Here is a 72,089-nt window from a genome sequence, read left to right as displayed (position 1 = left end):
AGATTGTCATTTCACAGGCCACATTTTCTTGAAAAAAAAAAAAAAAGTTATTTCCAATCCCTTTCAAATCCCTACTGCTCTCTGTGCTGTTTACACACAGTGCCCCACCACTGAGGAGTCCAAACTGACAAACCCATTCCAAGGAAGCTATCTAGGTTATTATAATCTTAGCATTTCTAATATATACATCTGATTTCTCAGAGTAAATTCCTTATCTTCTTGGCCTGTTTTCTTTCAATTTTTAGAGTAAATGAACCTCTTAAAATCAAAGCTATTTATTTACCTGTGAGACAGGCTCATCACAGGGAGCTTTAAGACATGAATGACTTTTACTGCATTGCTAATGTCTCTTAAGTCTGAGCAGCAAGAAATGTCTTAGCAAGAGAGAGATTCACACTCCAGGCCACTTGATTCTGATTCAGCTTAAAATATTAACAAATCCTTTAGCTGTGACAATGATTTGGGCACTGTGCACTCCCAGGTCCCACTCAGAGGATGTCCAGAAGCACTTGTACTCATTTAGAAATTGTACACTTTCTTTTACATTAGTTTCAGTGGATTTATTCACATAGTTAAAATTATGCATGTGCTGAAGCGCATCGTTAGATGGAGGCTAAAGAGACAACCTACTCATTCCTTGTCAACATGATCAAACAACTGTCATGTAAGACCTCTGCTCCCACTGAGTTTCAAAGCAAGAATTTAGTGCTGACTGACTCTGCTTCACAGAACCACCAAATCACCAAAAGACATAATGGCTGAAGTTGGAAGGGACCTCTGGAGGTCATGTGGGACAAGCTCCTGATCAAGCAAGGATAGAGCAGGATGCCCAGGACTGTGTTATCCTCTCTGTGCAGCCTGTTCCAGTGCTCAGTCACCTGCACAGTAGTTTTTCCTGATGTACAAACAGAACCTCCTGTGTTTCAGTTTGTTCCAGTTGCCTCTTCTCCTGGTGCTGGGCACCACAGATAACAGCATGGCTCCACCCTCTTTGCACCCTCCCTTCAGGTATTTATACACACTGATAAAATCCTCCCTGAGCCTCCTCTTCTTCAGATACCCATCTCCATAACCAGACAAGACATACATTAATATTTACAGTCTCTGCTCAAAGAAGTGAAGGGTTTCCAGACTGCTTTTCTGTCATTGTTCATCCATGGTTGAATTGCCATTGAATGGAAGGCAATGGTAAAGGTCCCATCAACTTCCATTAAAAAAGGACTGGGACCCCAACTTAGTCAATATGTATAAAATCCATACCTCCTTAGTTTCTTCCTTGCTCTCTCAGTCTCTCAGTATGAAATTAGGAGAAATATTTCCTCGTATTTCTCATGTCTGAATGTTATATCACTTGAGTCTTCTGCGCAATAAAGTTCTGGAAGTGGCTGGTTAACAACTGGCACAGCACAAGCAAGTAGCTTTGATCAATCTTAAATCCTCATCCCCTGACACTTTAATCAAAATAATTTAAAATTCTATTAAGCACAATATGCAGAGCATTAGCACTCTGAGCCAGTGAGTGGTTGGAGTGTGGATGCTGCCTAATATGTCTCAGTAACAGCCTTGTTAGAAAGGCTATCATGTTTTGCTCCTTGCTGAATCATCAGGGAAGATGGTGACAATATCACTCTTTCATTGCTAATGTGTGGCTCAAAGAATCTGACAAGGAGCTAAATGTCTGATTACCTGGGAGAAGCTGCTTTACTGAAGTGTAAGTAAAATCTTCCGTCTCTGAAGGCAGTGCATTCTGGAGCTGCCCATCACCCACCAGTCAGGGCAGCAACCAGGCAGTGTCTCAACATCATTCCTGCCACTGTGCAATTCTCCAGACCATCCAGCCTAGCTGCTACCATCTCATTTAATTCAGATCTGCATACTCTGTCTTGATTCTTCTTCTCTTTCTTGTTATTCATTTCTCCACTGTTTTTCTTAACACCACAAAACCATATCCAGTATCCCAAAGGAAAGCACCAAGAAGCTCTTCTAGCAGTCACTGGGCGGCTGCCATCTCCCACTGCAGTTGACATTCAAGAATTGAAACCGCTAGATTAGTTTTCAAAGCCTTGTATTGACTAAATATACCCATAAAGACCCTATTTTTTTCCCCAGTGGTAACACAGATGTCTGTCTGGATAATGACAAAGGGTGGCAAATGTTTTGCGTTGATTTTGGTTGTGCCTCTGGCCAAGCCCATCATGAGAGCTGCACGCAGAAATCACAAATATCCTCACAACACCCTTTGCTTTGGGCTAGAGCTCTGTTTTCATTTGTGCAGTGCTTCAGTATGCAGATATGAAATAAAGGCCATGCTTCAGGAAATAGATTTAAATAAAACCTCATTTTTGACTCCTTGTTTAAAATAGAATGGGGTAAGCTTAAGTGACCCCTCCATGCCCTTTCAGCCCAATTTTCTATCATTCTATGAAACCAGATAAACATGACACCTATCCAAAAAACACACATGCTTTTCCTTCTATGTTATAAATAGGCCAATCTATAAATCACATCATGGCATATAAATCAAGTTATGAAGGTTGATAGAATGGAATTTAGGCTTAAAAAAATGAAAGCAAAAAGAAAATTACAATGATTACATAGTTGGGAGAGAACTTAGAGTCACTCCTGAATGCTGTTTCTGTAACACAAAGAATCACTTCAAACAGCCAGAATACTATTATTTTTACCGTCACATGTCATACTTGGGAAAGGTAGTTATTACAGTCCTGCATATAGAAAAATAAATTTTAAAATGACAAAAAAAAAAAAAAAAAAAGCTTCAAAACCTCTTCTCTGAAAAAAAATCACAGGAAAAGCCAAATTAGTTGCTAAACTATCTCAGCTATTACAGTGCAGTTTTGTCACCAGAGTATATGCCAACAGTCACCCGCAAATTCTTTTAGTTGCAAAGGGTTAGATCACGAATCACAATTATAAAAATCCAAACCTGTGAACACAGTGAGCTTTTAGCTTAGCAAGTGAAATCATTACCAATTCCCCACTGTCAAAACACATACCTCAGAGTGCATGTGAGCGTGGCCTCTCATTCATTTTTTTCTTTCCCAGCAGGATCTGGTAAAAAACTGCTTCACTAGGTTTTAAAGCCCACTGGAGGTGCTGTACATTAACTGAGAAGACTGATCAACCCATGCAGTATTAAAAAGACATTTGTAGACTCATTTAATCAATAATGTACAGTATTAGTGTGCAATTTAGATCACGAGAAGACAGCTGTAAGACTATGATACATCAACTAATGAAAAAGCAAAGAGAGTGCAATTCAGTCATCTAGAGAGGCCAAGAAGCATCTCCTCAGCTGGTGGAAACAGCAACAAGAGCACCCCTGGGTGCACCTCTGAGGCTGTACCTCAGCAGAGGAATTGTCCCAGAGCAAAACACTGGGTAAACTCTCTCACAGAGCATCCTTTCCACAGCATAAGCCAGAAGTTCTATGAGCCACAAAAGCTCCATGATGCTAAAAGAAGTCAGATGATGATAAAATGTCTCTATTTGACCTCAAAATAGTTCAGAAGTTGATAGCCACCCAGGAAATGTCTACATACACATGTACAAGCCCAATCTGAAATCCTCTCTGATTTCAAAGCTTTCTCAAGCAAGATTTCTGTGGGAAAAGGAGCAAGAAGAGGAAACTGTGGACTGTTCATTTGAATTACCCTAACACTGGACAGCAAACCCGTATGCTAGTTTTCAAAGCCATTCTACAGAAATAGTTATCCAGTCAGAAGAGCTGAACTGATCTTTAAGATTTGCCCCTTTCCTACTTCAAAAAAAAAAAAAACTCAGCTCCCTTTAGGTGTGAATTTCACCCAGTAAGAGCATCCCAGTGGACAGAGCTGGCTTTATGCTTTTGTTCCTGTACCACTTTGACACATCAAGCAAGCCTCCCCACGAGGACTGGTAAAGTGCAGAGAAGCAGAACTTACCTGGGTCACCAGCCCTAAAACACTGTGCCTTCGGTCAAAATCAGCTTTGAGCTGCCCAAGAGTTTCTGCCATGATTGGGATCAACCAAAGAATTAGGATTAGATACCTATAGCTGATCCTTCTTCCGATCCTCTTCCCATCTTTTTTACATCCCAGATAAAAACTTCACAGCCTGTTTACAACTTATCCATGATCACATATAGATGTCCATAGACATTCACTACCCAAGTGCCTGCTACATTAACGAGGCAGACACATTTCAGCCTGCAGAACGCTCCAGGCTCTTGGCGGTTGCAATTGTTTCATGGATGCACCATCTGCTGCTCTCTCGGTGTGACTGGTTACCTACTTTTCATGGCACATTTCTTCTTCCTAGCTAAATGACTCCCAAATCCATGAGGTGCTCTTTGAAAAAGCTGTGTGCAGTCTCCCAGTGTCAATACTTTTGCAAACACGTATTTCCATGAAAATAGCCCTGCTCATCTTTGTTTTCTTATGGAATTGTGAACATTTTCCTGCTTGCAATTTTTGTTAGCAGAAATCTGTTCCTTCCATTTGTAGGAAGGCACAGGTGAAAGACAATATTCTACCACGGTGCTTAAGAAAGTAGCTGTGATTACAACATATGGACTGACAGAGATGTGTTATTTTGAAAAAAATGGAAGACTTTCCAGATTTTCTTACTTTTCTCCTGCGTATATGACTGCATGTATCCCTGTTGTGCCAAACATCACAACTCTATGAAGCATACCTTAAGGAGATGTGGTGGGGTAGAGGGAGTCACCTACAATAAATGTTTGAAATGCCCAGGCTTTGCTGTAGACAATAAAGATTTTTCCTTATGATAAAAGGAGGGATTTAGACAGCTATTAATACATGCTAAAATCATTGGGAGAAAAACAAAATCAGGTTTTCTGACATTTTCTGTAATCACTAGTTCTTGGTAATGTTCACTGCTTTACTTTACATAAAATCACCACTGATACAAGTTTAGTTTTATGTAATACTCCATATGGTGGATTCATAAAAAAACTTCTACTGGGAATACCACCATAAACTACTATTTTCTGCTATAAAAAATAACCATTAAAGACCAGACATGCAGAAACAAGGTAATCTGCCATAAATTTTGAAATGGTAAAATACTACAAATGTAAATGTATTCAACTCCCATTGCAATGCATGTAATTTCCATAGCTTTATTAGAAATCTTGCAGTTGCAGTGGTTTGGCAATTGGTAATAAATATAGTAGGAATGAGTCAGCATGCAAATCCCTTCTGGGGAAAACAATTTGAGAGATTTTATAGCCCAAAGCTGTTTATTATTTTGTAAGAATAGTAATGCAAGTTCATGTTCAAAACCTGCTGAGAGAAGAATTTGCAAAACATCCTATTACGGAGGAGGCAGGAAAAAAAAAAGCATAAGAACTGCGTAATAGCACTGGGCTAGAACATTTTCAGTTCCCTCATTTAGTTGATGCTTTTTCTACTCATGTACTCATTAGGGTCCCTGTGAGTTTATCACAATATCACACAAATAAAATGGGAGTACAGCTAAAGCTTGAGATATAATTTCTCAGTTAATGCAACAGTCCTCCAAACCTGAGACACAAAGAAGAAAAAAGTGCTCCTGGAAGCTTGGTTTATATAAAAGAATTGTAATTCTTTCTGAAAGATTTTGATTTGGGGTTTGTTTGTTTTTTGTTTTTTTTTTGGTTTTTTTTGTTGTTGTTTTTTTGTTTGTTTGTTTTTTTCTTGTTGCTGTTGTTGCTTGTTTTTTCAAAACTGTTTTCTGTTTCCATGAGTAATAATGAGGAGACAAAATATTTCTGACAATTCCAAACCTTTCTGCACCTAGTTAACTCAAACATTCCTCTTTTTTACATAACAGATTGAAATGAAAAAAATCTATAAATATGATCTAATGATGTTGCCTAGGTATACAAGCAATTGAGGAAAGCTATTTGCTTTTAATGCTGTCTCCATTGTTTCACACTGCAGAGAAACACTTTAGATGCTACTGAATAAATAATATTGAAGGTTCTGGAACTGGGCTATAGTTGGCAGTAGAGGCAGAAGGGCATTTTCCAGGCCCCAGTGCCTTAGGCCAGGCAAACACCTTCTCTGGTGTGAGATCTTTCTTCTGTATGCATAACTTTAAAAGACATTTAGATGTAGAGCTTAGTGATATGGTTTAGTGGAGGACTGGTTAGTGTTAGGTCAGAGGTTGGACTGGGTGATCTTGGAGGTCTCTTCCAACCTAGATGGTTCTGTGGAATTCTGCAAAATTAACTCTGCAAGTGCTGCAGTGCTGCTTACACCTTCCCCAGGGGTAGGAAGCCGAGAAAGACACGCGAGGCTTGAGAAGGTGTTATGGTCCAGAGTTTGCAGTTTTTGATTTGGTGTTTTTCTCACCCTTCCTTTGCTATAGCCTCATCTGCAACATCTATCTTTGAATGTCCTAGGGTTCACTAAGGAACTGTGTTGAAAGTAAGAGTCAAGGTTGCTCAGAGGTGGTGTGATTCAGTACTGGGGCTGGCCTTTAAAATGATCCTCTATCCCTTTCACGCTTCATCTGCTGGCTCTTCTCCTTCTCCTGGACCTGCTCAGGCAGTGCCTATACTGGCCAGTGCTGGCCCAAGACCACATAGAAACCAGCAATGCTGCATTACACCACTTACACCACTCAAAACCACAGAAATCTTAGCTACGTGGGGCTTTCTGACCTTTCACAAATCTAGGCAGAGCATATGTGTGCACTAACATTTGGGGATTAAATACATCTGTCAGTATAGCTCTAATTGTTTTTTAACCAGGACCATCAGATCAGGGCAATAAAGTTGCTACTAGAAGTGAATGAGATTTATCTGTTTGCTTGGAATCTGGGAGAAGAAAGCAAGCAATTGGATCCAATAAGAATTTTTAAGCTTTCACCAACATTTTGATAGGAAAATGCAAGCAAGTACGTAGCATGATCAAGGGCGGTTTGCATGGAAAGTTGGTGCATGTTGTTTCTTTTTTTATTTTTTTTTTTTTATTTTTTTTTTTCATATCAGCAGAAAATAGATTATTAACAGGGGCTCAGCTGATTGCTGCAATGCTTGATTGGAGTCAGTTGGATTTGGTTTTCCATATTTCTGCTTTTTTCTGCTGTCTTGACTCCTTTGCTAGATTACACCTCCTGTACAACTTCCCCACTGAATGATTGTCATCAGGGGAGTCAGATGCTCCCAGGATATAAAGTCAGGTATGGCCCCACCTGTGGCCCTCCATACTACAGCCCTAATGAAATGCTAAATAGCATTTGGAAGATGTTGTTCAAGTGGAGCCAGAAAAACAAACAAACAAACAAAAAGGATCCAATTTGATTTAAAAGAAAACTCAAAATGTTGTGGCTCAGGAATGCCCGTGTTCTGTTTTCAACAAATACAGTCTGACTTTTACATGCTAAGGTTACTTTCAACATTTTCTTTTTTCTAATTATCAGTCCAATTTTTTGCACAACAATCAATCTAAAACACCTTTATTCACTAAGTTGAATTAAGGAATACAATCTAGGTCAGCTAGGTAACTACCAGATATAAGAAATGTGTATGTAGATGAAGACACTGATTTGGAGCTTATCTATGCACAAATCATAGTTATAAAAAGGAACTTAGCCAACACTGGAAAACAGTCTTATTTATGACATATTTAATTTCCATTTAATTTCACAATTTTTATTTAAGACCTAGTAAGAAATGACTTTTTAAGAACGTTTTGTTCTGATTTTTTTACTGTCTCAGAAGTATCATAACCATAAATCAAATCTAAATAATAATATTTGAGACTAAAATCAACAAGCAGCACATCTGTAAAATGTATCCAAAATGAAAGAGGCAGGAAGCATCCATTTTCTATAAGCAGCTAACATTTCCCTGTCTAAACAACCAACATCATCACTGCCATTTCCTTCTCCAGTTTAAAAGAAAGAGGTTTTGGACTATTCCAGTTGAACTCTGACCCCATATTTAATTATATTATTTTTTTAAGGAACATTCCCAACAGTAGGCAAAATTGCCTGAAATTCCATTCTCCCTGATGGCAGTATGAATGTGAACTAGCCCCACCACTACTAAGGGGACAGTAGCAGAAATTTACACAAAGAGCTAAAAGTCACTAAAATTATTGTCACTCATTTTTCTACTTAAGACCTGGTTACCAAATTCAGAAACAATTTTGCCCAGTTTTAGTTCCATTATGCACTTCTCTACTTTGCTTACCAGAGCTCTGGAATAAATATTCCTGTTCTCAGACAGTAAAAGACATGAGAATACAGAGAACTGTAGGCTAAAATGGTTCACAGATGACATTCCCCTCCACTTCTATATTTTTTACACATAGCCAAACCCACAACAGCTGTATGTAACCCATAGCTGTTAGGTTTTCTGAATAAAGTCATGGCACGTTATTGCTGACACCCAAAACTACAATTTACTGAGGTAATTTTCTCCAGCATCAGTAGCAGATTAATAGGTTATCAGGAAGAAGCAAGAAGCCCCAAAATTCAGTTATCCCCTTCATCAGACATAAAGCCACAAAAAAAAATCCTTTATTATCTTTCTAGGGCCTTTTGAGGGTGAACTATGTAAAACATATTGAAAATATAAGACTTGAGGCCAAACCTTCAGTTGCATGGAATTCAGCCTTAGAGCAGCTCAGGGGGAGAGGAAAGAAGGCAGCTTTGTGCCAATTTCCACCTATATTTTCCTACAACGTCCTGGACTGTTTTGTATTACCCTGTTGGCGGAGCTCCTCACAGGGACTGCCAACCTGGTGGAGCACCAGGGGATGTTTTATGCTCCAGTCATGCCTCTGTCCTTGAAAGCCACACTTCTCACGCACCTCCTTTAACCTCTGCTCTGCCTCTCTGTGGGAAGGCAGGGAGCAGAGAGCAGACAAGTGCCACTGCTGGCCTTCTGCCACCTACACATGATTCTACACTGGGACCCAGGGGCTGAGCTCTTCTTGAAAACTCTGTCCCTTAGGGGTAACCTGTAGATGTAGGAATATCAATGCACTCTCAGAAAAGTGTTAGTGGATCTTCTAGCATTGGAAAGGCTCCTGAGAAGTCTTCTTTTAGGCTTTGCTATCAGCCTGCTGTCTTTTAATGCTGCATCTTTCCATAGCAGGGGACTTCAGCTGCAAGAAAGTAAAGACATGAACCTGGATTTTTTAAATTTCACTTCAGTTCTCCCTCCAAGCTGGGCTCCATGAGCCACAATACCATGGTGCAGTGAACCAGCCTCTGAAGTTGGCAGGCTTCCACCACCAGCCCACATATGTGCAAGTGTTTTTTCAGGCTTGTTTAACAAAAGTTGCAATTTCTCATTTCTTTCCTCTTCCACTGGATCATAATTTAAGATCTATCATTCAGGACTGCCTGATCTTGAGCCATGTGCATATATCACACAGAACATTAAAACCTGACCTTTATACACAGGATAATAAATACCTGTGAGTCACTTACAAGGTAGTAACTCACTCTCACAGTTCAGAAGAGAGTAAAGGCCGAATCTCAACATGAAAACCTTCAGTTGTTGCCATATACGAAAGGGGCTTATAACGCTCACTACTTTTCATGGGGAAGCCAATAAAGAAGGCTAAATGTATTTCAAAAGTGTGGTGATACAATAGCAAATAGAAATGGAGCCGTGTAGTTGCCAAAACAACTGGAAAATCCAAGCTGCTCTAATCTCCACCTGCATAATGCAAGGAATTGCTGGATTTGTGCTGGAAGCCAGGAGCATCTCCAGCCAGCTGGGTTGGTCTGACTTCAGCACAACAGGCAGTATGTCAGCCAACATAGTCATCTGCCAGCTGCTTTGTTTTTACCGTCTGATTCAGCAGCCTACGCAGTGACATTGCTGCTGCTAGATGGAGAGGGGGGTTACAGGGCTTCTTGTCTCTCACGATCTGCTCTTTGACACCTGAGCCACTCCAGCTCTCCTGAGGGGATGGCTGATCCAAAGCTTGTGAGCAGCCAGTGGGAGTAACGGGCAGGCTTAGCATCTGCACATGCAGCCATCAGACCAAAAGGAATAGCAGGACTTGCATTTTTTAGGCTTCCATCAGACAACACTCTCCGTGTGGGGTGAGAACAGGCATAACCTTTAGAACACAGGGCAAGAAGAAATATTAGCATGATTTAAAGGGACAATATCCGATGGCCTGGTCTCCTGAAACTTCCTCCACCTCTTGATGGCTATAGTTAATATTTACACAGAGAGATCCTGAATCAATGAAGAGGAAGGAAAAAAGAAGCCCCAGTGATGTAAAATCAGTAACCAGAAAAACCCAGAAGAATATTTTGTGCACTCATCAGCACACAAATTCTATACAACATTAATATTCCTCACTTCACATGTTAAAATGGACTGAGAAGCAAAAGAGCACAGCCAGTGCTTCTTTGCTCTCCCATGCATTTTTCCCTGTTGGAAGCAAGGCAGTGGCAACAATGGGTGCTGGTCCTTTGTGCCACCTGAGCCATCATTCTTCTGTCTTGCTCTTATTCATGCCGTGCAAATATGAGCTGAGATCACCAGCTATTCTCCCATAATTTTGGCAGGAAAGTGGTAGAGGGGGAGTTACTGCTGCTCGCTTAGCAGTGAATTACAGGCTTTTGCCTCATAATTTATGCTATCCTGAGAGGAGACTCAAGAAAAATTAATTTACACGGCCTAGAGAAAAGACTGATAAGGAGCCCCTGTCATGGGTCATGTGTTGATTTCATTTATACTGGTGTAAATCCTACAAACCTTGACTGAAATCAGGGGCATTATGAAAGGCCTATAAGGAAAAGGAGATTTTGGTTCACAGTGCCTAAATACTAGCATCAAACAAATTTGGAAGTCCAGGAGATCAGTATTTTCAGCATTCAGGATGGGAGTGAGGAAAAGGAATAGCACAAAGTGAACAGAAGAAACCTTGAAGTGAAATAAAGGAATCCTCCTTTGAGAAGGGTCAAGGAGATGTTAAAATCACCTGCTAAGACAGGACACAAAACCACTTCTATTTTGTTCACACCATTACTGGCCAGGAGACCTAGGAGGGTTTTGGAGAATTCAGTGTTGACTAAGCCCTGTGAGGCAGGCCATAACACCAGCCTCCCCTGTGATTCACAACGAATCCCTTCCACCTGCCCACAGCGCACTCGAGGTACTTGCTCATAGATGCTACTTGATTGCTGAGCCATAGGTGGCACTTGTCAGGGATGGCATGCTGGCTGTTCTCATCTATTTTGCCAGGGGTGTCAGGACTGAGAATGAGTGCATGAGCCATCTCCTCTCAGACTGTTAACCTGCACTGCCTTTGTGCACAGCACAATGGGCAGAGTACCTCCACAAAGAGCTATACGGTTTGTTTTCCACATCAAGGTACAAAATGTACCTTTTCTTCCTGGAGGCTTGAGCTGTTTGTTTCCTTCTGTGAGTGCCTTGCCCTCACCTATCAACAGAATGAGATCCTTTGGTCCAGGCAAGCATCAGTTTGAAAAGACAGCCCTTGGCATTAAGAGGTAAAGACATTTTAAAAACTAATGGGGAATTTTGCTTCGTTAAGTAGCCCATAAAATTAAGAATCATTGAGCACCAGGGAAAGAAGACACCAGAATTAGTCAACATTATAAATGCCTGGTTTCACAGAGGAGCACATAAAGGTTTTATACAGCTCTACCTGCTGATCTGCTGGCAGATATTGCTGGATGCAAACTACTCTCTCTGGTCTCTGGAAAGACTTTTCATTCCTTTCAACACCACTGTAGCCAGCCTCTTTGTATTAGGACGGCTTATTCTGCATCTCAGTGATAGTGCTGAACTTATTAAACAGTTATATAAGAAAGCTTTGTACTCTACCAAGCTGGTGTCTTGTGAGGTACAGAGGATTTTACATGAATATGTGCTTATAACCTCCTTTCTTAAGAAATTATATAAAATCCACAAATGTATACAGTACAACTTGTTTGTTTCAGACTGAAAATAGAAGCACCATGAAACAGAATCAAACCATTAGCAAGACTATTACGCACATCTTTTTCAGACTGCAAAAATCAACTCTTTTGGTGGTCCCGTAGGTAGCTCTGCATGATGCTTTCAGCAACAATGCTGAGGGAGGAAAAAATATTTAATTAGGAATATTTATTTATTTATAAGGACTTTCCTGTACTCAAGTAATTTCACCCAGAGGGCATATGGGTCCTACTCTGCCCTGCTGGAACATATGTATATGTACAAGTTCCAACCATTGCAACACAAAACAGCTTTTCTGAAACAACTGCAATACCTATTATTCTTTTATGGCATGCACTCAGTACTTAAATAAACAACCCCCCAAAAAAATCATTACCATTCATAATTCATTCTCTATTTATTCAAACTCTGTTGTAGTCTTGCTGGGCTACCATTTCTTTAAAATGACTCTTCTGTAAGCTGGAATGCACTATCTGCTGGCACCCCTGCTTTCTTTTAAGCATCTAATGCAAAATAATAATGATCTTGTGAGCACAAATAACATTTACAGCATCCGAGAAATAGTTATAAAGCAGTTAAGAGAAAATGCAGACATTCCTTTTCTAACCATGTTAGTCCTTTCCTATTCTTCTCTTCATTCTGTAAATTAACATTTTTTGGAGATAAAAAAGACAAATTCATAAATTACTGCATTTGGCAGTGGAATCTAGCAATGGTGGCAAGGCACAGCTGGAGAGTTTGAAATGTGGCAGCTTTCTTCTAGGCCATCATTTTTGTGCTCCTTTGGGAATCACTGCTAAATGTGGCTACTGCTAATGTAATGAATATGAATCCATGTAAATCTCAGATGCAGACCTGGGATCTGTCCCCCTGTGGGCAAAAAGGAAAATTTATTTTTTTCCTATGCAGATTTTTGAGTGTGTATATGTGCACAACTCAGACCTCACCTCGGCAGCTCACCTGCTCTTAGGTATCCAGGTACTATCGAACTTCCCATTTTTCATTCTGCAGCAAACTAACAATGCACACTCCCTCTCTTTTGAAGATCCCTGGCAGAATAATACACCACCTGTTCAGCCCCCCTTCCTACCCCCCTCCTTACTAATTAAGCTCTGAAACTGTTTCCAAACAAAATTGGATTTCTTTTCTTCTGCTCCCTCTGCCTTCATTCCCTGACTGCACCTTTGTAAACATTTTTGATCGGGTGTGAAAGGCAAAGAAACAGCCACAAAGAAGAGGACCTGTCACTGCAGCCAAAGCCATTAGTGCTGCCTGGTCAAAGCTGTCTGGGCTCATACTGAGTGACTATGTGACATACCCAAGGGTGGAGAGCAACAGAGAGGATCCCTTACTGGTGTCCCAAGGGGTCTCAAAAATAACGGGGTGGACAGGACAGAGCTTCTTGGCCCTTCTTTTGACCTGTGAGGGCTACTGGTTGACTTGCTTTGAAAGTAGGACATCTGAATAGCTGACAGACATTTTCCAAAGAGGGGGTGGCCGTGTTAAGTGTGTGTATTCTGAGTTTGTTTCCACCAAGGAAAAGGCAGTTGGAATTTTAATCCACACAACTTTCTTCTCTGTAGTCATACAGTGCCTTGCACAATGGGTCTTTGTCCGTTGCCAGGGTACTACTGCAATACATACCATAAATAATCATTGTAATAACAGTTATAAAGCTAAGATTCTTTTAATGGTCTCTAGAGCTGGAAGCCTTTCTGGGTAATTGGCATTTTTGAAAATCAGGTCACCTAGTTAGGTGTCTAATTCTGAATGCAGAGTCTTATTTTACCATTCATTTTCTTTAAAGCATAAGCCTCCAACTTGGCTCATGTAGATAAATATTAAGTGAAGGGGAAGCAATGGAAACACTTGTCAAAATAAACCAAGAATAATTATTGGATTCCATTCACAAGTTTTTGGAGAGGAAAGACTAAGCGAGCCATCAAATAAGAACAGCTTCAGCCAAGATCTACAAGTGGAGGGACATTGTTCTGCTTGACAGTTCTTCACTGAGGTGATTAGCAAGCCTGAATGATGACCCTTTGGGCTCAGATATACAGTTAGGGTATTGCACATCAGCTGAGCTATCAGCACACTTCCTGTGTGCGTGGCCTTGCAAATACAAAATAATGTGACTTGGCTTCACTGCCTTCACTGGGGCTAATCAAAGTCAGGTTGTCTTGTATTTGCTGTCACTAAAATCATACATGTAGATACCAAAGGGCTTAGACACACAATACTGGCAACTACTGAAAGCAACAGACTGATTGCAGTTGGGATGCATATAACCAAAAGCAGAGCTATTCCTGAGACAACTTGGGTGACGTCCACCTTCTCATAAAGTACGAGTCTCAAAGTCAGAGGAATTGCACCTGAAAAGTGCCATTTTTCTCTCCTGTTTATGAAGGGAGTCAACTCATTCACCTCAGAAGGATACATGGACTCAAAAAAAAAGAACTGTACTTGGTCTGAGTCCTATTGTGTGCGTCTTAAGCTCTCAGACAATCACTTATCCTCTAACTTGAAAGTTCAAGTTTGGACTCCTACATCCAAGTTCATCCAAGCAGAGCAGAATATAAAAGGATGCAATTAAACTGAACTTTGGTTCAGTCCAAAAAGAAAGTGCTTTCTGGGTTCAGACTCCTTCAGGCAACCCCAGCTCATATTTCTTTTCTGGGGTACCTCCAGGGCAGAATTGAATTAGTGACCAAAGGAAAGTCCACGCAAAGGGAGCTTGCATTTGTCTGTCGAATGTATTTCACAAAAATGTTTATTAACCTAGCTAAGCTCTTGCTCTGCTGAACTTCCAAGCACACTAAATCACAGTTCTGTCACATCCTGATTCAGGAGCCAATGCAATCAATTGCAGCTAATTATACATCCAACTTGTGAGTTTTTAAAAGAGTTGTATGGAGCTGGTCACAATGTATAGCGGGAACCTTGCTGGAAAGCAGGGTTTTGGCAGGGCTTTTGTGTGAAGACATGGTTTCAAATGAAGAAGTGCAAATATCATTTCAAAGCAGAATTTGGTTTTAATATTTGTGGTTCTACTCCTACTTCTACTGAAATTAATAGCAAACCTGCCACCATCTTCAGCAGAACAGCCAAGCTCTTTGTTCCGTTGAAACTCCAGCAGCAAAATACAAGAAATTCATTTTAGCTATTATATTTTGGAAGGCTGACAACAGCCTCATGAAGAACTGAACCTACATCTCCCAGGGAGACACATAACACTTAAATCACTAAGCCATTCCCTTTGATATCCATGCAGTATTATAAAATTAATCTTTTGTAGCAATTAATTAGAGTAGTTATGAGGAAAGTCATGCAGTCTGAGACTCGCATTTATTGCTCAGTGTGGCCTTGTTTGTTTAGTCAGATTCCCTTAAGCCATTAATAGAGCTTTATGTTAATTTCCTTAATGCTTCCGATCAGCATGTTCAGAGTTACAGCTCCACTAGGGCTTCACAGATTATCCCAACATATAGCACAAATTAACAATAGATAATATTTCTCCATGCATGTCAATCTTCCCTGATACCCTAATGAGATTACATCTATGCCAGTCAAAAATGGTGGCAATGTGTAACTGAAACTTCTCAGATTGTGACTGAGCTTTCTTAGAAGTTCAGCCCTGAAGAGGTTAAAAATCAAGAGCTGCCTGGTTTTGTTGCTGAAACTGCAAATAAGTAAAGAAAGCAAGTACATTCTTCAGCCAGATTTCTTTTCTCCGACGGTATTTCTCAGGAAATGCTTGAAAAGCTGGGTAAAGCACAGTCCCAATTTTGCTGAAAGGAAGTGAGCTAAGAGTAGATCCTGAAAACGCCAGACCTAAATACTGAACTGGAATTTATTCAAATGCCTTTCATGTCTAATGCATAAAGCCTGGTTATTCCATCAAAGTTGCTCTGAATCAATCCTAGGTGCTTAAATAAGAAAAACCCTAAGCTCATGTAGGAGATTTTGAGCTTATGTATGTAACTCAACAACTGCCCCAAATCTCCACTGGTCTCACATTCCAGTATTGATACAGAAACAGCCTGTCATTTCTCTCAGGATGCCAGGATATGATAACTACAATTGTTACACCTTCCTAAAAAAGTCAGCTAATGGAAAATTAATGTGCCAAAAATAAATGACTGCACTCCTAAAAAAAAAACAATCCAACAAACAAAAATCTCTGATCCCAAACAGTGGGAATCATTACACAGCAGCTGCTTAGTGCACTTTGTATTGCCTGTTTTCTTCCTCACACTCCAGAGTGGCAACTAACAGCTGCAGAGCTGGAGCAGTGACCCTCAAGCCCTTCATTTCTTCAGCCTTTACTGGCAAAAACAGGAGTTTGAGGCTTTTTCAAAAAGCCAGGAAGCCCTTGGAACAGCATGTAAATGGCAGACTGAAAGCTGTAAATCTCACGTACAAAGAGACGAGACGCTCCATCCCATGGGAGGGAGAAGCTCCTGCATGCAAACAGGTCTGACCAGAGGAAGCAAACCCTCCAAGCTGCTTCAGGCACCAGGAGCATGGACCCCAGCATGGGGTATCTGACCTTACAACCCAAACATTTAGCCACTGGATCTGTATGTCTCTCCCCATCTCCTCAAAACTTGCTAATCACCCACCATTGAGCAATCTCAATGTCCACTGAAGTATTTGGCACTGAGAGTTTAAACTTGGACATGTCAGCATTACTTGTAAGAAGAGGTTTGATCCTTAAATCTCTCTTCTTTGCTGAGTAGAGAACAGATTTTTATCTTGGCCCTGAATAGCAAAAGCAATCAGCAGTCAGTCAGTACCTACATTTACATCCTGGCTTCTCTTATTATTTACAATATTTCTCCCCCCCCCCTTCAATCTTGAAAAAATAGTTTTACAGCCTCTTTTCATTTTTCTTCCTACTCAACTACCTACTTGTAACAAAACCTTATACACTGCAGATATGCTCACTGCAGTTCAAAGGCACTGCCTTTCCATCAACTTTTTGGAAGAAGCTGTGCTAAAGAAAAGCTGTGGGATACAGAACCTACCATTGAGTAGCTCATTGAACTCTGAGATCTTTGCTCCAGAGATGAACCTAGAGAAAAAAGATGAGACATATATTCTGAGAGAAATAGATATGTGAATGTCAGTGGTATATCAGTTTCTAATCAATATTAAACCTCTAACTGCCAAGATCAATAACAGCTGCAGGGTTATTGCTGTCGTATAGTTTCTCAAACATATCAGCTAATAATGACTTTTGCTGTGTGTTTTTATGTCTAGTGGATGAGGAATCTCTACTTTCATCTTTGATATTTTCAATATTGAAATTCAAATATTCTTTCATGATCAGATGTCAGGGCCATGAGTAAGCTTACCCCCTAGCTGCACAGACAATAAACACGCCACAAAAATCCTACACTCTTTCCTAAGTGTAATTCTGCAATGTTGAGTTTATGTGGTGTCAGACGCTCTTTTCAGTAATGTAAGTGGTCAAGAGCTGTTGGTTTGGGGAAATGTCTGCCAGCAACCAAAGCAATACCACAACAGTTCAGCATGATACCTAATGAGAAGAGTTGTTCTGTATCATATTGCTTCCTGTACCTTAAAGAGTAGCTGGAAAATTGCCAGTGCCTACAGATCCTCAAAAATATGAGAGCTGTATCTGTCTGATTGAATCAATTACTTAAGCATGCTGTTCTCCTGTGTTTTTCCATAGGGAGATGCTGACTTTGTCCATCTCACAGATATATAAAACAATTGCATTGTCTAGTGAAGTTGTATCTTAGTAGTAGTTGGAATGGTATTGAAGTGGGCAGGGTTTAAGCAAAAGCGCAATATATTTTATAAGACTAAACACTGCTGTAGGAAAAAAAAAAAAAAAAAAAAAGAAAATATACACTTCTAGGCACATGATTTTTTCTTTAGCTCTGAATAAAAGCAGATGTGTTTTTTTGTTGTTGTTGGGTTTTTTTGTTTGTTTGTTTGTTTTTTTTTTTTAGCTAAATGCATATTGAGAATAACTAGCTTTAACTGGTTAATTGCAATTGTTAGGCTGTCTGAGAGAAAGAGCAATTAGTTCCATTGAAAAAGGGATGGATCATGAAGCTTCCAGTTTTTCAGCTGTAGAAACTCAGTAGAGGAAATTTTAAGTGTTGCATGGTTTTGCTTCTTTGGTGTACCATTCCTTGCAGTCTAGGTAAGTATAGGAATGTGGAGTTGCAGTGTGCCCTGGCTGAGAAGTGACAAGGGTTTGTGTAGTTCTCCCAAAGCATAAAAGGAAATTAATTTTATGTATTTCTTTCCTGTCTCATCTCTCATTCTGATAATGGTGCAGCTGAATGTGGGCTCTGTTCATCCACTGTGTATGGTCTCCATTGTCACAGGAGTTGGAGAAAAAGCCCCACAGAGTAAGCTCTCTTTACCTAACTATTACCCACAGTGCCAACTGCTACAATGTGGAGAAGGTAAAATTTCCTTTATTCCCCTGTGTCCTGTCATGAGGGAAGAGCAAAGATTTTGTTTAAATTAATCACATTAAAAATTGGATTAAGAAATTAGAAATTTCTTTTTTTTTAGAATTAGATTTTTTTTTCTAGAAATTAGAATTTTTTTTTTTTTTTCAGAGAACAATATGTTCATATATACAGTCTATAGCTGATGTACACATGGTGGGAGCAAAGACACTTTCTTTTATTGTTTCATTTAATAAATGTATAACAGGAAAACAGACATGACCACAATAAAAAGTGGGCAAGATCTTTAAAAATGAACTGAATTTATAATGCAATCCCCTTTTCCTTCTCACTTATTATATGTGAGTTTTTGTGACAATCAAAGCCTGTAAGTGATTGGGTTTTCCTCTGTTTGGAAAGTGTTTTCCTTTGTTGGCATTCAATGGTTTTACAAGAGAAAATAATGAAAGCAAATAAAACCTGTAACCATCCCCAGCGGGGCAGAAGTCAAACAAAGAGAAAGCTGATGTCTTTGAGCTGACTGAGCCACAAAAGACAGGTCTTAACAGAGTAAGGCATTCCAGAGACTGCGTTAGGGACTGTCAAACCTACCTCACTAACACCAATTAACTGGGAGATAGGGGGATCTTAGAGTTTGGATCAAAGCCTTTCTTGTCCAGATGAAAGATCACATCAGCTTTGAAAGAAAGCTCCAGATGTCTATGGAAAAAAATAAAATTAAAAAAAAAAATCTCTTCCATTCAGCTTGTTTTTCAGTGAATTTTGAATCACTTTGTCAAGAGGAAGAAAATAACACCCCAGCTGGAGAATGTGTCAGATGTTTCATTTAAAAACAATATGAAGTCAGGAAGGTGGTAGCCAATTTAAGGGGACTGTTTGATCCTTTCCCAAGATTCCATTGCTTTTGAGGCAAAGCAGTATTAAATCATTCTCCCTAATCAGTTCTCTATTTATGAACAAGAAATCATATTAAAAAAAAAAAACAAACACCACCCCCAAATCACCAAACTGCATTCTCCCCTTCCATACAGGGATGTCATGGTAAAAGTGTGTGGTATAAGATACAGCAAACCACATCCAGGAATAATGACCTCACTGTGCTGTAACTTACTAAAAAGGTTACAGTGGTTATCAAGCAAATTGGCTTAATAGTGTTCCATAAAAAGTTATGTGAATAGTAAATTCAAATATATTTGATGCATTAGTGGATCAGAAAAACTTACGGGAAAACAGTATCTGACACCATGTTCATTGCCTCATCCATTCCAGGGAGCATATAGATGAACTGATAGCTTCAGAGATTAAAACACGCCAGGACTTCATTGCTAGCAGTGAACAGACATACTAGGGAAAATAAAAGAAACACAATCAAACATACTACATGACTTTATTTTGGGGACAGAAATTGCATGCTTGGTATCAGTGGGCATTTCGCCAGAGTAAGGCTCATCCTCTGCTTACTGGTTGTAATTCCCCACATAAAATTCTAAGTCTGAGGAAGAACATGGCAAGGAGACACATGAATTTCGTTGTTATGCAAAAGGAGCAGCAGTCTCAGGTTATTTTAAAGCTTGTTAGGAGGGATTTTCCCGCAAGCTTTCACAGAGCACTTATAAAAGGCAAGACGTCAAGAAGAAATAGTTGGAGCAATCAAATTGGATCTATAGGTATTGAAATAAGAAGGTTTTGTAGCTTTGGAAAAAGTATCCAACAGTTGTTTTCTGCTAGTTCAGGAGTTAGTTTCACTGTGCTATACCAGCTACATTATGCTCGGAAATAATTTTGCCTCTGCCTGCTACGAATCTGGGCATTATTTTGACTCCTTGCAAAAAATATATTTACAACAAAGATGGGTTTATACCAAAGCCAAAGAACAAAGTACTCCAGGTTTTGGTGATGTCCAGGTTGAATTCAGAAACGCCTTTCTCAACTTATTCTCTCTGAGAGGAACAGGAAGACAGTGCTCCTTGTTAGAATTCACCTGTGTGCAGTAATCTTGCTTGGATAGAGATTGGTATGTCAGAGGCACATGCTAGAAACTGCAGAGTGGAAAGCATACAATAGCTCAAAATAAAAGACCTAAATTTATGTCTCCTTTGAGCTGGGTGAGCATTAAATATTTGGATCAGAAATGTGCAGCACAAAATCCTGATTTTCAGCTTATTTTGACCAGAAACAAACTTTCAGGTACAATGGTTTGTATGGTGCTACTGCTGCTCATTTTGCTTTGATTTAAGATTGCAGAAGCAGAAGTAAAAATATTCCACACTCTTAAATACCAATAAAATGCAAGAATTATCTTATAAATAAAAAAGTGTGTAAAATAACAGACTTGGAAATATTCATATAAATATTCAGCTTTAAACAAAACAAGTTGACTGAGCAAAATAAATTTATAAATTTGGGGAAGAATAACAGCAGAAAACAATGAGCATTCATTCCCTTTGGAAACCAAAGTGGATAAATAGGTTTAGTCATCTCTGTCCCAGGAGAATCCCATAGTATGCATTGTTTTCAATGTAAAGTGCAAAGAATTGCATTGCATTTTGAATTCCATTTTAAAACTAATTAAAGGTTTGATTGTGCCACTTTCTCTGTGCTGGAATGCACTTCAATATGTACTCAGTTTAAGGCATGTGCTCAAGGAGAACTATTCCAGTATTTAATATCATTAACTATGATTTTATGTGCTTTGCTGGATCTGGGCCTAAATGTATAGAGCATATTACTCATCCTGCAAGTGAATGACAAAAATTAATGTCATCTAAGCAATTAATGAAATGAATTTACTCCAGATTGAGGTCATTATATCTCAGAGCTGCCATCTTTTCATTTAATTTAAATGTTCAAGTTATTTAAGTCAGATATGTAGGGTTATATGGAGGATTTCAGAATTTGTTTACAGAGCCACCAGAATTCAAAATAGTGTCATAAAAATATATTTAAAGGCCAAGTTAACTAATGGGGATGTTTAAAATCTGTTTTCATATTCTCTCCTGTCCACATTGTATTTTTGGTTTTTATTATATTTTATCTTATTGCCATTTGCAATAATTATTTGCTAAGTATTTCTGAAGGCAAGCAAAAAAGCTAACAAGCAAGTGACAGTTCTGACTCTTTTATCAGTAAGGCTTCCTATCTTCATATATTTCCCAATGCCGAAAAAGGTCTCTTAAATAAATATCTCATGCCCCCGTGTGGTTAAATTGAGAGAATGCTGAATAAATCCTTTAAAGTTGCTTTTATATTTCTTTTTATTTGCATACAGCTCTTCTTTTGCATACCAAAAGAAGAATGATAACCAAACTGCATAATAGCCTAATTTAGATATTTTACCAACAAAGTCTGCACATAAGTAAAATCTAGAAAATACAGTACTGTTTTAGGCACTACCATGACCTAGCCTGGGAGAGAGTGCACAAAAATCTGATAAAAAATGACTCACTTGAAACTGCAATGTGTATTGTATTGACCAGTGATTGGGAAGGCTTTAGCTAAAATCCTTCTGTTAATGACTAGTCACCTTAGGCTTTTAGGTATTATTTAATTAAAAATACAGCCTAAATATATCAAATCATGATCAAAATTCGTAGATTTAATATTAAGGAGGGAAATATTTGTTGTTGTGTTTTTCTAAACCAAAGTCTGGCCTCTGATGTCCTGGCAAAGCAGAGATATATCAAGAGGGATTTGTTATCATATTTCTTCACATCCCACACTGAAAAAAAAGAGACTGAAATGAAACAAAAGACTTCCCACATGTGACAAATCTTATCACACTGCAGTGGTAATTTTCTGGATTAGAACTGAAAATAACTCAGTCCATTCTGATAATTTGTGTTCATCTAGAATCACAGGCCTGCAGACATGTCCATTATACAGCCATTAGTCTGCATGTGGAGACAGAGGTTCCATTCCTTTTGGCCGCAGACATACTTTTTGACCTGCAGTAAAATCACTGCAGGTTTTACTGAAAGATGTAAGTAGGGTCACCATGAGTTTTTCTAAATGCCAAGGTCAGTTACTTCCATCAAAATCAAAGGCTTCTGGGCATCCCCTACCTCTCCATTCAAATCCTTTTAACTCTCATAACTAGCTCCTCAGATTTGCTGCCAAATTTGTGCTGTCCCCTCTCCCATTGCTCAAGGTACAGTGGGATGTCCAATTGAGTTTATTGTTAGACACAACTTATTTATTTATTTGCACTAAATAATTGGTGAAATTACCTGCAGAGCAGAATATGGCTGTGACGCTGCAGCAGGCTACAGCATGACACTTAAATTAGCTACCTGCCGTACTCTTCCCCTTTTGCTGTGATTACCTCCCTGCCATACTCGTAACTAATCAAATTAACTGTACATCCATCTGTTCTGAACCAAAATCCATGGGACTGCTTCAGCGTGGGGTCAAGCCTGAGCCCTGTTTCTGCACACGATGTACCATGCTGACCTCCCCTCAGCCTTCTCTTATGGCCCCATCCTGTGCAGCAGACTGGTGAGATGGACCTTAATTGAGAAATTAATATATGGCAGGGGGCAAGAAAGAGAAAAGAAAATATGTGAAAGTGGGAGTCATACAGCTGTTTGTCATACTGCAATGTGAAATTGGTCATCATTATGCCCTCCTGCATCTGGACAAATAGTTGCTAAATTAAACAGTCTTTAAAGAGACAAAGATAGGCAGATGATGTAGATGTAGCGCCCTCCTCCCTTCCTTCCCTTCCCCCTCCCAGTTCCTAAAGAATGGCTTTAATTTTTTCTACAAAAACAAATGCGAGAGTATAGAGAACTACATGACAGAACTAGGTGACTGTTATCAGTATCTCCAGTGATGTACTGTTGTAAATAGAAAAACAAACAGCTCACTATTGTAAAAAATTACAGTGCTGTAAATCCACCCAGGGATTGTGGTGCTATCATAAACTATAAGAGCAAAGCTCAAGTGGCCTTATACAGTCACCACAATCCAGTGATGGAATTATAGCCCTATAACTCTAAATTTACTTAGTTCTTACACTTTATAGAGAGAGGATCTGTGCTTAGGATTGACACCCTGCACAGACTTTCCTGGTTTGCTGTTCTCCTTCTGCTCTTTCTGCAGCTATCTCTTGCTCTAATTCCTTCATGGGCCCCACACACAGCTCTCACTGCTCCTAGTGCTTCCCCTACCATGCAACACCTGCCATCACGGCTCCTTTCCTACCAGGACTAAAACTCCTTGATTTTTGTCTCTGAGAAAGTCAGCACAAGGTTCAGGGAACTGAGTGGCAAACATGATGAACACAAATTATCAGAATCAGTGGCTTGGCATCTGATGAGGATTTTGAGGGATGGTTTGGTATTAAACCTTCCTTCAGTACTTGCTTATCTACTGCCCAAGCCAATACATCAAGAATTAGAACATGACTCTTCAGGACATTGTCAGACCATCACAAAAATTTTGGGGATTACTGGTAACTCCAAGCAGGACTGACAAATGTTCTTTACTCATAAATTTGGGACACATTGTGCCATGGTTTTGAAATGCTACAGAATAGACAGTGAATGAGCTCCAGTACTCACTTGCACCTTACCACTTGCAGTTTTCCCATTAGAAACCTATTGATCCACAAAGACCAGTGGATCAGACCTTCACAAAGATCTCTCCTCTGGATTTCAGATGAACAGGGATGCACAGACCGTTAAATAATAAGTAAATAAATAAATAAGGAAGTAGTGGAGAATCACAGAATCACAGAATTTCTAGGTTGGAAGAGACCTCAAGATCACCGAGTCCAACCTCTGACCTAATGCTAGCAGTCCAAAGAGTGACTCTTTTTTTCACAAGAACATAAAAGTGTTGGTGCTAAAGTAGCCAAACTCTCCAGCTAACCTACCATGCTATCTCAAGCAGTATCCAGCAGCACATTTCAAAGAAGGTTGCACAAAATCTGCGATAATTGAACAACTTTCTGCATTGTTAACCTTGTCTGTTTTCAAATAGTTGGTACCTCTCTCCTCAGGCCTCACTTAGTCAGGCCTTGACCCTCTTCTTGGGAGGGGGCCCTGGCAGGATGCTTGCTTGATGGCTTTCTGGTTCCTAGCAGGTTTCATTTCTTTCCCAGGTGAGAAAGAAAAGAAGAGTAGTCTGTCCAGAAGACTTTTTCTGGTTCCATCTTATTTGATTATCAGCAGAAGGAGCTGGCAGGCCTCTAGAGCATCAGACGGCCTCTTGGTGTCCTGGTTTGTCAGAGGTGAGCCCAGCCCTGCCCTGAGGCAGGGAGATGTATGCTTGAAATGAAGCTTGAGTGCATCCCACCTCTCTTCACGTTCAAAGTGGTGGCATGGAGACTTCTTGCCCTTCTGAGCTAAGTTTGTAAATGAATATTTCTATGTAAACAACAAAAATAACTCCCAGTCATGGACCATGACCCCAGTGTGATGGCTGTGCTGCTTCACCTTCCCTGTCATTTTTTCACAATGTAAAGAGATGTTACAGACCTCACAGCTAACACTCAACTCAAGGTTAAGTAATGACACAGTCATCTCCTTCACCACGACATGCAGAGCTCAGTACTTCCCAGTGAGATGCTACTTCCCATCTGAGGACACTGTCTGACATAACTGTCATAAAACAGCGAGGATGAAAAGAACAGATTTTTCTCTCCTCCTTTCCCTTTGAAAAGCTACATTAAGAAAATGAAAGAAAGAGAAGCTTTATTTCAAATAAGCTGGACTTTCTTATTCACCAGCTTTGTCAGCAAAATGCTTGCAGCCTGTGTCTCACTCCAGGAAACTGGATGTTTTCCTTTAACTTTTTTTCTCTCCTAAATTGCCTACATTTTTTCCTAAAGTGAAAATCAGACATTGCAACCACAATTCAGATAATATATAGTATAATCTTCATGCTCCTCAGTGCTTATGTACAAGGCATAGGGGAACCATTAAATGAGCACCATATTTCTGGGGGAGGTGGGGAGGGAAGTCATTCTGAAAAAGGGAAGAATACGGAGTAAGGGCATCTATATCTGTAACTAACACAGGTTCCAAACTGCAATAGGAAAGGGGGAACTTGTAATAATAAATCTATTAAAAGTCTCTTGGTTAATAGTTAACTTGAATAAAAGCTATTAATTATTTTTTAAAGTCTTGAAAGAGTTTTTAAGACATAGTTTAATTTTTTCTCATGTACTTTCCATTGCTGCCTGTGGACCATAGACTTAATCAGATTTCTCTTTCTTCTAAGACTTTATGAAGTCTTTCTTGATTTGCAGCCAACCAAAGCACTTTTAATAATGTATGGTAAAAGAGTTTAATTTTTAATAGACAAGAATGGGCTCGAGCTGCTACACACTGTAGTAGATTGGTAAGTACAGTATTATACTCTGCAGAGTAGTTAGTAAAAAAAGAAGAATGCATTTATATCCCAAATGCTATTTGAATACATGTTTATTTTATTACTAACACCAATGTATAATTGAAGAACCTGTCTAACCTTAAATTATCGTTCACACCTTTTTTTTTAACAAGAAGATAAAGTCGTTTTCAGCTTGTTACCCTAATAACTCAAGTCTTTTATTGTTTTCTCTCTCCCATGCTGTTCTGCTGCTCCAAAAGTTCAAGGAAAATAAAAACATTAAAATGTGAAGTTACACATTCATATTCCAGATTTAGCTAATCAAAGTGCGAAATATCTTCTGACACTGTAGAATGATTCATAAGGGTTTACCTTAAAATAAGATTATTTGTACCATGATGTTTGCGTGCATTTGCCTTTTGTCTACTACTACCCAGCTAACAGGAAAGCTCAGAACAACATGAAGTTGAACATCTAGTTTAAAATCAAAGGTCTGATTCTGCAAATCAGGGAGAGCAGGTTCACAAAGGATTTTTTTTTCTTGCCAAGTCATACTTCACAAAGAAGGGGGCTTTCATAGAAGAGTAAATTCCCCTATTTTCCTGCAAAATCCCCAAACCTAAACTAATGCCTCATTAACAAAGATAGAAACTATCATTGTGCCCACAGTAATTGTACAGATTTTGAGTCTTTACATCTGTGGTATTTCACCAGAGTCATTTCTGATTTAGTACTGGTTTCCTAATGAAATGAGGCAAATCTGTTTCTCTGTGCAGAAGTGTGTGTCTGTCAGTGACCCTTGATAACTTCCAAATCTGAAGCCAAGTTCAATTTGGCAGGGCAGAAGTCTCACTGAAATTCTGCTTCATGATAACATGCAAGGCAAGAGAGGACAGACATGCAGCTCATGCAGGGATCCTGAAGTAAAACTAATCCTTACTGCACCTTGGAGAATTCACACTAGCGTTTACTCTTCAGTCACAAAGTTAAGGGAAACCAAGTTTCGCTGGTTACACTTATCAGTGAAATATTTATTCTCAGTATGAGGGAGAAACCAGGCCTGTATACATATACAACGTCAGGATACTGACTGCAGTGCAGGTATGACTACCTGCTTAGATCCATAAATATTATGGGCAAATACACCTCCTATTGCATGCCAGAACGGAAGCATAACACAGCAACACCAGCACAAACCCATCATTGCATCCCATAGGAATGGGTGAAAAACGAATTGAATTGTTTGCCAATTAAAAAATGTATATATTTTTAAATCTTCTTAATTCAAAATGAGCCATAGAATAGGTCACATAATACATAATGGCAAAATGAATATATTATGAATGATTTATCATTATGGAAATGTGCAGATGCATATTGGTGGCATGAGTCATATAACATGCAATTTTCACACAATATGTTGTTAATAATAGATAAGGATTTATCAGTATATTATTACACGAAACAGAAGGAGCAATATTAAAACTTGTTCTTTCACTGGAATCAAATAACTTACAGTACATTGAGCTGCTTATGACGTTGAGCTACTCATACCATTACTACTAATTACATTTTAATGTCAAATTTTTAAAGTAGATGTACATCAAGCCACTGTAGCAACTCATCACAGACCAGATCAAAATTACTGTTGTACCACTAAGCCAAAATAAATGCTCTTTCCCGTGCCTACCTACACTAAACAGAGAGAAGAAAAGAAGCAAGCACTACCTTGTCCTAGTTTGTAACATGAACCTGTAGGAAAACTCTTTAAATTAGCCCTGTGACGCTTATTTCACATGCAAGTGGGAGGGCTCATTCCTATTTAACTGTCTGGGGAATTTTCAGAAGTTCAGTTATGGTCAAGTCCTCTGAACAGCTTGGCTGATGAGTGACAAAAGATAGCAAGACAAAACAAGTCTGGGACAAGAGGCTAGGAACACTAAAGTTGTTTTCAACAGTACTAGAGATTCCCATATGCTTTAACCAGACGTTTTTGTGGATCAAGCTGGAACAATTTGAGTATAGACAGACCTCTTCCTCAACATCATTTGTTACCACCAACAAATGTGTCTTTCCTCCCAAAATAAATCATTTTAATAGGTCGTGCCAGGATGCTTCAGCTGCCTCTGCTCCAAGTCAGCTTGGTCAGTTTGTGCCACTACTGCAGGTGGTCTAAACATAGCAGAATTTGTAGTCACAATGATGAGGAGTGCTCCTATTGCCTTTTCCAGTACTTGAGCTCTAGGGCCTGATAATCCCTACCTCAGGAAAGATAATGACCAATCATCATAGCTGCTTGACGTGAAATTTCCAAAGAGTTCCTGTCATAGTGCCATCAAAGGCAAATTAACCCATGAGAAAGTACAGGGGATATACAACTCTTTGACTGCCTGGCATGCAAAATACCTGAAAAACTTCACTTTACATTGTCTTAGAAAATCAATATACATAGAAGACAATGTCATGAAAGCCCGATACAGCTTAGACAACAGCAATAAATTTTTCTATTCTGTCTAGGGAAAACAGAATTTGTATTTGTGCCAAACAATGCAGAAGAGTTTTTGGATCATGCCAATTCCATTTATTTTAGAGATCAAATATTCCCACACAGTTAATTGAAAAACCATTGATCAAGAGAGGTTCATAATCCAGTAGCAAATTAAAGGAAAACCCAATGGTAAATGACCACATGTTCAATAGATATTAGCACAGGAATTGCATGCATTATTGTTTTTATTGTTACCATTAAAAAAAGGAATTTGGAAAATCCATCTGTTCCCACAGATGGAAGCCCCATAACATGAGGCTCCAGAGAGTCAGAAACCCACCACACTCAGCCTTGGTGAAAAGAGACAACTGCTGCACCTGACCTGCCAGAGCACTAAGAGGACATGGGCTCCTTTTAAGGTATTATCCATTAAAATCTTCCTTTTATTTCCTCTGTTTTCCAATGAATTTGGCCTGGATTTGGAAATAATTCAGGCACCCCCAAAACTCCATTTCCCCACCCATAGAATATATGTGATTTTCCAAACAGAAGAGGTCGCTTACTCTGAGAGAGAGGGCTATCACCAAGGAACTCTGAGGGCATATGATGCTTTCTTACTTCCTATATAATTTTTTTTATGTACCCACATACAACTACACTTAATGAATCATTACTGGTCCAGTATCCTTTTCCCTCCATCTACCACACCACACTCCAAAACATCTTGTACAATAGGTTTGGAGAATGCAAGGGGAAGCATTGCCCCTGTGCAGAACTGTGTTTAGTTTCTCATCATACTCCGTTTTTTCCAAGTTTTCTGAAGGAAGTCCCAGATCTTTCAACCCAACATTTTCTGCTGTCAGCCAGGGCCAGAAGGATTACATACAGCAAAGAAACAAAGAGGAAATGAATGCAAATAATGTCTCTAACAACAAGGGAAAGCTGAACACAAAAGCCAGTGACTAATTAAAATGTACTCTTTTCTCACATAAGCTCCTAATTAGCTTACTAATAACATTCTCATGTTTTAACAATTTAATGGCCTCCTGCCACATAAGAAATGGGCAGAATCTTTCACACCTTCTCCACCTGAGAAAACCTGCTTCCTTTTCACTTCTAGCTCTGTTAATGGTATTTCCCTCTCCCCTGGGAAAGGGGATATTTTCCCACACACGGTGTCAGGCAGGTTCACCGCAGATACTGGTAGCAAAGCACCTGGACAGGTCCTCACACACAGCTCACCTCACACAGCTATGCTTCCAGATGTTACCCCTTCTGGCTCCCACTGTCATCTGGTTCATTCTATAGTCTCAGTCCTACTGGAGGAATGGGTGACACAGCAAACTATAGTGTCTGGAAGTCTAGTGGTCCTTATCTTAGGGATGGGATTATTCCTGATTCCTGAACTCATCCCTCAGAATTCAGAGAGAACACAAGAGAGGAAATGCAGGCTCACCATTTATCCGGAACAAATGTGAAAATTATGGCAGGTGGACTAGCACTGAAGCCAAGCTGAAAGAGAAGCATTTCACAGGAATTACCAGGTAAAACCAGTCACACAGTCTGTCTGGTCCATTGTTTACTGCTCTCTCATGGTAACATGCCAGATGCTTCACTAGAAAGTACAAAAGTCTGGTAGTAGGCATTGTGTAGCATGTCCCAAGCCCCATCATGTTATCACAGAATCACAGAACGGTTGAGGTTGGAAGGAACCTCTGTAGGTCATCAGGTCTAATGCTCCTACTCAAGCAGGACCACCTCAAGCAGGTTGCACAAGGAATATGTCCAGAAGATATATCCTCTTCCCAAGAAGGCTTCAAATTCCCTCTAAAACTGCTTACTCTTATCATCTTCAAGGAGACACACCCAACACTTTTGATTGTCATCCTACCCTAGAAGTTCCCCAGTAACAGGAGGAGCTTACTGTTCCTTGTGCTATTGGATAAGGATTAAAGTGTGGGAAAGGAAAAGATGTCATTTCTCGTAAGAAGATCAGTCCTTGGAATTATTTTTTTTTTCACTTTAAGTGGCTCTAGTACAGAGTTTAGGAGGTATGGTTAGTGTTTCCTGTTATGTCGGTCAAATTACAGTAACAGTCATGTCAGAGAAGTTTCCAACACTTGACCTGCAGTCCAAAGGGAGGTTTGAGTATCTTTTTAGCTCTAATACAAAGCAGTTTAAGGCCTCTAGGATCTTAACCTCAGAGAAGCTAAAACAGAAATTACTCCATGCATGTCACACAGCTTTAAACCCATGAAAACAGCCAACTTAATTCTAAAATGAGGTTATTCAGAAATGCTTCAGCTTTACAGTGCAGTAAATGCTATCAACTTGTCTAGAGTCCAGTTTTCCAGCATGAATATTTATCATGAGCAGATTTCTCATTATGCAGCTGATTTTAAGTATTAGCATATGAGATTTAGGCAGTTTTTAAGAATTTAAGAATAACAAATGGAAGAGCCACACAATATGTTTTCTTATGGCAGCTTGGCTCACCAGCCTATCTAGCAAACAACTCAGTATGCGCCTTAATTTCATTTAACATGGAGCCTTCATTTAACATGGAGCCTGAATCACCTTCTGGGATAGAGCATGCACAGGCAGTCCAGTGCCTTCACTGCATGCAGCAAAGTGGCAGATGCCCTTTTAAAAACTACTGTTGGAAATTTTGCCCTAAGAATATAAATCTAATAAAAACTTTGAAATTTCTAAAACCTTAAGTGATGGACAGGGTTTTAAATACACATTCCTAATTCAGTTTGAATGCAAATTAACATGTTTAATCTAGAGCAGAGACACTATATATATATCAATAGATCTCATTCATGTATAATGTCTCTTATGTCTCTCTTGGGATACTCTGTCAAGGGTGGAGAGGCCTTGCAGAGAGTTCTTGACAAATTAGAGGGCTGGGCAATCACCAACAACATGAAGTTTAATAAGAAAACTGCCAGATTCTGCACTTGGGAAGGGGCAACCCTGGCTATACGTACAGTCTGGAGGATGAGAGGCTGGAAAGCAGCCCCACAAAAAGGAATCTGGGGTTTCTGGTCAATGGCAAGTTAAATGTGAGCCTGCAGTGTGCCCTGGCAGCCAGGAGGGCCAACCGTACCCTGGGGTGCATCAGGCACAGCACTGCCAGCCATGTGAGGGAAGGGATTGTCCTGCTCTGCTTTGTGCTGGTGCAACCTCACCTTGAGCACTGCGTCTGGTTTGGGGCATCACAGTACAAAACGGACATAAAACTATTACAGAGTGTTCAAAGGAGGGCTACAAAGACAGTGAAGGGTCTGGAGGGCAAGACATATAAGAACCAAGGCTGAGGTCCCTTGGTTTGTCCAGCCCAGAGCAGAGCAGGCTGAGGGGAGGCCTCATGGCGGCCTGCAGCTCCCTCACGAGGGGAGCGGAGGGGCAGGCGCTGAGCTCTGCTCTCTGGGGACAGAGACAGGACCCGAGGGAACAGCATGGAGCTGGAACACGGGAGGGTCAGGATGGGTGTTAGGAAAGGCTCTGCACCCAGAGGGTGGTCGGGCACTGGGACAGGCTCCCCAAGGCATTGGTCATGGCACCGAGCCTGCTGGAGTTCAGGAAGCATTTGGACAATGCTCTCAGACATATGGCCTGATTTTTGGGTGGTCCTGTGCAGACCCAGGAGTTGGACCTGATGATCCTTGTGGGTCCCTTCCAACTCAGGATAGTCTGTAATTTGATGATTATATAACCTTATCAACTACGTCAATATATAGCACTTGTTTTCAATGGGCCAAATGCCCCCAGTTGTACACATCTAAAAATGAGAATCATATAGTTCAAAAGGACCACTGAAGCAGAAGAATGCATACATGGAGAAAGCTTCTTTTCATAGTCTTTCTGAGGACACTGAAACAAAAGAAAGAAGGTGTTTTTGTCTACAAATAGAGATAGAACATTGTGGCTGTTTTAAGTCTCTCCTGTCATGGCTCTCAAATTTAGCTAATTAAGACATATTTCATGCAAAGAAAATAATTGTAAAGTCAGCGTGTCCCTAACAAGTAGCTATGTTGATTAAAAAGGTTCACACAAAAAAATTCCCAACATTCTTCAAGCATATTCAAATTACTTCATTAATTAATATTAAGGATTGAAGCTTTTGAGATTGATGTCATAGGAAATGATGCCTTTTTGTTTACTGATGATATAAAATGATGGCAGTTTGCTTTTCTGTACAGATTCTGAGCTTTCTAACTGAGCTCAATTTGAGAAAAAATGGAAGTCATTTCAACCCAAAAGTTTATTCTACTTGCTTTAGTTACAGTGGTCTTTCTAACATCGAGTAGTATGTGCCTAGATGAACTGATGAAGTCCAGTCTGCAGAGCAGAGAAGATGATGATGATAAATATTACAAGGTAAGATTTGTATTACTAAGAGAGTATTTGGGGGAACTGTGGGTCAAATCTTGAGTACTTTGAATTTTTTGACAATGGCTCTCCTAACCTCATAGCACAGTATTTGACATTACAGCACTAGCAGTATGAAAGAGGCTTGTTGACAAAATTTTCAGGAAATTCATTTGCTCTGACACACATACTGTGTAAATCAATTCGTGTTTCAATTTTCTTGCAATACAGCCTTGCGATTAGGTTGAGACTTTTTTCTGAAATGTTTCTTACTTACACAGTGGGGCCTCAATTAACATTCCTGTCAGGCATTTTATGCACATAATATAACAAATACATTATTAATCCAGAATTAATAAAGGCATGCTTGTAATACTCAAAGAATAATGATAAACAGAGAACATTATAAATCTAATATAGTTAATGTTCCTAAATTCTGCTCTGGAAATTGACTATAAAAATATCTTTGCAGGGTTGCACATTTATTATATCTCAATGGATGCCAAATCAAATTTGCACAGCTCATCTGTATTTTTTTTTCTTGTCTGCCCTGCAAATGCTCCCTGGGAAGTGAGAGCCAACTTCTCTTTTTGTCTTATTGTCATTGGTGTAATAAAGATCCCTCAAAGCAAAATACACCTTTAATTATTTTAGTGAAATCTCCTGGTCTTCAGATCTCTCTTCAGGTTCACAGGTGCAATGAGAGCCATAGTTTATTTGACATTTTAATCATGAAGTATGAACTAGAGTGGTTCATTCCTTGGTGGTGGGGAAACCACCAAATGTGGATAAGAAACTGAAATTAGGATTAGTGGCATTTGTGCTACTAATTGTGCTACTACTTTAATTGAAGTAGAAAATCATATTTGTACATGTTTGCTGCTAAGGCAGAGAAATTTATTTTTGTCACAAAAATCAGAATGAGTGATTTTCAATACACCCAGGGAAAGAACATGATATATAGGAAAGGGTCAGGTTGATATAGTTATTTTGCAGGTAAAAGCTGCACTTTACATCATAAGACAAGTAACATACTGAGCTCAGTTCTTTATTGTAGCCACAGAAGTTAGATTTTGTGCTGGTTGGCTCTGACAGCCCAGGAGCAACTCATGTTTCTTGTATGCTAGTGGAGGGTTAAAGCAACTTAAAGTTCAGGACAACCTCTGTGCTACAAGGCCAGAAGAGGTTTGAGATGGACTTGACCCATATACTTTCCATTTGTTTTGCATGGCCATTAGCATGTTGGGTCAAAAGCACCCACCCAGTGCTTAGGAAGAAATGAGACACACCTCCAGGTGGCTTGGCCCATCTTCCTGTTCATCTGGACCAGATGAGTAAGAGGTTATATCTGTATCAAGTCACTAAATATAGCCAGCATCTTCTACCCAAGATCTTCTTCTCCTTCAGACAGTGATATTAGCAAATGTGGACATGACAACAATACCTGTCCACACAAAACTGATGGCAGAGTTAACAACACCTATGCCCAGAAATATTTCCAATTGACTCCATTTGAACAGTTGCAGAAGCTGATGTGAACTTGCAGTCAGAGAACTGAAAAGGTATGCAGAACAATGTCTCCAAATGAAGTAATCCACACTAGAATGGAGTTCAACAAATAGTCTAGAAAGCATTAGATAACAGAAAAAGAGAAAAAGAATGATACACAGAAGCTTTCCAGAGAGATGATAAAATGAATCCTTTGTCTGACTAGTAGCTGAAATAATACGCTATACAGATGCTAGTATCATTTTTACTTTTTCTTCAGATTAAAGACAATGCCTTGGAAGAAAAACAGAGGAGCCTGAATTTTGAAGAAATGAAAGACTGGGGATCAAAAAACATCATTAAAATGAACACTCCTACATTAAACAAAGTGCCAAATTCAGTTGCTAATTTACCTCTTAGGTTTGGAAGAAACTATCCAGAAGAAAGAAGCATTAAACCAATTGCTAATATGCCTCTGAGATTTGGAAGAGCTTTTGGAGGGAATCTACCTAGGCATGCTCCAAATTTATCACAGAGGCTTGGGAGATCTCCACTTGTTAGAAGTTCCATTCAATCACTTCTAAATTTGCCACAGAGATTTGGGAAGTCACTGCCTGTCAGTCTGTCTCAAGGTGTCCAGGAATCTGAACCAGGTAACAATAAGCAAGTATTCAAGCCATGTATTAAAATTATTAAATCACAAGTTAATAATGATCAAACACAACCAGCCTTCCTCTAGGAATATTCTCTAAGCATTTCAATATGAGACCAATTTGCCAAAAGAAAGATTTGCAGTTCATGAAATCAAAAAGCCTCATCACAAGAACTAGTAGAGAATCTCTATGAAATCTTTGCTAATGAGAAAGTGCCACATAGTCAAAGCCAAAAAGCTCATATGAGATTAGGTTTGGCAACGCTTTTTTAGATCAGGTTTCATTTTGAAAAGTTTAAAGCTTTGGTGAAAAAGGCTCAGAATCATTAAAATATCCCATTTCAGCACTATAAAATGACCAAAGAAAATTACCTAAAAATTACTCTTTCATTTTCTAAATTTATGCAAATTAGAGTAAAAAAAAAAAATAATCAAAACTCCATTGCAGCTTTTTGAAATGGTAAGAACAACTTTTTTTTTTTTCCTGATCCAAACCTATTTTTTTTTTCAGATTGTCTTTCTGAGGTAATGTTTCAGATTTTGATTTTTCATTCCAAGTTAAGATGAGAAGTTTTTTTGATGTCTCAAATTTTTTTTCAAGTTAGGAAAAATATTTTCTGTCCTTTCTAAGAATAATTTTAAACAGTTCTTCAATAACAGTCCTTCTTCTCATATCCACTGTTTTAAATCTGAACTGCCTATTTGTTTTGGAACCACGTTTCAGTTGGCTACCCCTGACTTGCATCTGTCATATGCATAAAGTGGAAGTTTAGGCCAGGAAAGATACCTGATACTATCAAAAGCCAATATTCTTTACTATTTAATTGGATTTCTTTTATTCTTTACTCACCATCTAACCTGACTATTATAGATTTTGTTTTATTTTTCTGATATTTTTAGGGATATGAATTTGATACATTAATATCGGAATCAGAAGAGTAAAAGTGAAAGACTTGGAGAAGATGCAATGTGTATTCAAAACTAAAGGTCATAAGAAGAAAACATATATGAGAACTGAAATGCAAACCTGTCTTCATGTTATAATGTATGTATTCTGTATAAATGATTGATGTATAAGGGAATGATTGTAGTGAGTGTTGTACTAGTTTACTTCAGTGGCAGTACAGTATAAATTCTATTTACTTCTGTGCAACTGATATCTTGTTGGTTGTAAAAAGTAATTTCAAAACAATAGCTATATAACGGAAAGCATTTTAAGCAAAATTAAAAGAAACATAGTAAAAATAAAGAAGCATGGTACAAATAAAAAGAATCCTACCGTGTGAATAACAAACAGATGCAGGACCAAAACTACTGGTACCTTTTTGTCTTATGTAGCTGAAGAAAATCAAGTGAAATGTAGAGAAAGCATTTTTCCTGTTGTTTATGAGTCCTGCAAGATATAAATCTGAAAGGCGACTAGTCAGGAAAAAAACAAGCTTCTTGGACCCCCACAGAGGAATAACATCTAACCAAAGTCATACTGTAATGCAATTACCTTGTTTTTTATATGTGAGATAATGTCCTCCCTAATGACCTACAAGATCTGCCCTGTGGGTGTCCTGATTCCTCTATTAATATGAACAACATTACAGTTACCAGATACACATGCAGAAGGGGCTCCTCCATTATAAGCCCATATTTCCATTTCATATTTCTTATCAAAACATTCTCTTCTAAGTGGAATATTGTTTCTTTAGGCTTCCTCCAAAATTTCAGTAAGTTTTCAGTAAGTTTTGAAAAGAAAATGAATTCATACCCATTAAAGGGAAGTCAAATCTATTGGAGTACACCCAAGATCTGTGGGATTCTTCCTTCTAGTCCCCAGAAGCCTCACTAACCTGATGTCAGGTCCAGCCAGTGGTGGCACTGGGCATCCCCAAGAAAACACAGAACACGTACACACAGTATATACAGCCACAGCTGACTACCAACAGACCAGACAGCGATGCCTTTACAGACACCACATACACACCAACAGGACTCACACAAACTTACAAATGGCCTGATCCTGTTCGTACTCATAGGTTAATCAAATTCAGTGCTTTCTAGCAGATCTGTGAACTGAATCTCCCTCCAGCAGCTGTTCCAGACCTGTGGTCGCTCCAGCAGCTGGTTCACAGACCCCTGGTCCCTCCGGTGTCCATGAGCACATTCATACAGGAAAACATACAGATATTAACATGAGGATAGGACAAACCACGACAATCAGGCACAAGACATGACATGACCAGACAAGCACAGCAGATTGCTTGCATGAAGCCAAATTCCTTTATCCTCCCTCTTCTCCGTTTTCCCACGCATGTTCTTACCCCATCTATCTTGACCCCTCCCCTTGACTATCTTTGGCTCTCCCCTAAACCGTCCCCAAATAAGTTCATCACTTTCCCACATCCCTTTAAAATACCCCCTAGTAAGTTTTATGTGATCCCACAAGCCCTTTCAAAAACCCCATCTTAAGTTTGCTTTTTCCCATGAGATCCATGATAACCAGCTACAAGGCTCTGGCTGAACCTCCACGAGGCGTTGAGTGGTTCTTTAAGGCCCCATCAATCAATGATCTAAAAGTTCTGCTCTTTGTTACTGTTTTGCTATCTCCTCTTCCTCAGGGTTTAGATACTGAGGGTTTAATTTATTACTTCTCCAGCCTTTTATGCTGCATAACCAGTAACCAGATATCCTTACATTCCACATATCTTTAGAAGACACCTCTCCCCCCCACCAAAAAAAAAAAATAAAAAAAAAAAATCAGATAAATTCATAGTTGGGACAGAGCCTGAGCTTTGCTATTCCTCTACAAAGTTATTACAGCTACCTGAAAGACAATACTAATCAACTGGTGGCTGATTAATCTAATTCAATCCAAATTACTGAAACTGCAGTCCTGAGAATATCTAGTCTCAATATTCATGCAGACTTGAAACATCAAAGAGAGGGAGAACCAACAAGATTATGAAAGGAATTCAGCCTTTTGAAAGTAGAGGCCCAAACCAATCTTTAGGCTTGTCTCCGAGTCTCAGTGAGAGAGTCTCAATGAGTATTGGTGAAACATCAGTTTTGCAGCATGACACGTTGACACTTGGGCACTGCTGCCAGGTCCATGCTGAAGGATACTGGTTAACACATCGTCTGTATGGGGGAAAATCCAGGCCCCAGCCTATGAAGTAGAAGTTTTGTCATTGCCTGCCACCAGGACAGGACATTATTCTTTCTGTAATCAATAAAACTGGAATTTCTTAGTGATTTACAGACAAATGAACAGCAGAAGGAAATTCCCTGAACTTTGTGTTCTGGTCCTGCAAACCTCACTGCATATCATGCGAACTGAGAGCAAACAAGATTTGTGAGAATCCCTGAGCAGCAATGGGAGCTGCTTTTTTAAGGCACATATCACCTAGCAACAGGGAAGGGGTACACGTCAAATGGCATTAATGATGGCTGCTATGGGATGAAAGCAGAAGCCCAAACATTGGCCCAGCAGCAAGTACAATTAGGTTGCCCTCTTATTGCAAGCTCCACAGCATGGACACAGGAGATGGCTGTTGATTTATTTTCCCTCAGCAGAGGAAGAGGTAGGTGAAAAGTACATAAAGGAGGAATTATGCTACGCTGTGCAAAATTTCTGTTTGGTTTGAGAGCGTGTGAGCCAAGAAAACAATCACTGGATAGTGCAATGGGAAGCAAAGGGGTACAACAGGCAACATACATTGCTATAGCTATTACTCACCAGATTATTTATTATCCAAATACAGATATTATTCATGAATTGGGAAAAAGCAAGGAAAGGACTAAAGTAAATCAAGTGACAGACTATCAAGGCTTACCGGCATGAATTCTAGTAGGGTTCAGGAGCTCCCAGCTTTCCCTGCCATACACACAATATTTATGTCTGTTATTAAAGCCTCCATGCAAAAACAACACTGGGCTTATTTTAGATTCTGACTTAAGCTTATAGAGAGGACAGCTGACAATCTACTGATTAATTTAAAAGTCTGAGGGCTCATCATGCGGTTAATTGCAATAAATCATTTGGACAGATGTAGTGGAATGTAAAGAGACACTGTTTTACTCTCAGAAGGAGCTGAAGACTTGGGCATCTGGCATTACAAACTCCTATTTCTCTGACAATTTTCCTTCACAGGGGCAGGAAATCAGTCTCTTGCATTTCCAAAGACCTAAGGAGCCAGGCTAGGCTGGTCAGTGGAACTGAGACCATTTTTGTCTTTATACTAAGAATCTGGCACGCAGGTACATGATCAGTTTGAATGGCTCTGATTGCAGGCTCTTGGCAGTAGGAGCAGCCCTGTGTCTCTCCACCCTGTGACCATAATATCCTGCCACATCTCTAGTGCCAGTATTAGCCATCATGAAACTGCATGGATGGAAACTAACCCTACAAAGTCACCCATGTTTTGTTTTTAGCTAGCTCAGCTTGCATTGACCTATAATCACCAGTGGCAATCCAAAGGAAAGGGGAAGGTTGAGCTTAACACAGGCAATTTTTCAATCTTAGTTTCGCTTCAACTGCTTTTGCAACTGCCCACTGCATTTTCTTCAAAAGATGACAAGTGTGATGGCCTTGATCCAAGTGCTTACAAAATGACAGGCTACTAGAAATTTCCAGACACTGAACAAGACATTTTGAAAATTACCCCCTCTTGAAAAGTAACCATTAACAGGAGTTGGAAATGTTTTCATTATTGACAGCCATTAAATTACATCTAGCACAGATGCATGGGCATCCATAGATAGCCAATTTGCACTTGTGCTGCTCACCTGAGGATGTGAACTATAGAGGTGCCTCAGAATATTTATGAAAAAAATCTGTACCATTAGCAAGGGGAAAAGAGGCTTACAGGATCCTTATGTGTGTTTTAACTCAAAGAACCATGGACCGTGTAAAATTTTTTTTTCTTCTTTTCATATCTGTGCATATGAATCCTATGAAGTAATTAGCTAGAAGTTCAGTCGAATGGCCATAGGAAAGCATGACAAAAATGTTCAAAATTACAGGAAGAGCTACATAGACCACTCCTTCTTGGGCAGTGAAATAAATGATTGACGGGAAAAAATAAAGTCCTGTAAAATCATGACTCATACATAGAAGAATAGAAAACTTTTTTTTTTTTTTTTTTTTTTTTCTGACAACACAAGAAATAAGTGAATCGAAAGAAATTATGAGTGAGAAGCTTTAACCTAAACTAAAGGAAGAGCTTTTGCAAACAGAACACAAATATGATGGACTTCATTGTCATGGAATGCTGTGCACTGCCGATATCTGCCACAGGTTTCTGCCAGAGATACGTTGCTTGGCTCGGAGAAACTTCTGTCTTGACCAGTAAGGCCATTCTGGTTTTGGAAACAGCCTGACAGTAGCTCCTGAATAAGCTTTTGCCTGAGTTGGAAACCCAACCTATTGATATATCCAGTTCTGATGCAATCAGCCTTACCTTTTGGCAGGATCTGAGCATAAACCCTGCCTTTTTAGAGCTGCTGTCAGGTAAGGGTCTGGGTAATCTCATAAGAAGTTTTGCCTGGTACTACTGCATTCAAATCCTAAATCAGCAGTATCTTCCTTATTGAGATGAGTCTTCCAAAAATGCATTAAGTTTCTCAGCGGGAAAAGCAGCAGTACCTGGAACCAGTTGATGACACTCTAATACAGCTAATAAATGAACTTCAACAGGACTTAAGTGAAGGAACAAACTCTTTTGATGTCAACAAAATCTGAAGAGTGAGCTGGACTTCAATTTTTCTTCTAAAAATCTAGCAGAAATACTTATCAAACTAAGAATTTTGATTCTCTTCCATAGTATCAAAGAGAATATCTTGCTTTTCCTAAGAACAGCTCCTATCTGTTAGTGCTATTCAAATCCCATTCTTGCTTTTCAGGGAATTTAGGTCTTGGTAATATAGGAATTTGGCATTACTCAAGGGTATATGTTGCCTAAAGCAGCAAAATTATGAAATGGTAGATAGAAAATTGTAGAATATTCATACACTAGGATTTTCAGGATTACCTATAACAAAGGGAAAGCATACAGGAATTGAAATGTGCACAGAATCATAAAGGTGGCAGCTTTAGATTCTTGTTTCTTTCTGTTGTAGAGTAACAAAAAAAGACAGTATTTTTTGTTATCAGAATGTGGAATAGAATCAAATATCTGCAGGAGGATGTTTACATGATGACTGGTATCAGCCACATTCTTCTGCCTTACCTGGAACCATATTCAATTAAAATAGAAGTCAGTTTATGGTTCAACAAAGTTGAAAGCAAAGCATAATATCAGACACTTCCTGCTTTAATTTTTCTCAGATTTCCTTCACTTCAGGCAGGTATGGGGGGTTGATCTTACATATATGGCTAGAGACAGCCAATAACTAAACAAGGAACATTACCAATCCTTTCAATTACTGCTTCACATTCTACCTATTGCAAAACATGTATTCTCTTTTTCCTCAAATATATTTATATATCAAATTATTATCAAATATATATATTATACCTCAGACATAATGATTAAATAAATGGTTAAATATGAAAAACAGGAGTTAAATTTTATACACTGTATATCAGACGAGAGATGCATAAACATGCACAGTGCAATATATATATTGTAGGGCACATTAAGTCATTGTATCTGACTGCAAATACCACATTTATGCTTATACAGGTAAAAAGTGATAGATGAGCAGTGGTTCAAAACCAGAGGCAACTACAAGGCATATCCTAACTCAAATCTCTGCTTGGGTTTTGACCCTTAGTTCCTAAAACCACCCTACCTCACATCAAAGAGAACACATTAAATTACTTTGCATCACTGAGATTCAAAGTATACAACAGGTCAACTTATATCTCTGAGGAGCTTTATTCTGATTTTTTTCAGCTGAAAACAAATAGATTTACAATTTGTGGAGATGCTGAACAGAGCCAGTATTTTCTGATGAGCTCCATGTGCTGTTGATTCCCAGCAGGGCTTAGCTGGTCTGTTTGCATGAATTTGTGAAGCAGAACAGAGAGGAACTTTGTAAAATCAGCTGCTTCTCTTAGCTGTTCAAGTCTGTGAGTACCTAAAGTACATCTGCATCTTGAGGTAATAAAATTACATTATAGGCCCAAAATGGAGAATTTTATTTATAAAAGAACGGAGAAGAACTTTCCCTGAACCCTGCTGTTGAAGAGAGAGGATCAAATTAAAAATAAAAACATATGTTGGGTGCTGTGCTTGTCTTTGAATGTGGTTACCTTTTTGACTAAGTGCCTAGTTGCCCTTAGAGATCATCATCAATTCTGAGAGGTGCAAGTTTGCTCTGTCTCTCCAGAGGCATTTCAAATGAAATGGTACATCCTAATTCAGCAGCTTATTTTTTCAGCAGCTAGGAATGAAAAGGCAGCAATTTAATTTAGATGCCTACAAAAAAAAATAATTAAATAACAGGGAAGGTACACCTGGGTGCCTATCGTGCTTTTATACAGGCCTCACATATGGCTTGAAATAGGAAAGTGTGAATGCAGCTGTTTCTGAATTGTTTTTGAACTAGAAATGTCAGTTGTGTGTGAAAAAAGCAGGTGGGGGGAAAGAAAAGACCACTGTCAGAAGATGCTTCCCCCACTGGCTCAGCCACTGCTGCTTGCTTCCCCAAGCTCCATACCAGGAGACATTTCCTAACAAATCTGTGCTTAAACTTATTTATACACCACATGAATTTATGCATCCCCAAGGGTAGCTTGGAGGGTTGCAGAGTCCACCTCCATTTGAAATTTATAACCAGTGGTAAATAGTTTCTGGGTCTCATTTCCTTCTCATGCTAAGTGCAGCTGGTGCATGGTGGAACTGGCACAACAGCAGCACAGGCTGTGCTTGTGCACTAGTCCTCAGTGGGGATTTTCCTAATAACCTCAGAAATCTGAGAGATAAGGGTGTGGGAACTTGGGCTTGCTGTGAAAAGGGACAGGTAGGAGAAAGTCTGAAGGTAAAGTACAAAGTAATGGGCTTTTTTTTTTTCCATTTTCTGATACATGTGTTATTAAAACAGCAAAATACTCTCACTTCTTTAATTTAATCTTGACAGTGAATAATCTGTTCTGTTATTGTTTTGTATAATACTGTTCTCTTAAATAACTGTGATATAGGCTCTATATTTTTTTTCTGTTATGTCGGCTACAAAATTTTGTCTTCAGATCCTTACCACCTAGCATGCATTAGAGCTACCACTGCGCATTTATATGTACCTATTCTTAGTGTGTGTATTTGATCATCAGGAAAGCTGATAAGCAGCAGTAACAGCTCACTTTGGCTTTGAATGAAATTGTACAATTCACTCTATAAGCCTGTATTTGATAGCATTATACATACATGGAATACATGATAAACCTTAAACTGCACAGGGTCTTTGTAAAATATGGTCTTATCTTGTCCTCACTCTGGGATAAATCTAAAGGAACTCCACTGAGATTGGCTTATGTATTGATTGATTGACTTGACATGGAAACTTTGAGCATGATTTTTATAAATAAAGAATCGCTGAAGTGAAGAAGCTGCATATGTGGATATTTGATGTCTGTCAGGTGAACAGGCCAAAAGTGAGGCACAGATCCTTGGACTAAAATGGCCTTAGTGGCTAGGAAAGAAATTATTCATACATACTTCTTTTAACATGCAAGTCATATCTTCAGACTGTATTGTAAGGTAAAACTAAGAATATGGTATGTAATTCATTTGACAATCTACGTAGTCAACTTCTGTGCTCAAATAAAAGATATTAATAAGTACAGTGTATACAGAAGAACTTGCTTGGGGATACAAAACTTTGTTCTGTAAAGTAAAAGCAAAGCATTAGGAGCATCGAAATGCAGTGCAGGCATTTGAAATTCCCATCGTGACAAAACTGCAGCACAGGCTTGTGGCCACGAGAGGGCAGAGACAACATTCGTTTTACAGCACGGTTTTGGAGAGAATAATTTATCCGCTTAAAGAACCTGTGCTGTGGATTGCCTAAAAGCCTGCCGGAGGAGTCAGAAAATGTAAAGTACAAAGTTAGTTTTACAAAAGCTGTTTCACGAATTTTCAGCATTAACAAATTTTGGTCACACTGAACTTTAAACCTTTAAATAAATTGTTCTAGAACAACTAAAAAAAAAAAAATCACAACGGTATTTGATGTAAAGCCTGAAAAGAGCATTTCCTGAAGTGTGTATTAAACAATCAATATTATTCCTGCTTTATATCTTTTTCCTTTTAGCACTGACATAAGGATAACAATATACATCATTTCTCACTTCAATAAACAGCTTGCCTAGGCTCTTTTTGGATCTGGATGCATCTATAATTCACACAAAATCATGGCCATCAAAATCAGTGAGAAGTTCAGAGAATGGCATTGCAGTCCTCTTCACTTAAATGCTCATATCCCTCTGTTTTCCCTACCACAATCTGGGGGATAATGTGAATTAGAGAAATGACTTTCCTTCCTACCTCGCTGATCTGGCCTCATGTTTTCTCAGCCCACTGTCGTTTAGGTAACAGAAATGGAGATTTAACCACTCAGAAATGATCCTTCAATTTTCTGTTTCCTCTGGCTAAATTACATTACACCATATACAGTTTATTTAGAAGCATATTCAGTTTCAGTGTGGAGAGGTACTGCTTTAATAACTGCCTCTGCAAATCTTCATCTTTTCTGTATTAATCAATGGGAAGTTTGAAAGAGTTCTGACATCAGGTCATATATCTGCCAGAGTCAAACACAAATGACTATTTTATGTGTCTGTCAGAGCCATCAAGTGACTATCCTTTGGGAGCTGAATATTTTGCTTAAGAAGGCAGACTATGCCTCCAATTCAAGAGGTATCTTTTTGCAGGACTCCTTCTCTTTGCCCCCATCAAAGGGGTAGTTTTCTTTTTCCCACTTTCCACATAGCTTTCCCCAGCACAGGGACACCTTTGACAGGCCTTGATTGTAGGATTGTGGGAGCAAGTATTTAATAGGCCACTGAGGTAAGAAATAAAATCTGTGGGCAAGATCTGATGAGTCAAAGACAAGTAAAAATGGAAGGAACTCATGGGGAACTCATGACACAAAAGCTTCATATACTTACCTACACAGCTTAGTAAAGCTGTCAGCCTGTAACTTACATTTTTTGGACTGGTTTTAGATTGGGATCTCATCCATGTGTACAAATATCTGAAGGGAGGGTGCAAGGAAGGCAGAGCCAGACTCTTCACGTGGTGTCCAGTGATGGGTCAAGAGGCAGTGGGTGCAAACTAAAACATGAGAGGCTCCATTAAAACATCAGGAAATATTTTTTTACTGTGAGGATGATGGAGCACTGGCACAGGTTGCCCACAGAGCCTGTGGAAATTCTCTCCTTGGAGATATTCTAAAGATGTCTGGACATGGTCCTGGACAGCCTGCTCTGGGTGACTCTGCTTGAGCAGTTTGGTCAATATGACCTACAAAGGTCCCTTCCAACCTCATCATTCTGTGATTCTGTGTTCTTCTGGTATCCATCTTCCCTACTCTTTCATCACATCAGTGCAGAACAACCACTGTAGTCTGGTCAGGGGGAAATACAAAGAGGTATTATGGACCTTAGTCCCCCCAGACAATTTTTTCCCAAAGAAACTCACTAACCTGGAGATACAGGTGTGAGATGATCATATAGCAGAGATACATCCAGATTCTTGGCAGGCAGTGATAGATTTACATGTGGGGAGATCTCTTCTGTGTTAGGATTTGGAGGGTACAAGTGATGACCTAAGACTTTTGCTCCCAAGTCAGCACATCCTCTATAATAACAAATAATGAATGTCATTCCCGTGGTATCTTAAAACCACAACTCCAAATCTTCCATGGTATTTTTGGAAGGAAATAATAGCATTTTTCAACTGTAGAGTAATTAATTAAATGAAGGAAAAGATTCTTCTGAGCCTTTCCATACATTTGGCTCTAGACTAAGATGAAGCTTGAAAATGAAACACTGAAAATATTATTTTTTGGAATATATTGAACTTGTGAACCCTGGGAATTACTGACAGAGCTATAGCACTTGTACGTGGCACAAACATTAAAGTATAGTTCACTTTAATGTGATGGCCAAGTCACCCGTGTTAAAAACAAACCAGTGGTCCAAAACCATAATAAACCAATTACCAGCTCTCCTGGATGATAACACAACAGTCCATTTAATCCGTATTCAGAAAAGCTATTTATGTATTATCACTTGCCAAAAGACTTGCTTCCAGCTTTCTTCCTACTGCTTTTCCAAGAAAAGTAGGATCTCCAGCTAATTTTACCCTGCTTGGTGAAAGATAAAACATAACAAAAACATTCTCTTCAAACGCATCCATTTATTTTGACATTAATTCATCTCAAACAAAAACCACATTGAGAGGAAAGAAAAGGTCAGCAGAATACAGTAAAACAGATCAAAATCTATCACTGTGTCTGTCAAACATGTAGGCAGAAACATCCAGCAAACCAACTAACCAGAATCCAAATTCCACCGGTGCCAGGTCCAACTATTTTGAAGGATGTTGTGAATCCCCCTACACACACATGCACAAAACATAAGCAAAGAATATTGCTATCTCTGAGAATGGAAATAAGAAGTTGCAGTTCACAGAAGCCCTGATGTTGTGCTGTCTGTCTTGTTGGAAATGTTCTAGTCTCAGCCAGTTTGTGAAGAATTCACTAACACCCCCATGACTTCACTCAGTTCCTTCCAATTATATTTGACATGGTCAGAATTTCTGTAGTGAAATTCTTTTTTGGTTTGTCTGTGCTTTTACTGCTTTATTCAGGAAAGGTATGTCATGATTTTGGCTGGGATAGAGTTAATTTTCTTCATGGAGGCTTGTATGATGCTGTGTTTTGAATTTTTGATGAAACTAGCAGTGAGAACACCAATGTTTTAGTTGCTGGAGGAACAGGGAGGGGGGGGGATTTCAGAGTGATGGTGTTTGTCTTCCCAAGAGACCAGTATGTGTGATGGGCCCTGCTTTCCTGGGAGAAGCTGAACACCTGCCTGCTGGTGGGAAGCAGTGAATGGATTTATTGCTTTGCTTTGCTTGCACACATGGCTTTTGGGCCTTTGCTTTACCTAGTAAACTGTCTTTATCTCAAGCCATGAGGTCTTGCACTGTTACGTTTCTGATTCTCTCCCCCATCCCACCTGGGGAGAGTGATTGAGCAACTGGGTGGTGCTCAACTGCCCACTGGGTTAAACAGGTGAAGCAAACCATCAGCTACTTGAGTCTCAGACCCATGCCCCCAAGCATGCTGTAACATCTTCCTCCTTCATCTGTAGGTAACGCCTTGCTAACATCACCACCTGCCTCATTCTGTGTATCACCCTAGAAGATCCCTAGCATTCTCTCACTGTGATGTCAAATAGTACCAGAACCCCAGCCTATGCATACTCACAGTGTGCTGCACTGAACAAGAAGGTAGGCTCAGTTTGTCATTTTGCTCTATGTTGTTTCTGATTAACCTGTTCTGCAGAAGACAGGCAGGCAGTAAAGCTTGGGAATAGAGGGGCTAATCCCCAAATGTTGTCCCCTGCTTTGGAATAAAATCTCTTTGGCATTTGGTAAACACTGCATTTAAAAGTTTATTACATTCAGAAATTAAATTTTATATATGCAGGATTCCTCAGGACATTATAGTTTTTCTGTATATTCCTGCCTTCCCCCATTGGAAGTTTTTCCTAACCAAAAGGCTCACAGTGAGATAATTTATTGTCTTAACCACAGATTTCTGAAAGCTCTGGGGCTGAAATATGAAGGATTGTGTTTCCTGCTTTGGAAAGACATCATCCTGGAAACTAGTGATTTCCTTTGGAGCTAACCTATGTGAGTAATTTCCCCTAGATCAGGAAGGACTTGGGATTTTGGTCCTGCCACTAACTGGCTCCATCTGGCTTATTATTCCATCATCTCTCTCCTAGAGTTACTCTCCCCTACCTATTGCCAGCTGTCTAGCCTGAATGGCCTCACTGAGCAATAAAAAACTAGGTTTCTCCTGCAAAAGAGTTGAGCCAGTTTCCCAGGGAACAAAACTGGACAGAGAATGGGGGTCTTCCACAGACATTGGACTGTGTCTAGAGAGAAGTGTTTCCAGGCATAAGGATACCTCCTCAGTCATTGGTCTGAATCCTGCTGCTCACAGTAGTTGTCAAGGGCTGTGAAATTCTGATTCCCAACCCAGCCACATGGAAATGCTCTATGTACAATGAACTATGTTTCTGGAGCTGAAGGCGGGTTTTGGGATTTAGGTGGTGTCATTGGACAAGTGTCACTGCAAGGACATGAGGTGTATAGATGCAGAACCCTATTGATGAGGGCTTTATTACTGGCTGGGGCTTCTCAGTGTGGCTGGTGTTGGTATAATGGGTCAAACTGCAGGTGGGTGTAAGTACATTTTGGAGCTGAATGCAATGAGATCAGAATCTGGTTCTACAGACAATGGTTGAAGTGCCAGGAGACTGATGAAGTAAAACTGGGGCATGGACCCCTGCCTCAGCAGACAGCTACTGTCATGGAGCTCCAGAGAAAGAAGCTGAGAATTGTGGCAGCTCCCTACATATACAACAGGCAGGGACGTAAGAGCTACCAGTCATATGCGTCACCTGAAATTCTGTAAGCCAGGAACACACTTTTTACTGTTTACTAACAAAGGTTAGTAAAGCTGGATAGAGAGGAAATTCAGGTAGGCTCTGAAAACTGTGGACTCAGGACTTACAGAACTATAGCAGTTATGCTGGAAGGAAAGTTTGGCTTCTGTTTTTTTGTGCACATGAAGATTGTGAATCAACAAATCTGAATAAACTCTTTGCAAGACAGTAGTTCTTGAACTTGAGTAATCAGCATGAGATTCTATAGCAGACCACCCAACACTCTAGAAACTGCCAGCATGAAAGAATTAATTTTATTTTTTTCACTTGAACGTACTATAGTGGCTTTTTTTTCTTATGACACATCTGGCCCAAATGCCCAGGCATCCTAGAAGAACAGCTTCAAATATTTTCGAATTTGTTTCCTGTTTTAGTAAGTGGAAGTGAAATCTTTTGCATTTCACTGGCATATTCCTGAAGAGAGCTTAATGAAAATATCCAATTTGTCAAAACTTGGCCAAAGTCAGGATCACAAACATGTACCAGTGAGATGAATTTATGTTGCTCCTTTCTCCGTGAGTCTCTCCTCAGACTCCTGTTGCCATTGTAAGCTACATATCACACAGAATCACAGAATCACAGAATTTTCTAGGTTGGAAGAGACCTCAAGGTCATCGAGTCCAACCTCCAACCTAACGCTAACAGCCCTCCACTAAACCATATCAGACTAAGCTAAGCTGACTAAGCTACATATACTAGCAGACTATAAAATGCAGAGCAAGTTGATTGAAGGTACAAGTCAAAATATATGGAGGTAGAACAAAGGCCTCTCAGCCTTCTCCACGTGATGAGCCATTGGTCATGAGTCAAAAGGAGCTTTGTCACTGCTTGTGGAGAGCAGAGTGAAGGCAGTGCTTCCCTTCGTACCCATAAAATTTTACTAAAACTTATTACCCTACTGGGTATGTCATATAGGGACAGTGCTTCTAGAAAACCTAGGATTCTGCCATAAAAAGCAGGAAATAGATGCAGGGGAATGCTCTCCTGTTAGAGGAAGAGGAAACAGTAGTGTATCTTCACATATAATTTATTTAAGAAGATCCTGGTGTTTTTTGACAGAAGACTCCCAGTGCTGTGAACCAGAGTTTCAACAAGTGGAAAGGGCAAGTCCCAGTGCTTTTCTCTTGCACACCTGAGCAACTCAGAATACAGGCAACTTGTTCAGATACAAACACCTGCATGGGGTTATAGATGGCAGAACACTGAACCTGGCAGGATATTTGTGCTGACCTGGTATAGCACCTTTCCTCACAAAGAGCTAATCAGAGCCACCAGTGTTGAAATACAAGTGAAAGGAAGACTAGAGCACTCCTCAGCACAGAGCTAGAAAGACAAAAATCAAGAAAACTAGGAAAAAAATCTCTGTGAAGCAGTATCACCCTTTAGAGTGGGACTGGAAAATATCCAAATGATCACAAATGAGACTTTCTGAGTGCAAGTCCAAACTTTCTTAAGTCATTATTTGTAAGGTTTTTTTCTAAGTCCTACTCATCGGTAACACAAAAGAACAGTATCATACCTCTTTAATCTGTCTCTTGGTTTTGTTTTATTCTGTAACCTGGTACAAAAGACCAGTAGCTATAGTAAAAACAACCATTGTTTCCAGTCTACACTTGCCAGAATTAGGCAGAACTCATCTGTGTTTCTTATTTGGGATCCAGATGCACTGAAAAAATTTTGCTGATTTGGTATTTTATCCCTCTACTTTCTCCTAGACCCTCAAATACAAAACATGATGATGCATGACCAGCCCCGCTACCACAGGGAAATTAAAGGAACTGAAAACCTATCAAGAACCTTTGAGTCCAATGAGATACTAACTCCACTTCAAATTCCTTCACGTCTAACTGTCTCACAAGACAGGTAAGAACAGAGCTCACAAAGAAAAATTATTTCATTAAAAGTATTTGATATCTAATTACTGTTACCAGAAAGCATTTTTCTAAACGTTATGTTTTTATGGCATGATATATTTTTTCTTTTCATTATAACGTTGTGCAATAGTCTGTCAGTTCCCTGGGAAATAAGTTGATTACAAGTGAAAAGAGGACTGATGAAATATATTATGCTGTAAGGCTCAAAAATCTCTTGAAATAATTTTCATAAAGAATAAAGACAATATGTATATTGCATTACTAATTCAGAAAAAATGTGCATATTTCACAAAATGATCACCAACATTTATCACGTTACACTTTGATCTACTCCTGTTTCAAACCTTTTTTTCTAGATTGCAAGTTGGCCTAGAATAACTGAGATAAAACTTTAAAATTAAAATTTAATGACAGGAAGCCTGCTTTTTGCTTTGGTAGTTATTAACATGCAATAAGAAAGTTTCAAGAATTAATGCATTATTGTGTTTTACAGGACCAGTCAAAGTGTTAGCTAGGGGTCAGTATATGGCAGAATTCCTGCAACTTTTAAAGTTCTGGAAATCTGAACCTCTAGTTGTTCAGTACTCATGCCAATTTTTTTTTTTTTTAATCTAAATTTCTATTTTTTATATACACAACATTCAAGAGTTAGACGTAAGTCCATCAGTGTTCTTTGATGTGAGATTTTTATCCCTGTTGCTAGAAAACTCAATTCTGATTTTTCATCTTACCTACAGCCTTCTGTTTTACTACTACTGCTAACTTCTGTTATTTCTGTTATCTCATATCCAACATCTGAATTCCAGACAGAGTATTGTGATATTGAATTATCATGCCTGTCAAACTATCTTGAGGCCTCCCACTTATGTATCTTCCCTGAGTCAGCTTTTGTTGTTTTAGGTCTTGTATTACAGGAGTCTGTGTGAATTTCCATCTGAACTGTTTTAACTATTGTCAGACTTGAAAGTCTGCTGAATGTTAGGCCCAGTTTCAGTGAATGTACAGGAAAGATTCACGTTGGCTACATAGGGTACCATTCAAAAGGAAAATATAAGCTCAGAATTGTCTGCATCATTAGGATCCTAACACATTAGCAAACATCTTTCATATTGCTACTATTTTAGTAGCAATACAACAAACAAGTAACAAGCACAGACAGGTTATTTCTTTCTGAACAGGAAAACCTGTATGGTAACACAGAGAGTGAGCTACACTTTTCTGCTAAAGTAAATCCACGCTCCAGTGAACTCGCCAATTTATATCTGAAAAGGTGCCTGCATGTCTTAGAATGTCATACGCATTTTTAAATGGTGCATTTTTTTCTAGTCACATAGTGATAAGCACATAAATAAATAGAATACAGTTGCTGTCAGCTACTAAAAATACTGTATCCATGAATTTTATTACATTATCATCTTGGATTAGAATATTTGTCACAAAGATTTGCACTAATAAACAGCCCTCAGCATAACCAGGGGTACATACATGTATTCGTAAAGCCCTATAAGTTTATATATATACAGACGTTTAGATGTAGAGCTTAGGGAAATGGTTTAGTGGGGACTGTTAGCGTTAGGTCAGAGGTTGGACTCGATGATCTTGAGGTCTCTTCCAACCTAGAAAATTCTGTGATTCTGTGATTAAAGGTATCCCAAGGATTTTTCACTGTGATTAGACAATCAGATTCAGGTTGATATACTAAGACAATGTATGTAGTTATTTGTATGTTAGTTGGACAACAGTAAATAACACAAGGTTCTTCTTTTTCCACTCTCACCCTCCCTCCAATGCACTGAATCCCAAATCAATATGTTACTCAGTCACTACATCTATGCTGGCAGGTACAGTGGAGTACAGAAGACCTGTAGAGTCAAAGAGTTGGTGTTGGAGGCCTGAGGTCCAGAACAAAATGCATTTCATGTGCTTTCTACTTCAGATTACCTCTAGTGTGATTCCAGGGACTAAATGCTGTAATACGCTCCCACTGCATTTCTGGAGCATGTCTTGCAGTAAACTTCATCCAGAAGGAACCCAGTTCACGTACTCCAAGCCAAAGCACTGCAGGGTACAGACCACTGGAAAATTAATGTCAAAAGTGTATTCCTGATCCAAATGAAAATGACAGTGTGAATGCATCCCATGTGAACTCATATAGGATCAGGCCCTAAACCTCTCCCTGTACAAACACACTTTCCACAGACCTTCTGGAAGCTGTCAGCAACACACTCTCAGAATCATTGGCCTCACGTACTGATCAAAGCAGTTACTGGAGCCCTTCACAAGCTCACAGTCTAAGATATTTTATTCTTTTCCTTTTCCTCTTTTTTTTTTTTTTTGGTCAGAAAAAAAAAAGATAAAAATTTAGAAGTCAGCTTTCAGCATTCAGAATAAATCTAGAGTCATGGAATTCAGAAATGGAAAATCTTAATAAGTCATTGACTATGTTGCTGAGACTCTGAAGTTCACGATGTACTCTTTAAAACTCTGTCTACCTGAGACCTCATTTGATATTCTCTGGACAGAAGCAATCATCTTTAATATCACTTGATCAATATCAGCTTTTTTTTTTTTTTTTTTTTTGTGTGTGTGTGTGTGAGAATGAGACTTGGAAACATTTTAAGCTTAATAGAGTCCTGTTTGGACTGAATGGGTGATCAGCCCCAGAAATCTGTGTGTGCAGTGTTTTTCCTTACTGCCTAAGGGAGAGTGGTTGTTATGCTACCTAGTAACCTGGAGATAGCAAACAACAGGAATGATCTATTAATGTTTCCAGCGTGAGTCCACTTAATGAATACAAATACCATATCCATGCAAATGATATGGTATCTGTCTACCTACATTAATAAAGGGAAAATGAGGATTTAGAAAGAATTTTAAAAATGGATGCTTGTGTTTCTTCAGAAACTTAAGCCTTCTGATAAACCTCAGAACACCAGATTTTTATTTTTGTTCATCCTACAATACAAATGAAGAAGTACAAATGTACAAATTTTTATTTTCATTCACTTTACAATACAAATGTATTACCCCTTGCATCATGGTAGAATGGATAAAGGAACAGCATCAGGTGGCAGCGGAGAGGTCCTGATGCCTGAAGAAGAAACTAAATGACAGGATGGCACTGTACTGCCAAGCAACCACAGAGAACAAACCACCATACAGCAGCACTGTGTCCGTATCTCATACATCATCATCTCTCATGGCAGAGAAGTCCAAGCTAGCTGGAAGCAAGCTGGGATATCTGTGTGTTTCACCAAGTCCAGTGCTGTGATAGCAGAGCAGTGGCTGCACCAGTCAACAAATGCTCTCCTACTGGTCTGCAACCATGTCCAGATGCTTCACTCATCAGTAAAGAAATACCTAGTATCAGCGAAAGGAGGTAGCACAGATGAGGCCTAGCTACATACAAGAATCAGGGTTATGCATGATGGAAACACTGACAACAGACAGATCTGGCTGCTAGTTCCCAACCCAGTAACATAAACATCATGCTCTCTGGTTTCATAGAAATGAATAAGGTGCATGAATAAAAGATCCTGAGGGTGACCATGCCTATCACATATCACAGCAGTTCATTAGCTCCTTCACAGTGTTTTCAGAAAATTCTGCACAACTAAGTCAAATTTATAACACTTATTTTTGCTCTTATCTCTTTAATAAAAGAGCCTATCTGTACCCCTGGCAGGGAAACTGCTGCAGTCCAAACGAAAATGAAGCTTCAAATTTTCTGTGAGTTTGGTGCTGCTCTTTAAAACTCTTTTAACCAAAAACATGTGAGGTGATCATGCACCTAAACATGTTCAACTCCTTGATTTCAAATGACACAGGTATATGAAACTGTAATGCATGTACTTTTCCACTAGCAAATTCATTTCACTACATGTGAAGTACCTGATACAGCTAGCATTCAGTGTGAATTAGAGCTACCAACTTTACATGAATAGAATAGAATAGGTTTAGATCTGTTGGAAGGGACCTACAAAAATCATTGAGTCCAACTGCTTGACCACTTCAGGGCTAAAAAATAACATTTCTCACCCCTCTCTAGAGACTGGTCTAGAGAAGGTTTTCGAAGGCACAAATAACAAATTCATGAAATCAGTGGAAATTAGATTCTAAAGCTTCCACCTGTGACACTGTATATGTTCACCCATCTGTGACGTTGTATATGTTCACCATCCATATGCCACTCAGTAGTATTTACTGAAGGAACAATGCAGGTATTTGTGTGCAGGCAGCTAAGATTTATATTGTGAGATGCACATGCTGCATGTAAAAGCTTCTTTCTTCTCTCACTGATCAAAACATAATAGACTTGATTCAACCTTCATTAAAGAATTGACAGTCACTGTTCTACTTCTCCTAGTGCCAGTTCACCAAAATAGCATTATCCAGAATAAGGCTGAGTAACTCAGAGCCAAGAAAATTAAGCCAAATTTTCACTGTTTAAAAGACTTCAAGCAACCATCACCTTTGCTGCTGTTAAAGGGTGTTTTGGGGAATTCTTTCTTTCAGATATAAAAAGTTCAGGGAATCCCTTTGCTGCTGCAAGCTTCCTGGGGGAATACAAAGTGTGCATGGGGGAACTGCACTACCTGTATTGCCAGAAGACCAGAGGGCAAAGGCCAAGTCTCCATGCACAGTTGTTAGAGGACATTACCATTTTGGTAGTGCTGTTGACCCTTGTCCAAGGTAAGTTAGACAAATACAATCAAAATGTTTAAGTGAAGAGATTTTAGCAAGAATAGCAATAGACACGTATTGGGTTAGACAGCAATTTAGGCTGAGACAGGCAAATATCTGCATTCTAGAAATGGAGCAATTTAAGCTTCTACCCTTTTTACAATGCCTGAAATATTAATGCGTGAACATATTGGTACCCACAAATCTCCACAGAGCATTTTGTTGAAACACTTAAAATTCCAAATCTCCACACTTCATTTATTTTTTGCCCATCATTTGGTAATGATTTACTGTTGGCTGTTGTCCCAAACACCCTTCCTGGCCTTTAAAATGTCACTACTGGCCTAATTTACATGAATGCTCGGCATCCACAAATCCCATAGGCATAAAAAATGAAAAGTAGGCACACAGCTTTTTTAGAAAGCTGTTGTAAAAGCCAAGATCTGTCTTCATCAGACAACAGATGAGGGGAACAGATCTGGGGTGTGCTTTCTGAGCCAGGGCTCCTTTTCTTGGCCTCTTAGCACAAACGGTTTCCTCTCTCACAGCTCCACTGTCACGTCAGCTTTCTGGATGCTCTTTTGCTGCTACTTTTTTCAGGAAACTGCCACTCAGCCACACATGATCCAGTCAGGCCCAGCTCAGCAGTGTGTCTCTCACCATTCCTAGCTCTGCACCCACTAGACAGCCACCGCCCAAGCCCAGCTGAGTTCCAGGCCTGTCTGCCTCCATCAGCCTTGCTCTGTCCAGGCCCTGTTCTTGACTGAGGTCTGAACACCAAACATGAACCTTGCAGAGAGAAGTTTTACTGGAGACAATAGCAGTTCTCATTGGCCATGGGCCCGTTGGAGGCCTGAAGCTTTGATTTCACCTGGCATGTGGAGTGCCCACCAGTTTAGGGTTGATACACAGTCAGTACATATGGCACCTTGCACACCGAGTCATATTCCCCACTCTTCCCTGCCGGGTCAAACCCTATCCCAGTGCTTTCTGCCTATACACACACACACGAGCTTCTCTGGTCCCAAATTGCACTTGAGTTTAGCTCCTCCTTTCTCTTTTCCTGACCTCAACCTTAACCTTAGACCAGATGTCTCTGTTTGCCCAGATAAGCTGAATTACTATTGCAGTTATCAGGGAAAAATGTCAACAGACACCCTATGAGGCCCAGCCTCAAATTCAGTTCATCAGCTTGTCAGTTAAAAAACAAATCCCAGCTCTGACCCTAATCCACAGTCTCTGCCCAGAGATCTAACATAACCAGCTGGCCCTTGCTTGAGTCAGCCCCTCAGCCTTACCTGGTAACCTCTTTGAAAAGGACAACTATAAGTTTGGCTCATTGGCCCTTATAATGTTAAGCCTGCTTGTAACCTAAATAATCCTTTCTAGACCTATAAAACAAACTCTCTAGATGCAAGGGAGTACAGTTCCTCGAGACAATACACAAATCTACACTCTTGCAGCTGCAACTCTGTTTCTCTGTGAGACAGGCACACAGCATATCTTTGGTTCTTCCTCTAGGAGTTCAGGATATAATAGGGTTGATGCCACTTACAGTGAAAACAGTTCCCACAGCTCCTATTGAGTGTTAGGTGTGCATGGTTTGGAGCTATAAGGGCCAAGCTTTCACAGATGGAAGTACTCAGCATACTCAGAAACTTCAGATTCAGGCACAGGTGCTTGACACCTCTCAAAATCCAGCCCTGCATAATTTAGATGTTGAAACTGTGAACAGATTTCCACATGGGTAGCACCTATGAGTTGGGTATTAAGAATTACCTGAAAAATCAAGACAAAAACATACACATCGATTTGAATTGTTATGAGAATATAAGTATATGAGCATATAAAGCATAAGTGTTCTACATTTGCATTTTCTCTTTGCACAGAGGCCTTCCCATTGAGCAGTACTATGATGTCACCCTGCTGAAAAAAAGTGATGTGCGTATGAATGACGATCTGTAAGTTTAAACGGTGTGCTACCCAGATTGTGAATTTAGTGAATTTATCAGCAAACTGAAAATTCATTCCACTCTGGTGATACTATGCATACGTGATATGAAGTGCACATATGATATATGAAATCTGAAGGAACGTATTCTGTAAAAAAGGGATAAGCTAATAAATAACAAACAACAGCAAACGCAGCTAGAAAGGAAATTCAGAATATGGCATTGTGCCCCTTCAGTTTGGTATCTCTTCAACAAGGGTCTCTGAATCTGTTTTACAGATTTTCCATATTTATCAACTTGTAATACTCAAAAATACGGTCCTTTCTGCTACTTAGAATCTAGATTAAATTGAAGTAACCGCAGTAACCATGACACCGTGTGTATTTCAGTCCATTTTTCTGGTGTATATATATAGAGAGATGCATTTAAGGAGGAGGGTTGGCAAGGATTGTTTTTCTCACTGCTACTGCTTAAGAGAAAGATTGAGTGAATTTGGATGGGGCTGCGCTTCTGCAATCCAACATTTTGCCACTTGATGGCACCAGCAAAACATTTAACATTGCTCAAACTACTGCAATTAATTTAAAGTAATTTAAAGTTTAAATGTAAATTCTTCAAATGCAGGAAATGAACGAAGCTACACCTCTCATGTCAGCGTTAATAGCTACAGCACATTAGAAACCTGAGAATATTTCTGTGATTATTTTTTCAATTATCTTTATAGGGCTGTGAGGGGTATTTTTTGACCCCCACCAGTCTCCCTTTAGCCCCCCTGCATGTGAGGTACCTGCTCCCCATTTTGTGTAGACTCAACACACTCCAGAAAAGCAGGAGAGCTAATTGTAAACAAGCCACAGAAGCTACACAAGGAAACCTCCCACCCTGCTCTTTGTAGTCCACTGCTCTTCGCAGGCTTTTCTTTTTACTACCTCATTACAGTAAGCCGGACAAGAAGAGATGAATTTGTTTACCTCCAAGAGTGCACAGGCCAAGACTCCTTCATACTGGGATAGCATATGGCCTTTCACCAACCATGCACGTTAGAGCTGTGCTGCTTTTGCATAATTTGATTACAAGCTACAAGGAAGTAGCAAGTTTCCTTGGAAGTTTCTTCCTGTATATCTCCCAAGCACTTAGTGACAAGAACTGGCCCATGCCCTTTTGAAATTGTGCATACACCTCAAGTTTGAGATGTACAACAGATGCAGAAACAGGCTCATTCTTCCTTTAACACTGGCCACTTACATGAATGTTTGCTTCTTTTATGTTGCACAGCAAAACTGGTTGATTCTTTTTAGTTCATAATCCATCCCCAGGAAAACTGCATCAAATGCAGTGGAATACCAGAAAACAATTTGGCCTACTGTGACTTACTAGTCAAATAATTGTCCTGTTACATGACATGTCTATTTGTATCCATGAAACAGCAGAAGCTCAGGCAGATTGTGGAGTAAAATTTAAAACTGTTCTTTGCATAGGGTAGGAGTGTTTTCAGTAATTCCTAGGCTGCTCAACCTGAAATGCATCTTGGTAAAGGATGCTCTGAGACCTGTTCACTTCACAGCAAGAGTTTTCCTTATGCCAGTTGCCTACCAGAATGGAATATCCACATACTCAGGAGAGGACATGGGACATTTCTGGGGATTTGATTCAGTAAGAGGAAGTAACCAGGAACTGCTGTAACTATATGGCCTTGCACTGGCTATATAAGAAACAAGGAGGTTTTATATAAGCATAGGTTAGACTCTGCCCCCAACACATACTCAGAAGTACACAACCTTGGACACTGAATATTTGATCATTAGCACACCGATGTACTTTCTCCATTATTTTGCACTCACATCTTCATCTGAAACATGCTGGGTCTCTAAAATATATTATGGTTGATGTTTTGTTCTGGTTTAAACATTTGTTTTTCTTTAAGGTTATATTTTCTCTGTCTTTTAGAGACCTTTGAATTGAAGGAAAGAGTGTATCCTTTAAAATGAAAAGTGAAACATACACCAAATACATCTGTCATGTTCATAGTTCAAGGTCTTTCAGAGAAAATATTCTTCCTGCTGTCAGAGACTATTAAGCGGTGACAGCCACATGGAACCTTTCCTGAAAAATGCCCACTGAGTGCTGCTCTGCAGGTCTACCTGGGAGCTGTTAATACTCAGTTTATTTACCTTATAGCCTGTGAGGGCTCCTCTGAGCCATTACTGTCTTTTGCGGGAAATGAATTACCAGACATTTGCAGTAACTCTGTACACCTTCATGAGACAACTATGCTTTTGCCTTAAATATGCACCCTGCATATCCTTGTGCAGTCCTGCATTAGAATGAATCACTTGGTTTGCACAGATGTACTTTCGCAAGTGCATTAGCAGTGGGCTACATGTGCCCTCTCTGTCAAATGTACTGCAGAAAAGTAGCTGCCTACTTCCATCTAAAGCTGTTATGAGTCCTCACGTTCACATCAAACAAGACCATAAAAATCCTGAAAGGCCTTGAAAAACATCCTTGAGCCATTGCTAGAATCTTAGCAACACACACACACACTGCATCAGGCCAGTGTATTTACACTTTCCTTCCAAAGACAAGTCACACCAACAAAGTTTTGGGTGCATTCAGCAGCACTACAGAATAGTTTTTCTCCACTGGGTTTTCTCCACATGGGTTTTAATCTGTAAATCATGCATATCATGCCACATATCACTTCCATTCCTCTGCTTTTGCCCTGGCTCCCTGAGCCCTGGTGGTTCCCTGACCTGCAGCTCAAGGTGCCCAAAGTGCTCTCATTGCTAGGGAAATGGGACAGTGTCCTACGGGACCACTCCCTGGACCTATTCTGGAGCTTTCTAAACTGGCACCATAAGTCCCTCCAGCTCGAGCCTGACTTCTTTTCAAGAAGTGACGGACTCCATATTCTTTGTGGACTGAACACAAAGGGGGAGATAATGATTACTGAGCAGCTGTGTCTTGTGTAACACTGGCAGACTCCAGTCTACCAGAAGTTCACTGAAAGCCTCTCAGACCCAAGTCTGGAAAAATTACTACTGCTTTCTTCCTTTCCTGTTGGAGCTCGACCTTTCTATAGTTCCATCCATTCTAAGTGGCTTCAGGACCAATAATGCAGTTTGAGTTTTAAAAATGTAAGGGACGCTCTAAATAACCAGATACCTTTGAAAATATAAAGCTTTGCTGGCTGTTACAACCTGAGCTCACAAAGCTTCTCTGAATCACAGCAGTCATGAAAATGCATAGTTATCCTTATTTTATTGCTGCCTTGTGTTATAATGAGAAGTGATCTACAAAGGTATTTAAGCAGTTCTGCCACGATACAGCACAAAGGAGGCTTATTCTCCTTACACTTGCATATTTGTATCAGGAATATGTCCAATGAATGCAATGAAGAATTTAACAATGCACACTGTAACATAATGTGAAGGGAGAATAAACACTGAGAATTTTCCTCCATGTCTCTGAGCAATTTCTGTTCTAACTGTAGAAATGGAAAACCAATTAGAAGTATCTATGGAAAAAGCATCTAAAGATTGTTTTTCTGTAAGTGTGGCTATTTCTGTAAAAGCTTTCATTTTTCAAGACAAAGTTTGAATCAGAGTCCCAGATGATTATAACAGTATACAAATGGTTGTCAAAATCCAACATGTAATGTTTAAATGCTGTTAGCATCACACACTAAAAGGGAAGCAGATCTTTTGCTTAGCTCAGTTGAGGCATGAGTTATGTTGGCATGGTAATTTGGAAGATGTAGCACTTCATGGTGATCACATAGACTTCACAATGAAATGCATGAATACTGCTTAGTGTATCGGAACAGCATATGAACAAAATTATCTGGCACATGAAAGTTTATCTTCAAAAGAACCATTTCAGTGTGGAAAGAAATTAGCATAGGATTGTACTGAACTTCTTTAGGCAAGGGAGCATATTTTCTCTTTGTGCAGTATCTATTTTTATGGAGGCTAGATTAATGATGGAGGAGCCAAGTTGTAGCTCTTGAGACACGGGTGACTTGAACAGAGTTTGGGTGCAGCTCCCATGCCATGGCTATGTCATTAACCAGGTGACTGGGTAGTCTCGAGCTGTGGGAGGAAAAGTCTCCCAAGGAACTACTAAGGCTGAAATAAAGCAGTCTTCATGGAGCACATTAACGTCCCACACAGCTCTGTCCTCAAATGGCACAGCGGGAGCTCTGAAGTTATCATCGCCTCCTGCTTAGGAATGATTCCTGGACGTCTCTCTTCTCACTGGGAAATATGAAGGGTTTTGGCAATATGAAGATTTTGGTATATGGCCTGTAGAATCAAGAAACATGAACACCATGCAAAAAGTAAAGCTTAAGATTATCATTAGACAACTTCTCCTACCCATATAAAGACCTTTTCAGGCAAGACCAGGTAATTTAGGCTTCCTCATGAAAAACCTGAGGATTTCAGAGCTCCAGGTGATCCACTTAGATTTTTTACTAGATGATAAGATCAGTAATAAAATTGTCTTTTTTTTTTTTCCCTTCATTATACCACACAGAACCATTAAGCAAAGTATTTTTTTTTCTTAATCTTAGACATTTTTCTGCCTTGGAACAATCACCAAGAGACTCTTAGCTAGCCTCAGTGATGAAATTCTTGCCCTTTAAATTTAGTGTTTTCTTTTGATTGCTTTTTAAAAATTCATTTGAAGCATAAAATAAGTCTCCATTGTAAAATATAAATAATTTATTATCATGGAATTAATAAGTACTTTCCCTGCAAGTATGAATAGGATACGTTTTCTGTTTTGCATTACTGATTTATTTTTACTAATAGCACGTGCAGTTGTTAATTAATATAGAGTTTATTACACAGAAGTGTAAGAGGCTAGATTTTTTCCCTCACTCCTTTTAAGAAGACATTCTACATACCACTTGTTCCAGGCACTGTTTCAGCCTTTGGCACCTAGCAACACCAAACATTTCTCGTGGATTGAGTGATACCAGTAAGAATATTGTCTGCACTGCTTACACATTGATTTGTCCCTAATGTATATTGATTGCACTGATTCAGATAAAGTGTGAGAGGTACAAATGAAAGTGGACCATTTCAAGTAACTCACTCTTTTTCTTCCCTAATACAGGCTTCATAAGCCACCAAGCAGTTTGGCTAAGTAAGTACATTTCACCTTTATTGTACCTTATTACTTCCTTAATGAAATAAAAAGACAAGACCTTTCTCTTATAGCCATAATTGCACTGTGTATGTTCCTTGGCAGTAAGCAGCAGCAAAAAGCTACTAGGCAAAAAGCTCTCTCTCAAATGAAGCATATAATGATAGGTTTAGCAAGTTAGCAGTGTTTGCCCAGCACACCCACTCTCCTAACAAATACTGATCTTGCTGACTTGCCTATGGGCTAATTGGGTTTCCTTGGCTGTGTTGTTCATGGCCTCTTTACCCAACGTGAATGAAAGAATGCAAATCTAATGTATGTATAAAGCAGATTTGTGGGAGGGAAGCCTAGGAAGAGCTCAGCTTGGTAAGAAAACTTATTACCTCATGATGGACAGGCTCAGGAATGGATGAACTTGGCTCCTACGTAAGGTCAAAACTTTGCTTTCAGCAGCAACTCGGGAAAGGCATTTGCTCTCAGTAAGCTGCTACATGCAGTTGTGGTAGAATTTAGAAGAATCCAAAAGGGGTGGATTACTCTTACTGGAATAAACTTCATTTAAACCTCTAATTTTTGTCAGAAGCCTTTCATTTGCCTCAGAAGATTCCTGTTATTTGTTTTTTTGTTTGTTTTGTTGTTGTTGCTGTTGTTGTTGTTGTTTGTTTGTTTGTTTTTTTAATTAGGCTGTTATGGAAAACTGAAAGCTGAAAAGGATAGCTACAGCAACCTCAGAACTCTCTGTGAAGTCCTGGTTCTCAGTGCCCCACAAAACTCTCCAGTTTAGCTTTATCCTACTTCCTCTCACAAATAAATACCTTTTTATACACAAATATCCCAATAGTCCTAGTCCTAGTCCAAATGGCAGATAAGACTGCTTCTGTTGTGATGGGGTTTCTTCACTCGTTATTCCCACCACCACCACCACCACCATCTCTTTTCACACTGTTCCTCATGACAATCTTGCTTTACTTCCCCCTTTCACCTCTGTCGTTTTTGGAGTCTACAGGAAATAAATTTCCCCTGGAAAGATTTCTCATCAATTCTTCAGTTATTTATGATTTCTGGAGTGGGCACCTCTCTCTGAAGCGCAATCCTGCCCTGCATTCCATCAAGGGCAGAGTAAATCCCTGAATATGATGATATCCAATATGGTTTGTGATAGACTCACAGCAATTGTGTTGCTCTGAAAGACTTATTCATAGTAATTGTAGCTAACAGGAAGACTATAATGATAGAAGCAAACATTTTTACTTGCATTTGGGGTCTGACAGAGGCATCCTTTCTCCTGTTCGACTGGATCTGTTGTTAAGCATCAGGTAAAAAATGCTATAACCAACAGACCCATGTCACTGTTGGACATGTCTGAGAGGCATAGCCACTGCACCTTCGACTGGGGAGTGTTGGTGGCCTGGGTATGCAGTTATGCAAGTTGCAAATGTAAATCTAACGATTCTCTTTCACGTAAGCAGACAATACAGGAGCAGGCAAGGGAATGATCATTGTAAATTCATTGTAGGGTACAAGCCAAATGGGATTTAAAAAAAAAGATATCACCTTTCTGCTTCTTAATTCTCTCCCAGTTCTTGCGAAGTGTTATATTTAATGCTAAAGCTCTGTGAAATGTGAAATAAGGAAATTTTCTTTCTTTCTGTTCATCCTCCTGACAACTGAAACCAATCCAAGACCGCTGTGCCTGCCGTTTCCCATCTCTCATCCCTACCAGACACACATCTCTAGGTATGCCATGTTCCCAAACTTCAGATCACCTGAGGATCGAGACACTGGGATCGATGCAAGCAATCATCAGCCTTTCCACCCCAATATCCCTAGCAAGCCTTATGATGTGGTTGTTCTAAGGAAGACCAAAGGTAAGACTGCTCTCTGAGGATTTATCATCTATTCTCTGATGATTTATCGTTTATTCTTGAATATTATTTAGAAATTCTGCTTAAGTCTTGTGACTCCTTTCTAATGAAGCTCCATGCAGCTAGGATCTGAGAATATTAGTGACCAAGCTACGCATCTTGGCTTAAATTGGAGCTCTTCATGCTGATGGTTGCATTCTCCAAGGGAGATACCTCAGCACTGAGAGTGATGAATTCATGTCTGTCTCATACAAAGACCTTGTAGCTTCAGAAGTCAGCAGTGTTCTTAAAGCTCTTAAATGGTATTCTCCATAAATATGTATCATTCAGTGTATCTGATACCTTCTGGCAGGGAAATGATTCTTCACAGTCTGAGGGAGTGGTGGGGAAAGGAAAAAAATGCCTTAAGAGGGATCAAAAATTAACAAATTCTGGGCAAACGCCATGTCTGCCACACCTTTGCTGAGGACAAAAAGTTACCCCTGAAAGAAGTGCTGAATGATTTAAAATATTTTATCACCATACAGATGGTGGAACAAGGTCTAGAATCACATAGTAACTGATTTTTTACAGAACAGCATGTAAGCCATTGTGACATGTTAGTTTTTAACCCCAGCAGAATTTTGTCCTGGGAGTGACTTACATAATGCATCAGATGAAAAATTGTGCTTTTCCTTGGGGACAGTCTGCTGCATTGGGATTCTGACAGGTACTTCATTCTGTATGGCTCTGCTGATCACCTGCATGAACTGATGAGCAGTCTTTAGCAGCTGTTGGCCACACAGGCTCAGGGAATTTGGGACAGCAGAAAGCCAGCACCTCTCAGTGCCATGGCACTGCTTCTCAGAATGGGTTTGGCAAAACTGTGGAATAGAAGAAGCATACACTGGCGTGTCTAAGAAGCTCTTCAGTACTGTAAAAGCTGATAATGTTAAGTAGTAGGTTAATTTGCACTAATGAGCTGCCATTCCCAGTCACTGCCAGTACTGTACAATTATGTATATAATTGGATATGTGAGCCTTTTTTTTGTGAGGTATTTGTCTATCCAAACAAAGTATCTCTCCACAGAACATATAATGCCAGGAGCAGTCATTTTTAGTCACTTTTCAGTGATCATTTTTCAATGTAAGAAACACTAATCACATGTGTGGAGGTGGGTTTATTGCGACTACAAAGCCTATTTTTGCACAACAGAAGGATCATTGGAGGCCAAGCTCTATTTCCAGCAAAGCTTAGCAGGTTCGGAATTACAAGATAAGGGGGCAGCTACTGCTGGCACTCCAAAAACAACTTCACTTCATTTGATCAGGATGCTCCACTCCTCACTGACTGAAGGAGAAATCTCTGATTAAGAACAGATGACACAGATCACATGTGGGTGACTTTTACCACTGGAAAGTTGTGTTTAAAATTTTTCACAGCAAGGTTATGTTTAAATGTTATTTATTTATTTATTTATTTTTCCCTTTCTACATCTTGCTTCTACAAAACTCAGAGTAATTATTATGTAGTCAATTACAGAGCCAGGGTGAGAAACAAAGCTCTTGCAAGCATACTCTGCAGTTTCATTTTTATCAGACATCTGGAAGAATTCTGTTATTCTGCTGAAGGTGACATTATGAGTACAAAACCAGCTTCAACAATTCATGAAACTTTATTGATCTTACTGTTTGCTGTTGTTGTTTGTAAAAATCATGCACAGAAAATGCAGTAAGAATCTGCTGGTGTGTGAATTAATCCGGAGCTCCTACAATTCGTCACAGGCATGTGTCAGTCAGCTCTAGCAGGGGTATAAGATCCAACCTTCAGCAACTTGTCACCATCCCCTCTGCCTGAGACAACTATCTGGTGGTGCAGATGCTCATGTGAAGACTTCCAGCAAGGCAGGAGGGTTAACGTAGGCTGCCTAAATAGTTAATCTGATCTGATTTAGCTCTGCTGATTTTGTACTATAGAGTGAAGATGAGTTCTGTCTGCAGATCCATGAGGTAAGTCTCCCAAGGTAGAAAAGACAGCAGCAGCAGCTCCAGAAAGAACCTCTTCCACCAGCACAGCTGTCTATAAACTGAGCATAATACGTCTACAGCTTGATATGCAGATACATCTGTCATTCTGATCAATGGTGTTACATTAGAACATGTTAAATATATCCCCTTCAGGTAATCCATACAGGCATGAGGTTGTCAGCATTCCCCCTGACTCCCTGAAGAAAGCTTTGCACTGGCCAGGACAATACACATACTTCCAAGTAGGTAATTCATACAGCATATGGGGGGAGGTGTTGCTAAAGAAACCCAGATTACACTCTCCAGCCCTAGAAATAAATGGATTTGAGCAGCAACAGATTTTTGCTCCTTCTTACCTCTCCACAAGTCCTGCCAGCATACTGACAGGCTGGTGTCTCTATTTCCATGTTCTGAAGGAAACAGATTGTGAATGGTCACTGACTCTAACCTTGCTTTCCACAGCTGTAATGATGGAGTCTAGGCTGATCCATGAAACACAAGAGTGAAACTGGTCATGAATGATTGGGTTTCTACTGTTCTTCAGCCTAAACAGTTGTTAAACAGCTGTTCTCTTCCTAGGGGGATATAGCCTGAAGTTTGATGACAGATAAAAGCCATGAAGAATGTAGCAAAAGACAGTGGTAAACAAAGAAAGATACAGCCTTTGGAGACAGACAATCTTATGGATGTGGCAGGGGAAAATCAAAGTGGCAGTCCATTTTCAGGCTGTTATTGTGACTGCAAAAGAAACTTTATATAGCATGTAATGTTCTGCCTTGGTGTGGCTACCATGCCTAAGTTGATTCCAAGTTCTTTGAAATGAATTCAACTGAATTATGTGCCTGTTAAATCTTCCTATTTGAGTAGAAATACTGTACTGAAGATTTTTATTAGCATTTTCTAATACGCTAATTTAGCATACTATGGAAGGGATATTTTAAACCTTTAGAACATTGTTATTTTATTTATTTGGTTTATGCCTTACCTGTTTCTTCTTATCCTTCAGCTTCCTAAATTTGCTGAAGAAAAGGGTCAAATATACTACCCTTATCCACCAAAGATGGTGGCCCCTAATTCCACTTTTAAAGAGCTAGAACATAACCTCTCTCCAAGAACAACCAACATGCTACGAAACACTGAAAGGTCTCAGGGGATCACAACATACAGTCGCAACTTCACAGGTAAGCAATTGTTTTTCTCTTTTCTTTTCTTTTCTTTTCTTTTCTTTTCTTTTCTTTTCTTTTCTTTTCTTTTCTTTTCTTTTCTTTTCTTTTCTTTTCTTTTCTTTTCTTTTCTTTTCTTTTCTTTTCTTTTCTTTTCTTTTCTTTTCTTTTCTTCTTCTTTTCTTTTCCTTTTCTTTTCCTTTTCTTTTCCTTTTCATTTACTAGGAAAGACCACAAGATGTCACCCTTTAATTCTATATTAAAAAAAAATAATAATAATAAAAAAAAAAGTCATTTAGTAACAAAGGTCTCAAAATCTGTAAATTATCTGAGATTTTTCCGGGGGGCTGAGCACTAATTTTCATTTTCCTAACTAATAAAAATATGTGATAATAAAATATGTCTCCATTAAGGAAGAGGCCCTATGAATCCCCTTATACTGGATGACTATTACATGAAAGCAGTTGGCAGACTAACTGGAGAACTAGGTACAGACGTGGAACTTGTAAGTACTGTCTTTACTAAAACTCAGATGCTTTCACCACAGTAACATTGACAAGAATATTTCCAGATTCAACTAAAAGAATTAAGCCTTCCCTTTAATAATACTTAAATGCAAGGCAAGAATCATTCTAAGAGAAAGGGTAAAGTTCAGTATACTAAATGACTCCTGACAGAGCTGCTTTACAGAACTTATGTAATGGATTAGTGATTTGTTCAGGGTATGAGGTGCTGGGGGTAGGTTACAGTGATCATCTGAATATTTTTTTATCTTATCATTTAAAGCTGCCACCAACTCATGACAGCAATTCAAAGGACCTTTTGCCTTGGAAAGTAGAAGTAAAATGAGCTGGCATCTCTTATGAACCATGCAGTACTGCAGAGATTGAAACATACTGGCTAGACGTTTAGCTGGTGTTAATCAGCACAGCTCCACATCAGCTTATTGTCTTTATTGCTTTATTTGATAAGTGGCCTAGTATCATTGCAGACTCCTATGTCCTTACTAACTATATCAGCTTAAGTTTGGCAGAGTTCTTGTGATTCATCCTTCTCCATTTATGTGAGTGGTTTGCTTTTTTTTCCCTTAGGATGCATCAGTAAATTTGCCAAATTCTGTTTCATTGCAACTATTTACTTTTAAGAACATAAGCATGAACATAGATATGGAAACTCCATGTTCATTGTCTTCAAAAACTTTGATATTCAATGTGGCCTCTTAGAAAGTCAAAAAATACTATTTTATTAAATGCTACCCTTGCAAACAAAGCATAACATGGTAGGTAGGAATAGCAAATCAACTTGTTTTGCTTTTTGCTAATGCATCATTACCTCTAATGGCTTAAGCCCTTTCAGTGACACCTGCACATTGTCATGCTGAGTACATACACAGTTATAATTGATTGTTACCAACTAAGCAATTCTGCATGTAAAACAGATTCCTGCTCACCTTTTCACAGCACTGCTCACTTAACAACGCTTGCAGGTTCAAACTTCTTTGTCTCTAATGCCTTCATATGTGATTGCACAAATATATGAAAAGCAGGGCAACCAAAGTAAGATGCTATCATTTTCTTTGTTTATAGTCAAAAAATTGCCCTGGATAAAAAGTCCCCAAATTGTTGTGCTTTTTATTATTATTATTATTATTATTATTAATTCCAATAAATTAAATCCCTTTTGAAATGGTATTTACAAGTCTTTGATAACTGAATCGGAAAAGTTGTCTGGCTTTTTCTCCAGCATGATAAAGAAACAAATGTTTTGCTTTGTGACAATGAAAACTTCAAAGAACACCTTCAACAGCTTGTCTCTGGAAATGAAAATCCAAACTAGCAGCTTACATTAATTCAAAACAGAGCAGTTTTATTGCCCTCTGGCTTCCAAAGTGTGATCAGTAGAGGCCATGCTAATTTATCTGAGCATCATTATCCCACTTAAAAGATACATACATTAAATATCAAAAATTCAGATTGTTCAGCACAGTAATTGCTGAAGCCCACTCTTTGGGTACAGGACTCAAACATACTTTGTATGAACAGTCCCTATACAATGTAGCTTTGTCTCTGCACTGGTATCTGAAGCCTGTGAAGAATCAGAAGCCTGAAGACTGTGTCCCATGGGATCTCGTCCACTAATTCTTTGAACAGCTGGAAGTTGGATCTTCTAAAGTTCAGGGTGCTGACTTTGCTCTTAGCCAGGCCCATTATAGTCACTGTTTACACTATCACATTATTTAGGAGACCACAAATTGGAAAACAGATGCTTACAGAAAGAAAAAAAAGAAAAAAAGAAAAAAAGAAAGAAAAAAAAAAAAAAAGAAAAGGAAAAAAGACAGCACAATCTAATTATATCCATTTGCATCTTGTGCATATCACAGAATCACAGAATCACAGAATTTCTAGGTTGGAAGAGACCTCAAGATCATCGAGTCCAACCTCTGACCTAATGCTAACAGTCCCCACTAAACCATATTCCTAAGCTAATAGGGATGGAGCAGAATATTTTGTCTTTTCCAAAGCATACAGACCTGCCATCTCTCCGTATGGCAGGGCAGTAATGACTGTCTGGACTGATGGACTGATTCCCTTTGCCAGCCTGTTTTGCATACTGTCAGAGCGAAGTAGTGGCCACGAGTGACAAAGTTCTCACACCTGGCACAGTACTCCAAGTTCCTAGAAATAATGCTTCCCTCACTTTCCACAATGTGGGGCAGTAAAGATAGACACGTAACTGAGTAAATTTCACTCGTCCCAGAAAATGGTTGCCCCAATCCCTGCTAATTACAGTGTTAATTCTTTTCCTTCCTCCATTAGAAAGAAACCTTTCTGTCTAGTCTCTCACAAGTGAGACCTCTTGAAGGGCGCACTGCACGTTTACTTCAAGGACGACGTCCCCATGAATCTATTCTGCAAGAAGAGGGCTCCTGCCAGGAGCAGGCCCAACTGCCTTGCCTGTGTTACCAGAAAGATCATTATCTGGATACAGGGCTGCCAATAAACGAATTTCAGAAAATCGCTGATGCGTGGCAAACAGAAGCATTGTACAAGAGGCAGTTTTCAGGAATGTCTGAACTTGAATCCCTTCCAAAATCTGGACATTGCCTTTCCTGTGAAGATATCAAGCCCAAACATTTGGACCAACATACAGTATGGGAAAACCCAGTCAGCCTAAATAAACCAGTCTTACCACAGGATGTAAACAGCGAGGAAAGAAGAATTGAATTGCACAACCTCTGGTACCAAGAAGCAAGTCAGCCTGCATGGAGACCAGAGAGGCAAACAGAGACAGCACTGCCTGAATGGATCCCTGGCTTTGAGGTTCTTCAGCGCCCAACAGCACTGCTGGAGCTGCAGGATTCCTTCTCTAAGACAGCAGCACAAAAACGTTTTCATGATTCTATCAATGGAGAGACAAAAGATCTCAGAGATAACATCACTGAGGGAAGGAGACACAAATTCTATGGATTCAATGCTTTTTATTTCCATAACTGACACATTCCCTGGTCTTTTTAAAATACTAACAAATAAAAAGTACTTCAACGTAGCATGTCTATTCTTGTGTACCGGTTATGGCTGAAATAATTTGTTGTCTTCATAGTAGCTCACGTGGTGCTGTGTTTTGCATGTGTGATGAAAATATTGTTGATAACACATCAATGTTTTAGTTGTTGCTGTGCAGTGCTTGCACAGGAGTAAAGGATTTTTCTGCTTCTCATGCTGCTGTGCCAATGAGGAGGCCAGGGGTGTACAAGAAGCTGAGAGGGGACACATGAATGACAACAACAACAAAATCACCAAACACATTATTTTTAAACATCTGAAGTCCTGTTTGCAAAGCCTTTCAAAAATAAGAACAGTGCAACAGTAAGTTTATTGGAAAGCCACCTCACGGATTACCAGCTGGTTTTGCAAAAGGGATGCAAAGAATAAGTTTAAATTGCTGTTTTCTGTGAGCTAGGAGATCAGTATCACTGTTTCCCAAAATTCGGTAACATAACTAATATTGGTTTAATGAATACCTTAAGGAGCTAGAAGCCAGGTGGTGATTAAAAAAGCAGAAACAGCACATGTGCATTTGTTTTTTGTTTGTTTGTTTGTTTTAACGGGTTAATTAAAAGAGGGCCTATTCAGTTGTTTCCCAGAGAGTACCTGAAGAAGGAGCAAAATACCTTTCTATTTTTATCAAGACTTTCTTCACTGCAGTCTTCTAAGATGTTCCATTGAGAGATCAGATATACTCCCCTCTTCCTTCAAGCCAATTTTCAAAGTTCAGGGTTATTAAAATCAGGGTTCAGCATTATTAAAATCAGGGAATTTGTTACTTAACAAGAAAGACATGAGAAACTGAGCTTGTTCTTTCTGGAAAACTAACAAATAAACAAAACCCAATCAGCCAACAAAGAAACAAATAAAATAGAAACTACAACTTAATGACAAGTATATAAAATATACTTGCTACATAAAAGTCATATCAGTCATTTGTATCATATGTCTATAAGTCCCATAATGAAAATTTTTGTTTGATCAAACTCATAAAATCAAAATAAGGAACTTGGGAAGTACATTCTAATTTACTTGTTTAATTTTCTGCTTGGTATATGTAGAAGGCAAAGAGCTTAGTATCATTAAAAAAAAGGCTTAGAGGCAAATCCTTGGAGCATAAGAAAAACGTTTGCAATGTTCGTAGATTTGGTAAGCGTTCTTAGTGCTATGAGACTGACTTCATGCTTTAGGATAATAGGCCCCTCTTCACAGAATCACAGAATTGTAGGGGTTGGAAGGGACCTCGAGAGACCATCGGGTCCAACCCCCCTGCCAGAGCAGGTTCCCTAGAGCAGGCTGCCCAGGTAGGCATCCAGATGGGCCTTGAATATCTCCAGAGAAGGAGACTCCACAACCTCCCTGGGCAGCCTGTCCCAGTGCTCTGTCACCCTCACCGTGAAGAAGTTCTTTCGCATGTTGGTGCGGAACTGCC

General features: G+C 39.4%; 2 protein-coding genes across 2 annotated transcripts; both read left to right on the top strand.

Annotated features, from left to right (window-relative positions):
- Nucleotides 1-32,470: 32,470 nt before the first annotated feature.
- Nucleotides 32,471-35,684, top strand: NPVF (neuropeptide VF precursor; the record flags this gene model as incomplete). Its single annotated transcript, XM_084281600.1, has 3 exons — nucleotides 32,471-32,611; nucleotides 34,371-34,757; nucleotides 35,643-35,684. 3 exons carry the CDS (start codon nucleotides 32,471-32,473, stop codon nucleotides 35,682-35,684), a joined length of 570 nt encoding a protein of 189 aa, XP_084137726.1.
- A 12,448-nt stretch (nucleotides 35,685-48,132) lies between these two features.
- Nucleotides 48,133-70,606, top strand: SPMIP4 (sperm microtubule inner protein 4; the record flags this gene model as incomplete). The annotated part of the gene is made up of 10 exons (XM_084281599.1): nucleotides 48,133-48,148; nucleotides 50,133-50,280; nucleotides 54,807-54,983; nucleotides 56,864-56,935; nucleotides 62,048-62,077; nucleotides 63,761-63,945; nucleotides 66,103-66,191; nucleotides 66,956-67,130; nucleotides 67,526-67,617; nucleotides 69,929-70,606. The coding sequence occupies 10 exons, from the start codon at nucleotides 48,133-48,135 to the stop codon at nucleotides 70,604-70,606; spliced, it is 1,662 nt and encodes a 553-aa protein (XP_084137725.1).
- Between the last annotated feature and the right edge of the window lie 1,483 nt (nucleotides 70,607-72,089).

The sequence above is a fragment of the Netta rufina genome, assembly GCF_964035555.1.
Source record: "Netta rufina genome assembly, chromosome: 2".
In the NCBI taxonomy this organism is placed as follows: domain Eukaryota; kingdom Metazoa; phylum Chordata; class Aves; order Anseriformes; family Anatidae; genus Netta; species Netta rufina.
The sequence above is the reverse complement of the archived record's forward strand: the minus strand, read 5'-3'. Positions and strand labels throughout refer to the sequence as shown.